This window comes from Stylophora pistillata, chromosome 2 (genome assembly GCF_964205215.1).
Source record: "Stylophora pistillata chromosome 2, jaStyPist1.2, whole genome shotgun sequence".
NCBI lineage: Eukaryota > Metazoa > Cnidaria > Anthozoa > Scleractinia > Pocilloporidae > Stylophora > Stylophora pistillata.
The window spans coordinates 11,237,201-11,307,200 of record NC_142520.1 but is presented as its reverse complement, the minus strand read 5'-3'; the positions used below and the strand labels follow the sequence as shown (position 1 = coordinate 11,307,200).

General features: G+C 39.4%; 3 protein-coding genes across 4 annotated transcripts; 1 reads left to right on the top strand and 2 right to left on the bottom strand.

Annotated features, from left to right (window-relative positions):
• Positions 1–4,834: 4,834 nt before the first annotated feature.
• On the bottom strand, positions 4,835–9,702 carry LOC111346471 (uncharacterized). Its single transcript, XM_088747285.1, has 2 exons — positions 8,278–9,702; positions 4,835–5,122 (listed from the first exon to the last, which is right to left on the bottom strand). Exons 1-2 carry the CDS (start codon positions 9,683–9,685, stop codon positions 5,076–5,078), a joined length of 1,455 nt encoding a protein of 484 aa, XP_088603411.1. The 5' UTR covers positions 9,686–9,702; the 3' UTR covers positions 4,835–5,075.
• A 27,075-nt stretch (positions 9,703–36,777) lies between these two features.
• On the top strand, positions 36,778–46,305 carry LOC111319346 (uncharacterized). The gene is made up of 12 exons (XM_088747281.1): positions 36,778–36,838; positions 37,843–38,004; positions 38,515–38,651; positions 38,945–39,437; positions 39,550–39,597; positions 40,021–40,200; positions 40,857–41,121; positions 42,443–42,618; positions 43,034–43,163; positions 44,193–44,364; positions 45,055–45,202; positions 45,746–46,305. The coding sequence occupies exons 1-12, from the start codon at positions 36,778–36,780 to the stop codon at positions 45,763–45,765; spliced, it is 1,992 nt and encodes a 663-aa protein (XP_088603407.1). The 3' UTR covers positions 45,766–46,305.
• A 195-nt stretch (positions 46,306–46,500) lies between these two features.
• LOC148737109 (replication factor C subunit 1-like) lies at positions 46,501–63,945 on the bottom strand. Of its 2 annotated transcripts, XM_088747271.1 has the most exons (19): positions 63,428–63,945; positions 63,228–63,318; positions 62,462–62,567; positions 61,596–61,790; positions 59,177–59,488; positions 58,139–58,318; positions 57,101–57,350; positions 56,169–56,315; positions 54,984–55,202; positions 54,129–54,214; positions 53,512–53,649; positions 52,825–52,920; positions 52,078–52,176; positions 51,341–51,492; positions 50,406–50,523; positions 49,112–49,257; positions 48,556–48,637; positions 47,852–47,995; positions 46,501–47,599 (listed from the first exon to the last, which is right to left on the bottom strand). In XM_088747271.1, exons 1-19 carry the CDS (start codon positions 63,486–63,488, stop codon positions 47,288–47,290), a joined length of 2,934 nt encoding a protein of 977 aa, XP_088603397.1. In that variant the 5' UTR covers positions 63,489–63,945; the 3' UTR covers positions 46,501–47,287. The 2 variants fall into 2 exon arrangements, with proteins under 2 accessions (XP_088603397.1, XP_088603398.1); XM_088747272.1 differs by lacking the exons at positions 62,462–62,567; positions 63,228–63,318; positions 63,428–63,945 and having other exon boundaries at positions 61,596–61,833.
• Between the last annotated feature and the right edge of the window lie 6,055 nt (positions 63,946–70,000).

Below are 70,000 nucleotides of genomic sequence, written 5' to 3'. Positions count from 1 at the left end.
GCTGCAGATCGTGGCGCGCTTGAGAGCCACCTCCCCCTCCCCCTCCCACCGACCTGCCGTTAGGGCTACTGGAGATTCCTAAGCTTGAGAAATTATTCTAACTGTCCCGGTTTAAAAACACACTTCAGACCTCATTAATTCACAACACAACCTTTTTTAATCTCGATCCAGTCCCCCACACGGGGTGGCGCCTGGCGCTTAAAAAAGACAACAAAAAAATGAAATCCAGCTACTAATGATAATCTTCATTACTGCAGTGCGATTGGTATGATTAACAAAAGTAAACATATATTTTCTATATCCATGAACAGGATAATGTATCTAATGTTTGTTAATTAATGATAGGCTCATCTGAATGTCTTTAAAACAAATAAATTCCCAATAAAAATCTTCTCAGCGTTCCAAGGACGAACAGAACCATTAATAGAGGCAGTCTAGATACCTCAGCCTTTTTATTTTTTTTTTGGCTATTCCACATAAGTAATTAACTGGTGGACGTTTCTCTTCCAATGAATAAAGCATAATAACTAAAGATTATTTTATATATGAGAACTTCTTTAGTGAACTTGGGAGTTAACAACTTTTTTTCGAGAAGAGGGTGGGGGGGGGGGGGGGGAAGGGAAAGAGAGGAGAAGTGGTAGGGTAACACCTACTCCCCGATGTTCCGAGAAAGGTCTTGCTCACAAAAACTCTACATACTGCACGCCCGTTCTTCTCTTATTCTTATTACTGAATACAGTTATCATTATCATATTTATTATTATCATTGTGATTATTAGTACCTAGTTCCTCTTTCCATTGCTGATATTTAATCCGTGCGCTACTTGTTTTGGTTTTGAGCGATTCTCTTACTCGCTTCTGTCGATGGAAGGCGCATTTTTTTCAACGAATGAAGCAGCGACCACAGTGGGTGATTTAAAGGTTTGCCTGGATTTACTGTCACCGAAAGGGGTTCCCAATTGCTTGAGTAGGTGTCAAAAGAAAAATAAGGTATAATTTCATAGCAAAAGCTCGTCACGTTATAAATTAAGAAGTGAAGTGTGTTGTAAGTGGAGAGTTGCCTTTTCTAATTTGAGAGGATAACGGTGGTTTTTAAACTAGAACAAGAAACAGCTGTGATAAGTCTACCAAGGGGAGATGTCCTTTCAATTTCCTCAACAGGCTGTGGAAAAAGTATGAACAGACTAGTCATTTATTTTCTTAACAGGTTGTGGAAAAAGCATGAACAGACTAGTTATTTATTTCCTTAACAGACTGTGGAAAAAGCAGGAACAGACTAGTCATTTATTTCCTTAACATGCTGTGGAAAAGCATGAACAGACTAATTACTTACTTCCTTAACAGGCTGTGGAAAAATCATGAACAGACTAGTCATTTATTTCCTTAACAGGCTGTGGAAAAAGCATAAACAGACTAGTCACTTATTTCCTTAACATGCTGTGGAAAAAGCATGAACATACTAATTACTTACTTCCTTAACAGGCTGTGGAAAAATCATGAACAGACTAGTCACTTATTTCCTTAACAGGCTGTGTAAAAAGCATAAGCAGACTAGTCATTTATTTCCTTAACAGGCCGTTGAAAAAAGTATGAACAGACTAGTCATTTATTTCCTTAACAGGCTGTGGAAAAAGCATGAATAGACTAGTCAATTATTTCCTTAACAGGCTGTGGAAAAATCATGAACATACTAGTTATTTATTTCCTTAACAGGCTGTGGAAAAAGCATGAACAGACTAGTCATTTATTTCCTTAACAGGCTGTGGAAAAATCATGAACAGACTAGTTATTTATTTCCTTAACAGGCTGTGGAAAAAGCATGAACCGACTAGTCGTTTATTTCGTTATTAAGAGCAGATCCGTGTAAGAATCAAACAGAATGGCAAATCTTCGGCAAGTCTGAAAAAAATCAATTCACTCGTCTTTTGCATATAGATAGCCTTTAGTAAGTACATGAGTGCCACGTAGTTTTTTCCTTGAATTGAAATATCAATTAATTTCTGAGAAAAATGATGGAAGCCGTTTTCAATTTAGGCACAATTTGACGATCCCAATCACGTGCAAACCGTGGTTGAAATTAGTCATGATTTACTTTACTCGCTTGTCAAAACTTTTGCGTTAGAAAAAGCTCTCCTACCTCCAGTCTTTTGGATAACTTGCCATGGTCTAAATACCACGGTTTCATAAACATTAGGTATATCTGAGTAATCAAGAGAAGTATAGAAGTCATGGCTCTCCCATGCTTCGTAAAACCGTAGGCGAAAAATAACGATAATTTTGAGCGTGTTCATTTGTTTAGAATTTCGTAAGATTAAGAGTGACAATACCCGAGGTAACGATCTTTCAAAATATGTAAAGTTTCTTTTGGGGAAATGAATGTGGAATTTTATCGGGGCTTTGACCAAAAGTAGGACGGGGACTCGGGGAAGTGGAACTCAGGGACGTGGAACTCAGGGAAGTGGGAATCAGGGACTCGGAGACTTGGAGACTCGGAGACTAGGAGACCCAGGGACGCCGGGACTCTGGGACGTGGGGCGCGAGGAAGTCGGGACTCAGCGACGCGCGGGGACTCGGAGACGTAATAAACAAACAGCACCTGATTTTTGCATTGATTTGTAAAGTGTAATTTTTGATGATCTCGAGAAAGGTTTTATACTACCGAAACAGGCACACTGTTTTTTTTGTTTTTTTTTTTCAGGAGACGTGCGTAACAGTTGTTGTTAGTAACAAAGGACAAAACTGAGGTGTCCACCTTAGATAATATGATGCGAATCGTAGGGAATAAATTAGAGCGTCTACAATTAATTCGTGATCAAGAATTGCGGATACAGTATAACTCCAGCGTTTACAATTTATTCTTGATGAAGAATTAATAAATTAGAGTGTTAACAATTTATTTTACTTTTTTTTCTGGAAGATTGATGCGAGCTTATAACAACGGACGCAAGCTGGGATTACTTCGTTACGAAAGTATCCTCATCGTCCTTGTACTGAATCCGCAATTCTTCCTCAGGAATGAATTGTAAACACTCTCTCTTATAATTATTCCTTACGATTCGCATCAGATCATGGAAGGTAGACACCTTAGTTTCGTCTGTTGTAATTACTTCGCATTGATTTTACGGAAAAGAAATATTACGAAACAGGTTGTATTACTAAACGAGAGCGGATAAATTACAACAGGCAACAAAAGCGCTGGCAGAGAAATGCGAAAGAATGTTGAGTCACTTGACCAAAAAAGAACCCCTTTTGTCGTTAACATCACGCACCTCTCTGGAAAAGAAGTCTACCTGTTTCGGAAGTGTAATACCTTTCTCGAGGCCACCAAAAATTATACTTTACAGAATCAGGAGTTGTTTGTTTATCACGTCACTGAGTCCCTGCGCGTCCCCGAGTCCCCGAGTCCCAGAGTCCCCGAGTCCCTGAGTCCTCGATTGCCAAGATTGTTTTTTTTTGCCATATGTCTCGTCTCTTTTGTTTTTGACGATCGTTGTTCAGAAGTTTTCAATCAATGAGTTCAAAACAGGAAAGAGGTCACGATGGTTTTAATTGACAGAACTACCCTACGTAATTTGCATAGCGCGACATTATAATTCTCGGTTTTCAGCTGACGTCATAAGTTTATGCAAATTTGGTTTCCGCCATGTTGGTGCCCGTGCGAGGTGTGAAATTATATGGAAATGTATGCCATTTGTGAGCGCTCGCGTTCAAAGTCTTCAAATAATTCATCTTTCCAATGGATATTTCCCAAGAAAACGACCCAAAATCACAAGGTCAGATACCAGTGCTTTCATCCTACGCAAATAACCTCGAAAGCCACGTCCGAGAGCGCTATTTGAAGAAAATTTCTGTGGTTGGCGTAGATCCAGCGGCCATACCGAGCGAGCAGTTCAGTTCAGAATGTTTGCCTCCTATAGAAGTCTCGGACTTGCTGTCCTATTTAGTTTTGGAGACAAGCTATTACACAAACAAGCAGTTCAAGGCCTTCAAAAGTTTGGAGGCGTACAATCAGATGGTTTCTGGATTTGTTGCGTCAGTTCAAGGGAAAGAAATAGCGGGCAAGATTGTTGTTGTGGCCAAGGTGAGACATTCGCAGCGAATGAACGATCCTCTTGTGAACATTTGGATCATTGTAGAAAAGGACGGCACCATTATTTCTGCCCATTGCTTAGGCTGCAAGGCAGGACTAGCTGAATCCTGTTCCCATGTAGCGAGCGTGATGTTTTACATCGAAGCTGTGACACGGATTCAAGGAAAGCTCGCCTGTACTCAAACAAAATGCACGTGGATTTTGCCAACATATGTCAACGAAGTACCATATGCAAAGGTAAGGGACATTGACTTTTCCTCGGCAAAAAAACTCAAAAGCTCGCTTGAACAGAAAATCGAGACATCACATCAAAATACTGGCGAAGGAAGCAAAATCCTGGACGAACGGTGTGATCAAACATTTATATCTAATGCGATTCCATCAGATGGGGAAATGCAGCAGGTCTATGCCAAGCTAAACGCTTGCAAAATCAAAGCTGTAGCACTTAGCTTAATTGATCCCCATGCTGACCAATTTATTGATGAAAGCCGCACACTGCCAATCATTCCTGATTTATTTGAAACGAAAAATCTTGAGCTGGATTACCCGGAATTAATCAAAATGTGTGTTGAGGTAACATTGGGTGTTTCTGAGGAACACATCAGAAAAGTAGAAATCAGCACACGAACTCAAGCAAGTGGTTCTGGTTTTTATAGACATCGTGCTGGTAGAATTGGTGCATCTCAGTGCTTTTCAGCCTTTCACACAAACCTTGCCCAGCCCTCCCAGTCGTTGATAAAGACAGTTTGTTATCCAAGCCTCTATAAAGTCAACACTAAAGCTACGAGGTATGGGCAGAAGCACGAAGTCGATGCCATAAAGGCATATGAAGCATCCATGAAAGCTCGTCATGTGAACTTAGAAGTCAAGAAGTGCGGGTCATTCATCAACCAAGAGAATCCATTTCTTCATGCCACTCCTGACTTTCTCGTGTCATGTGACTGTTGTGGAAGTGGATGTGGGGAAGTTAAATGTCCAGTAGTCATCATTGACAGCAACTTTGATGACTATGTTCAACATAAAAATTCCTGCCTGGAAAAAGTAAATGGGAATTTACAGCTGAAACAGAGCCACAGCTACTACTATCAAGTACAGCAGCAGCTTTTCTCAGTTCCAGATCTTCAGTATGATGACTTTGTGGTGTATGCCATTGATAAGGCAAAAAACACTAACTTGTTTGTGCAGCATGTATATCCAGATGTGCAGCACTGGAACTCTGTTTTGCCTAAACTATAAACTTTCTGGAGAATATGCATTCTCCCAGAGATTTTGGGACGGTGGTACACCCGAAGGTGCACACTACCACCTACATTACCGAGCAAGGATGCCATTTGTTTTTGCCGAAGAGAAAGAGACGAGGACAGCATTTTGTGTAGTAACAGTGACTGCCCTTATCAAAGGCTTCACCCTTCTTGTCTCTCTCTCACCTCCATTGCAATGCCAAAGACCTGGTACTGCCCTCACTGCTGCAGACTGCCTCAGTTCAAGAGGAAAGGGAATACCAGAAAATCCCCAAGACCTACTGTTGTGTCACATCAAGCAGTAATGAAACATGACAGCATTTGTATTTGCAAGGCAAAGCCTACCCCTACAGACAAGTTAGTTGAGTGCCATGGAGAAAGCTGCACAAATGGAAAATACTTCCACCTTGCTTGTCTTGGTTTGAAGCGATATCCAAACAATCACAGAACAACCTGGAAATGCCCTCCATGCAAAAAGGTCACCCCTGCCCAAGCTAATGACACCTTTATCACTTGTTCTTCTTCATCAGATTCCTCCAGTAGTGAGGATGAAAGTGATGTTGTCATTACGAAAGTCCTCCAGGGTGAAACTGGTAAGACCAGTGCATTAGCAAATCTATCGGACAACCATTTTGATTTAATTGTTAATCCTACTGGATGGCTGGACTGTGATATCATCCAACAAGCCCATGTATTATTAAAACAGGAGAATCCGACAATCGCAGGTTTTCAGCGACCGACACTTGGCCCCGTTAGAAATTTTGATGTTGTTAGTGGTGAATTCGTTCAAATTTTGCACACTGGGAACGATCATTGGGTGTGTATTAGCTCAGTAGGATGTGTGCCTGGACATGTAAACCTTTTTGATAGCCTCTATCATGACTCAGTCATTATTCAAGAAGTAGAGGAACAAACAAATGATTTATTAGGGGGACGCTTGATTGCTCTTGACCCAAAGCCAGTGCAGCAACAAACAAATGGCAGTGACTGTGGGGTTTTTGCAGTTGCATTTGCTACCTGCTTGGTCTTTGGAGTAGACCCCACATATATAAATTTTGATGTTCAAGGTATGAGACCTCATTTGGCAGCATGTCTAAGAAGTGACAGAATCAGCTTGTTTCCTTCATTTTGAAAACATATGCCTATTTTTCAACATGAAAAGGAACATGGAAAATCCTCTGTAATTTTGTATAATATAATTTTGAGATATTTCAGTTTTGAATCTGTGGCTTTGAGTTAAAGCAATTCAGACAAAGCCTTCTCATAGGATATCTGGCAGCTATTGTGTGGTTCCAGAAAATATCCATACCTCCCCCATGGAAGGTTTTTTGTTTGAACCCACCCCCCTCCTCAAAATTTCTAATGACCTTCCATGGGGTGGGTATAGATATTGTCTAAAAACACACATTCCCACCTCCCTAGGATGTAGCCTACAGGCCCTTACTTGGCTGTAGCTGTGAAAATATGTGAAAAACAGAAAATATTGTAATGATGAAACTGTTAAAGCCTGCAAATTTTAAACTGAACCCCCAATTTTTACATCCTAACTATATCCCTGGCTAAGACTATGTACACTACAATTCACAATTACATAAATTTTGCAATCTAGTCCTACCCCACTAAGGAAGAACAATAACATGTGAACTGCATATAATGAATGAATGTTTATTTATTTTTTAATTTTCATTCCTTGGCTGCCTCATTTGCTTAATGAAACTGGTGGCAACTTGACAACTAATTGTAATAATCGAGACCAGAGGCAGTTCAATAAAACTTTTGCAGTTGTAATTCAAAAGTGTATGTATTGTCTCAGAGGTTGAAAACAATAGCTATGGTTGTCAATTACACTTGTAAGAGTTTTATTGAATTGAACCCTGAATTACATTCAGACATATTAAGTTTCCCTTATTTAGTTGTTTTTTGTTTGTTTCAAAAGGCGAAATTCAAAGAAAATGTTATACCTAAACATAAAAGGGAAAGGACTTTTAAAAGGGCAGAGGTCGTTCATTTTACAGGGGAAGTAAATTCTGTTGTAAAATGAGGAAATCCAGTGGCCAAAGTGATGATATAAAAAATCTTTCATATTTCATATCCAAAATCATACCACACATTGGATCTACTGTAAATCCTCTATTAAGCCAGCCCTCTTTAGAGGAAGAAATTTATGAAACCACCCACAAAAAGATACCTTATACATGGAACTTTAGCCACACCTTTATTTTGTGATTTTGAGGTTCACAAATAATTTTCCATGACATTTAAATTTAGTGATTGTGTGAAAATTCTGTATTTTGAGTCATTTTAATGTCACATTTTTGAGTGAGAGGATCTTTGCTCTTAGCAATGTTATGCAAAAAGTCTTTGAACTAAGAAATGATTTTAAAAATTCACACATTTTCAACAGCCCAGTTGCATGAAATTGGTTTAAAAAGCTACTTATGTAGCTTAAGGTCAAATATTCAGATTTAAGTTAACGCCCACAATTTACTTTCTTTTGGACTTGCAATCTGCTTTTAATACACTCAGTAGTAATAACTTATTCTTTCTTGATTTTCATGTTGTATTCACAACACTTATCTGAGGACTGTCACTTAAATGTTGCGACTAAAAAATAAGGTGTCATGAAAATGTTATGTAATTAGATATCTTGGGAGCTTGTTTTGATCAAGTACATTTGGAAGCAAAACTTTGCAGCTTTAAATCATATCAGGATCTATGTCCTAATCTCATTCCCCTGTGTATCCCTAAAATAAATGAAAAATACACAGGTGGCTTAATGGAAGACTTAAGGTATTTAAATGTGAAGTTGATCTAATCAAATGGCACAATTGGAGGACAAAAATTAACAAGAGCTGCACAAACTCTTATCATAATTATGATCCACCAGTGCAGTACACCTGTCAGAGTTTTCATGATTACAGATAAGGAAGTCAGTTGGCAAGGTACCTTCCAGTATTGTATACTTCCGTCTAAGTAGTCCAATGACGCGTTCAACATGAATTCTGACATTTGCAATGCCTCTGGTCTGCTCCACATCCACTGGGTCGAGCTGAGATTTACCCTTTGTGAAAGCTGGTATAACCAGTTTAGCATGTTTCAGTCCAACACTTTCAGTGATGGTGAATCCCCGGTCAGCCATCACCATGTCTCCTGGACTCAGTTTGTCTAGGAAGCCACAGTTCTCAGTTAAAAATTTATCTGAGACACGACCTCCCCAGGCTTCAGACACATATGAAATAGTTCCTTGTGGTGTTATCCCTACCAGAATTTTGATTGTATTGTGATGTTTGTAACTTGAAAAGGTCTGTGCCCTGGCTAGCAAGTTTGAAGGCCTCTCGATAAATACTTCAAAGCAGTCGATCACAACAGTTGTTTTCTTTCCGAATGCATACTGAAAGCACTGAGGCATTGTTCTCCACAGTTGATCCCTGTCTGGCCAGTACACAAAGCGAAATAACCTCGTGTCCATCGCAACAATCCAGTGGGAAAATATTCTGGAAATTGTTGACAGTGAAACAACAAACCGGTATGCAAGATCCTGCAGCGGTGCATTTAGTCTTAGTTTCATAAGAACAATGATGAATTCTTGAAATCTGTTGAGCGACTGTGTTTGCCGTGTAACATGTGAGGAGACGTGCTCGAAAACAACCATCAGTACTTCCATAGATGGTAGCCCAGTGTAAAAGCGAACTTTATCGTCAGTGTCAAAGAAATCCTTGTTTGGGGCTTGATATTTGCTTGTCTGAAACATGTAGTCAAACTCGGTAGTTTGGCACTCGGCGTCCTTAACAGTTTCTGGTTCGATTTGTTCACCTTCCCTAACTGCTATGGCCGACATATCAGAAGAAAAGGCCTCCTCGTTCCCTTCGTTTCGATTTCCCTCTTCTTCTGTCGAAGTACTTGGCTGACTAAAGTCGATCTGAGCAGCACGAAGGCTGCTTTCCACAAGCGTTTGACGTTTCTCTGCCGCTTCTCGTTCTTGTCGTTCGACCGCAAGTTGCTTTCGCTTCTTTGCCCTTTCCGCTCTCTCTGCGTTTGCAACATGGTCTAACGTAGGGCGATAATTTCTCTTGCCAAGTTGCAATGTGGGCACCCAATCTACGTCGTGCTTATGCCAGGAAGGAGCTGGCTTCCCAGAAACAAAATGCTTGCCACATACCCGTTCGCTGTTTAGCACGCCTTTCGATTCCGTGTCGTCGCGACTGATCGCTTTTATCCATTTTTCTCTCCGCTCTGTAGTCAGTTCTTCTTCAAATTCTCCTTTGTTGGTTACCACTGAAGGTATTCGATAAAATCCAATCCCTTTATCTCGGTCACTTCTACTTCCACATCCAAAAACAACGCAAAGGACCATGTTAAGCTCGCTTTTCTCACTGTCATCTCTCTAAATGGGCGCGTTTGTTTGGGCACCAACATGGCGGATAGCAACCGTCGTAAAGGTAGAAGTCACGTGGGTGAAAACCAAGGATGATAAATTTACGAACATGGACTGCCGACTATACTCCCGAAAGAGCAAAAAACTTCCCTCATTTCCTCAGGGGCAGGAACACCGAAAGTATTGTCTTTCTTAAATCTATAATCTTTATTTAGTTCTCGTTGGAAATAAACACGCACTAGTAAAGTTAATTCAATTACATAAAATCGACGTGATCGATTCTTCAGAAGTAAGTAACGAGAACGATAAACTCGTGGTAAAATAGTTATTAGCGATCTAAAGAGAAATCTCCTGCCTCAAAGTAACGAATTATAGGGAGAGATCGCATACTTCCTCCCCCCCCCCCCCCCACGAACAAATTCAGCGAAACAAATTTCCATACAGTCTGTTAAACAACGGATAAATGATGAACAGGGTCGAAGATGAAAAACTTTGAACGTAAGCTTTAATTACATAGTCGGCTCGATCAGTGTTTTAATGAATGTTGTCGCTAAGAACACCGACACGTCGTATCAAGCGCACAAGGAACACAAATTGCAAAGTTTAGACGTTTTCAGGAGCGGCTGTTTTGATCGAGGCGCGACATAAAGCGATGGTGCCGATGTCAAACTTACAGAGACCGCAGAATGGAGAAAACGACAAAACAGAAAAAAACTTTGGACTGTTGCGAACAGCTAAGAATATAATATTTGAGCTAAGGTTATTATATTTACTTTGCTATATGCATCGGAGTCGTGGTAATTTTTACTCTATCAATGTCTTGATGATCACATGTACACAACAGGATGGCGTGATTTTATGTCTTTCTTCACGATTTCCAAACAAATTTTAAAAATCCCAAACTTATTTCCCCAAACTCAACTTTACATATTTTGAAAGATCATCAACTCTAGTATAGTTGCAATTTGCAATCTTACGAAATTCTGAACAAAGGCACATACTCAAAATTGGCATTGTTTTTCGTCTACCCTTTTACGCAACACGGGAGAGCCATAAGCTTTTGACTTCTCTTGAATACTGGGATTGATATAATCTTTATGAAATCGCGGTGTTTAGACTGTGACAAGTTGTACAACCACTTGGAAATATGATAGCTTTTTATAGCACAATTGTTTTAATACGCGAGTCGAGCGAATCAAGACCTTTTTAAACCTGTTCGGTGTCACCAAATCGATCCTGGGACTGAAAACGAAGCGTTTCCGTTTTTTCTGAAACAAATAATGTTTTCAAGGAAAAAACTTCAGCAATTGCATACTTTCTAAAGGATACTTGTATGCAAAGAACAGCGAATTGTAGTTTTTTAACTTTGCAATGCAATGTTTGATTTTTGAACGGATTTCCTCTTAAATTGTATTATTGCCAACCAACTTGTACAAGTAGGTGTTTGTACAGCACTGGTGAAGCTTGAGTGCAGCGTTTGCTACAGACTTTCAATCTTTGAAAAAGCGATAATTGCCTCTTTACTTGCGACCTCGTGGCCTGCAAATTCTGTAGGGTAACTTAGATAAATGCGTCAACTGAAAACCAAGTTCACTACATAACTTTTACAAAGTTTTGTTCACTATGTCGTGAAACTCAAGGCCTCTGTGCTCCTTTATTATGGGGATCAAAAATTCATTTTTCGTTGAAATGTTGGTGTTTCCCTATCGAAAGACTAGCCTGTTTATACACTCCTCGTTTTCCAGTTTATTTGTCAATTTTAAATTTTTTACCGCTTAATTTGGTGTCACTGCGCCGTACCGTCTGCGATCACCCCTGACACGTGAATACTTTATTTTGGCAGTATGACAGTTCGTAAGTTTTAGACACGAGGTTCCATTTCATTCCATCTGATTCTTCCTTCAAGAATGCGTTACATGTCGGGGATACCATGCAGAGTATAAGGAGCGGTTGGTAAGAAATGATGGGTTTCGGGCAGGCGTTTTTTTCCACTTCCTCCCTTCCCCGCGCTTTCAAATGGCGACCGAATATTCGCCGCGCTGAGTCTCGCGCTTGTAGACGCAAACTATCGCCTGCTAGCAAGCTAGAGGCTGTCAGAATAATTGCTGTACACTGTCTGCTATCACTTAGAGGAGACTTTTCACCTTCAATTCTAGATCCTCGTGGTTCTTCCTTTTCATTCGTTACAGTAATCATGAGAAATATTCTGACTATCATCGATGCGCTGTGAAACGCATGCGTAAATAATTGAGTCTATCTTGTGTTTCACCTGGAATAACTTTGGTACTGACCGCCAATAGACGTTGTAGATGCTATGCAATTACTATGGAAACACTCACAATGACTTTCTCATATTTCGATTATCGCCCATATCCAGTGAGGCAAAGAGAAGATTTCGAGTTTAATCAAAGGACTTCTAAGGTTTATTCCATGTGTAGACGTTTTATCTTGAACAAGGTTAACTGACATGAATAATAAGAATGGGTAATATTGTTATATAAAGCAACTTTGAGAATAAGTATGGAAATTTCTATTTAAAAAATTAATGTGATAAGTCGGGACTTAAAGACTACATTATTAAAATAAAACAAGATAAACTTCAGTTATGAGGTTTCCTGAGCAACAACACTCGATTAGGTCTGTACGTAGGTTTTTCGAAGTTCTTATCACAGCTGTAATATGATAAAAAAAAGGTGTTTACTGCGGTGAAATTATAAGTTTCGTTTTATGTCTTTCACAAGACTGATTCATTAACGATCTGCTGATAAAAACTTTGTCGGTTGCAAAATTTGGAGAAATAAGACTCAAGACGTAGAAGATTTGCGTAGAAAAACATAAGCAATGTTTAGCAAACTTACAAAGTGAAGGATGCATCATCCGGCAAAAAGTACATTAAATTATGAGATCTCAAAAAGTAGCCTATTCTTTCGAAAATTGTCTTCATATGGGCTTGAGGCTCCCATTCTTACTGTTGCTTGGCAACCTGACAGATCACCTGACAAGTTCTACTAAACCTTTCATCTCTTAAACAAGTTGAGTTTTTGTGGTAGATATTATTTTATAAACCAGATTTCGGTTTGGCAATGTATGCCACTCTCTCTATGGGCGATCCTCTCGAATTCTCGTTGAAGGAAAGTTTTCCTTTTTTAGTTTGGTTGTTCTCCAATCCTACTTTTTCGTGTCTATGCACGCTAAAATTGATTTCTGGCTAGACCACCCGTGAGGACAGCGATCTAAAGCGTCGAGCGCGCTCATGAAATTCTCTCTTGCTACAAGTTAAAAGATGCACTTAGTCATTTCACAGACAAAATATGGAAACTTCACTTGGAATTAGGGGAAAACCTTCTCTTCGAATTTAATTTAAATTTCAAAAACTCACTTAATTGTAGGAAAGAATACTTAGAATGCAGGTGAAAATCAGGCTAATAATAACTCAGTGCGAATGACACTCTACAAAAGGGTCTACCTCATTGAAGCCATGATCTCTAAAATTGTCTTCTAAAATCCCTCTCTGGTCAAAATACCACAGAGGTATCAATTTGAATCTTAAAAAGAAAGAAAAGAAAAAGAAAAAAAAACCTTTTCATGAGCTTGCATTTTCCCAAAGTTTTGTAATTGATGCTGCTTATAATTATTAAAACAGTTATAAGAAGATAAGAAGCCTCCCTAGAGAGGAGAAAACTAAGCAAATTAACTGTTTCAGTAGACATTAATATTTAATCTCACAGCCTCTCTGTGACGGGCGGTGAAACATCTTTCATATATCACGGAGAGATGTTATTGGCTAACACGTTTCTAGGGTAGCGTAGCCTTAAATTGGTGGTACATTTCTGTCAACAAATTGCTGTTAAGCTCCTCAGTTTGCTTGACAGCTTCAAAACATCGAAAGGATTTCTTTACTGCTGTTTTTTGGCAGACATGAGAGTTTTTCCCCACTTGTTCCTTATCTCTGTGCTGCTTCCCTTCGGACAATTTCAGTTCTGCCCAGATGGTATGTTTTAAAGCTTGCATTTGTTTACAAGAAACGTTTGTTTTTCTGCTCTTAATTCTTCAGCTATGCAATTTATTAAAAAAAAAAAAAACAATGGAAACGCACAGTTTCCAGGACTAAAATTCTCGTATATAGAGGCTTAACTGACAAGATGGCTACATTGCATAAGTAGTAGAGAGTACTACTTATGCAATGTACTCTCTCGCAGTAGAGAGCACATTGCATAATGTACAATGTTTACCCTCGCAGTAGAGAGCACATTAGTACTCTCTCGCAGTAGAGAGCGCTATTGCATTAATAGAGCTTTCTGCTGCTAGGATCGTGCATCATACGTATCTAATACCGCAGTTCAAAATATATGAACTTCATATATACATTGTATCTGATTTATCATCACGGGTTTATTACGAATCAACTTGACGGCCTGCTCCCAGTTGGCTTGTTAGCTCAATTGGTAGAGCGCTGCACTAGTATCGCAGAGGTCAGTGGTTCGAACCCCGTACAGGCCTGATTTTTTTCAGGTCTGATTTTCACTGTTGCATAAATAGCGCTCTCTACTGCGAGGTTCGTGCATCATACGTATCTAATACCGCAGTTCAAAATATATGAACTTCATATATACATTGTATCTGATTTATCATCACGGGTTTATTACGAATCAACTTAACGGCCTGCTCCTAGTTGGCTTGTTAGCTCAATTGGTAGAGCGCTGCACTAGTATTGCAGAGGTCAGTGGTTCGAATCCCGTACAGGCCTGATTTTTTTCAGGTCTGATTAACGCTATTGCATAAATAGCGCTTTCTACTGCGAGGGTTGTGCATCATACGTATCTATAACCGCAGTTCAAAATATATGAACTTCATATATACATTGTATAAGATGGCTACTGAAACTCATCTTCCATTTCAGTGCGCTGTCACCTTCTGTTCGCTCAAAAATGTTCTAGATTCTATTTTTTACAATATGCGAACGTAAGTCTGCAAAGTTTTTAGTTATGACCGAACAATGTCTGCAGTTACCAAATTGGTTATCTTTTTTACAGCTTATGCCCTCGAATTCTTTTGAGACACTCTAAGGTCCACTTAAGTTTTATGAATGCTATCCAAAACTAATGAACATATTATCGCAAATTCCGTATATTTGTTTGGTGCTCGCACGAACCCAAGGAAGAGCCTTTAGTTAGCCTCGCACTCAGGGAAATAGAAATTGTTATATTAACTAGTTGGAAAAGAAATTTTTTCAATTCGAAAAATTTCCTCCTTTCTTTTTACATTCTCCAGTGGAATAACGACCTCTCTTTGGTACATAATTAGTCGCTGGTGTCATATTTAGTCGACATCATTTGTTTTTATTTGAAGAAAACTTTTGTAATAAAATTTATACACTTCATAAACATATTTCCGACATGTGTTAAACATATACCAATCGGCACTCGAGGCATATTGTTTTCAGTCGTCGTAGCAACCTTCCTGCGTTAGGTATTACGCAGTCTTTGGAAGCCTAATGAATAAGGTTTTTTTTTCAAAAGTAATGAAAACAGAGAGAAAATTGTTCAACGCAGACAGAACAATTATGTTTCCAATAATGCAAACGGAACTGAGTGCGAATGGGCGGAAATATCAGAACTCCGGATCCTCACTTGACAGGTGGCTATACTAATTGAAGAGATGAACGACGTGGATGTCTAACCATGAACATATTGAAATTGGTTATATTTCACAACTCTTTATTAGTGCATTTTCATAATTGAATTAAAACCGATGCACAATGAAGCAACGGGAAGATTTTTACTTCAATAGCGGATTCCAAGGCTTTTTTTGGATATTGATCCACCGTGGACAAGTTTTATCGAAAGGAGGTTTAATTGATATGGACAATGAGAAAAACAAAACAGGACTAAAACGGAATAAAGATCTTAACGTAAAATTGAGAATGATCGTGCTTGGCGCGTGTATATCGTTCAATGGATGCACGCAAGAGGAAGTTCTCAGTGCACGAGGGTAGCATAAGCGCTGCTTGAGGTGAGGGAAAGAGATATTTCAAGACCAAGGCTTTCCCCAAACAAGTGCTAAATTTTCTGCTCGGAAGCGAAAAAACAGCGAATCTCCCGGATTTACGACGCCCGCGTAGTGCGTTTAGCATGCTTGAATCTTTCTTTTTTTTTTTTTTTTTTTTTGGCTATAATTTACTACGAGAATGTGTGGCTTTATGTTGAAAATCATAAGGTTTTATGACAAAATAATCAATTCAACAACACTCAATAATTCTTACTATTTCAGGGAAGAGTAAAGAAAGTTTAGTTTCCTCGTTACGGCCTTAACTCGTCCCGCGTTTAGGAATAAAATATTGTTAACTCCAAACTTATTTTCGTCCGTTTACAGAGCTAAAATATCATTGTTTTTTGTTTGTTTTTTTTTTATGCAAATATTTACTTTTGAAATTGAGCTTCAAAAGGATGTATCTCAATCGGGATGAAACATAGAAAAAATTCTTGAGAGCTTTGAAACCACTCGGCTAAGCCAGACAGGAACTTGCCAGCTGAAGAGAAGTGCACACGTCGTGTTCCGGCCATGCATATGTAGAAATGTACACCATGGTGGCCCATTAGGAGTTAGGCAGGACTTGCAATTACCGCGCGCATAATAACTTTTAAGATGAGCGAGGAAAAAAATATGATTTGTCATAATGCATACAAGTTGGGAGTTCAAGACTGAAACTTCTTGCCTCTTTTATTATTTTGCATTGATGGAAGTTATCAAAGTTATCTGGATCAAATTTTCTTCAGAGTTTGGGTTCGTTGAAACTACACTTTGTCGATATCATTTTTAACGACTGTGAAGCAATTTGTGTAAGGTTTCCCGCAGAAAGTGACCTAGATGAGAAAAACAAAAACAAAAAAAAGAAAAAAAGATATGTACTTTGTTTAATGTAAGCTGGTTCAGCAGAGGTCATCGTGAAAATTGTTTGCATTTACATAAAGGAAAGAAAAAAAAAACTTTTTTGGCTCTTGGAGATCATATAATGGTTTCGGGATAAACCTTGAAATGAATTGTCTTCGCTAACTCCTTTATTTCCTTCATCTTTTTCTCTTCTTTTTCTTTTTTTTTCCTCCAAAACACAGCAACCTACAGCACCTTCTTATATAGTTGCTTACAATCTTTCTAGAAGATTCTACAGGTCCACAACACGACTATTTTTAGTAAAATTACATCATAGAATTTTATAGAATTCACGGTAAACAATTTGAGTTTCTATAAATAGAAGTAACGTGCTCATGTCGAAATCACTAGAACTTTCCTAAAGGACTAATCAAGAATGTTCTGGAAATCATAGGATAATCGATAAACGTGCCAAATAACATGTCTTCTGTCCATACAATCCTATTCTAAAGATCTTTTCTCTCGAAAAAAACCAAAGGATATATATATATATATATATATATATATATATATATATATATAGTAGCAAATGGACTACTCAAGTGACGCACATATGGATTTTAATACAGCCTGTTTCGTAGACCAACAAAAGTTGATCCACTCATCAGTTAAACTCCATACACACTGAGGCATCGTGACGGTTAACTCTAACTCAGCAACGTGATCACATGGCATTGTTTAAAAAATTCAAATCTTGAAAACCGTGCGCGCGCCGATAATAGCGTTAAGAATACCTGAGAATATATTTTCGCCGATGTCTACAATTGGATATTATTTCACTTCGCTTGTTTAAAGAGGCTTCATGCGGATAATACAAGATAAAAAATTTCTCAGTAAGGCATAAATTGCAACGTTTTGTGGCATTGGAATATGATCTAGCCCTAGCAATAATTTTCCATGAAATCGAATAGTCTTCCCTCTTCTCCTTTAGTTTCCACAGGTACTTGCTCAGCTCTGTGTCATTTCGCCGTCTCTCGTGGTTGAACGACATTTGGTGGTTGCGCCATCTAGTCTTAAAATCTGTCGCTGTGAGGCCAACGTACGTTTTAGTTTCTTCCTTGGTATCGACTGTGGCTTGGTAGACGACCTCGCTTTGCAAACATTCCCCTCCTAAAGGGCATTCGTTTTCGTTCCTGCAGTTGCACAATCACAGTCCGAAGATAGCCGCCCCCAAAGATTGTGCAACTGCAGGAACGAAAACGAATGCCCTTTAGGAGGGGAATGTTTGCAAAGCGAGGTCGTCTACCAAGCCACAGTCGATACCAAGGAAGAAACTAAAACGTACGTTGGCCTCACAGCGACAGATTTTAAGACTAGATGGCGCAACCACCAAATGTCGTTCAACCACGAGAGACGGCGAAATGACACAGAGCTGAGCAAGTACCTGTGGAAACTAAAGGAGAAGAGGGAAGACTATTCGATTTCATGGAAAATTATTGCTAGGGCTAGATCATATTCCAATGCCACAAAACGTTGCAATTTATGCCTTACTGAGAAATTTTTTATCTTGTATTATCCGCATGAAGCCTCTTTAAACAAGCGAAGTGAAATAATATCCAATTGTAGACATCGGCGAAAATATATTCTCAGGTATTCTTAACGCTATTATCGGCGCGCGCACGGTTTTCAAGATTTGAATTTTTTAAACAATGCCATGTGATCACGTTGCTGAGTTAGAGTTAACCGTCACGATGCCTCAGTGTGTATGGAGTTTAACTGATGAGTGGATCAACTTTTGTTGGTCTACGAAACAGGCTGTATTAAAATCCATATGTGCGTCACTTGAGTAGTCCATTTGCTACTGTAATCGCTCCTTCATTGTCGAGCACTGTCATGGATCCTACGTTGCCTATTTCGCTTATATATATATATATATATATATATATATATATATATATATATATAATTTGATCTTGGTATCTTACTGAATATGTCATAATTATCAAGGCAAGACCCAAGCGCTCGGAAAACGAGTTTAACAGCAACCTAGACCTTTAGAATCCTTGACGCTATTTGACTTTTAATGATTTGAATTTTTAGATCAATGCCGTATATTAGCCTTTCCATCGACCCTGTTCTTCGTAGGAGAACGTCTTATTAACCACACCATAGCAAATATCAGTGTGATTGACAGGGACACCTGTGAATACCGTTGCTACCTGAACTATAACTGCGTCAGTGTTAACTTTTATTTTGGAGAAAATGGGGCAGAAGCACACAACTGTGAACTGAATAACTCTACTGCTAAAGAGTATGACGAGGATCTGGTACAAGCATCGAATTATGTGTACCATGGAACTAAGGTACACAGACGAGCTGTTAATTCAATGTCAATTGCACCTCTCTGTTTTTAAGCCATTCATGAGAGCTGAGGGATACTTTCATCCATTATTTGTTATTTTTATATAATTTCAACCACCTGCTAGCGTCGTTACGAATTTTTTGTCTATAAGAAATTACCGAAAACAAAAATCCTTTGAGCGCCTTGAGGACGGACACCCAACACCGTTAACAGAAGCGAGTACTTTGTCGTATTCATTTTAGAGCCATGCTCACCTACTTTGAGGAAACAATTGATCGCTGTTCTATTAGAGAAAGCACAACCACGCTTCTAATAAGAAAATTCTCGGGAGAAAAGATAACTGGAATGGTCATTTTAAGGCATTTCTGCAAAAGGCAGTTTTATTCCATTGGTTCGAAGCTTAAAAACAGTCGCAATAATTAGATCAATTTCATGGCCCGGGAGATGCTAAGAACAGGTAGAAAGATACAATTGAGCTATGACCGGGGTTCCTAGATGTTGTTCTTGGGGACGTCACTATACTCTTTAAATCCTATCTACAGGCACCCCTTCCCGATTTTCTTTTTATTTTTGTATTCAAGTTCTCGGGGAGATGTCGGAGAATGTTGTTAAGGTATTGAATAATTACTTGTGACATCCCATTTCTTTTTTTTTTTTTTTTTCTTTTAAAGAATTTTTGTGCTCAATCTCCATGCGAAAACCATGGAATCTGCCAGTCGGGATTCACAAGAAAACGATATCGATGCTTATGTGCGTCTGGGTTCACTGGCCACGACTGTGAAAAAGGCAAGAATTAAAATAATAAAAATTAATTTTGTATTTCATCTCAACACGGGGACCTATTCCCTATTCCTAATCCTAATTATAACGTACTCCGACTATCACATCTAAGACACAAACGTTTCCACTAACACGACTGGATTAACAAGCCGTAGATCTGGTTTTGCATTGCACAGCTCCTCGTTCCCCTTCCCTCCTTCCTAGAGACAACAGTGATGATGGGTATAGCCCATAGTTCCTCTCCAAAGCCTGGCATTTTTTGTTCTAACTTGTTTCTTCACACACCACTGGCTACAAATAACATTGCACGTCATACCTCCTCCCCCCCACCCCATCCCCCCCTAGTTCCTGCGACCTCTGTAATTCAGTATTTTGACCAAAAGTCTATTGACTTTATTTTAGACATCGACGAGTGTGCTACAGATACCCACAACTGCACCAATGAAAACGTCGTTTGCCAAAACACCAAGGGATCATTCAAGAGCATTTGTAAACGTGGATTCACCGGGGATATACATAACTGCACAGGTAATGAACATTGTAGAAATACAAGTTTTATAATCCTAATTATAACGTACTCCGACTATCACATCTAAGACACAAACGTTTCCACTAACACGACTTGATTAACAAGCCATAGATCTGGTTTTGCATTGCACAGCTCCTCGTTCCCCTTCCCCCCTTCCTAGAGACAACAATGATGATGGGTACAATCCATTGATTTTATCTAAACGGACCGCTGACCAGCCGCTGAGTAAATACAGAACGGCGCGGGGTGGGGTGAGTCGGGCTATCGTCATAAGTTATTCGAATACATGCTTTAAAAACTTTAGGACTCTCCCTCTAAACAGTGAAGGCATGCTTCGTGGTACAGACTACCTGCATTTTATTCTCATAACTCTTTCCTTTAAATTAGAACTGGTATTAATTAGTAGTTACTGATGTATTTTTAAGCAGGGTACCCATTTTACCTTTTGCTTGTCTTCAGTGGAATAAGATAAGGCGTCTTTTTTACCACAACCTTTTATTTATGTTCCATTTCACGCAATGAACACTGTACTTAGAATGTTTGTTCTATATCATTTTTGCCGTTCCCAAGAATGTATGCAAAATCATCGCTCTGCTGACTCTAACATATGATTTTCCGAAACAGTAACCAATGTCATTTACGTATGGTGTTAATAAGACTAGCCATGTACAATTTTTAGTGTTTTCCACTTATAAGCTCCACATACAATTGTCAAATGAGCCATGTTAGTTTCAGCTCTGATCTATTATCACTAAACCCTTTTCTTTTCTTTTTCAACTTTACTGTACATTTTTTTTTTTAATACAAAGACATGAAAAAGGCCGGCTAAATAAGCTCCCCCCTGCTTCTAATTTGTTTGTTGCTTTCACCTCACCCCTCTGCACGACTCCCTGTTGGCTAAATTAAAAAAGGAAATTTGATAGACTGCTATGCAGGACACCTCTTCTTTTTCATTTCAGTTACCCTTCACAATTATATATAAGTATGTAAAGATATAAAAAAGCACAAAGGTTTTTACAACTAAACTGATTTTTTTTTTTTTTATGTGTTTGTGTGTACTAAGCTATCTATATATATATATATATATACATATACCTTTGTTCTAGCAAAATGGTGGCTATTATGGACAGCAACAAAGTCCATTGCATCACTGCTTGATGGTGTAACCATCCTTTCACTGAACACTGGCATTCATGGGTCATTTCAGTCCTTAATTTTTGACATTAGAATAGCTTTCGAATCTCTAGATTCAAATGGGAGCTTGTATAAATTACAGATTTCCTTCAGCACGGAAACAGTGAAATAGTGATATCTCACTTTCTTTATTTACCGATCACTTAGCTTCTCGAAAGGCTCTCGATGATTCCTTAGCTCTTCAAGTTCAGAACATACAGGCTGATAATTTGAGTTTTTATATTCTTTGTCGGTATATTATTTGTATGCAGTTGTTAATGTAAGTATGTCGTGTGAACTCTGTTGCTCTGTTGCCGTTACCAGTGCCTCGTACAGCTTGTCCGGATCATTTGGAGCGATTACACCGCATGCCAACCGATAAGACATCTCGGCTGTTTTGGGACATTTTTCTTTATCATTAGACGTTGCAACCTCTCAACGTTTTGTTACGGGGCCACCAGTGGCTGGAATTTTCCTTAGGACATTTTCTCCATGGTTTCGTTGTCGTAGTGTTTGTGAAACCATGAAAGGTTACAAGAAAAGAGCTTTAATCTTGAGGGAAAATTATAAACATATTTGCAACTATATTGTTGGGCAATACTTTAAGGGTAGTGGTGATGTCATATCGGTTACCATGGCAGGACGTAAGGTCTACAAACAGACTCTCAAATTTTCAGTTATTGTAAATTATTTGAAAATCTAAGTCTGTGACCTACCATTTCTATTCATTTGTAGGAAACCTACCCAAATTCTTTAACTTCCCAGAAAGCATAAAAATTTATCTAGCAGATTTTAAGACCTCGTCTTTTACTTGTAATTGTTTTCAAACGCGATACGTACAAGTTCGGGGGATCTAAAGGAACTCACTTTTACTTTGTATACTAGATACGATTTCAATTTCCGCGCCAAGGGAGCAATTCGTGAGTGGTCAGTGGTTACGCTTATGAGGTAAAGAGTGGCTTTGTGAATTTTTCACTCAATTGAAGAGACTAGCGCCACTCTTATGAAATGGTTAAACAGAATACAGACTGTAAGCAGGTTAATGTTTTGATTGTAATCCTACCGGAAGTTGTCCTAGCCGAAGTTCTGAGACATTGCAAAGGATCATGGATATTTGTATGGGCCATGCTTTCCGGTTGTCATGGTGGATGAATAAAGACTGGTTTCGTTTTATAGATCGTTTTCAGTCACGTGACCACTTTACAATTGGCCGCCATATTGGTGCACATGTAAACAGTGAACTCGTATCGCGTGAGCTCTAAAAAATGGTTTTGTGTGCGATTTTTGGCTGTGGAACCCGAACTGTTCGTGATAAAGGAGTTTATATGGCAAGAATTCCTTCAGTTGTAACAAATCAAGGCGACGAAATAAGAATTCTTAGCGAGGAAAGGCGAAAAAAATGGATTTCTGCCATCAGCCGAAAAGACCTCACGGACAGCATTTTGGAGCACGGACGAGTCTGTGGTAGACATTTTATCCCAGGGAAAGCTGCAAAAGTGTGGGATAGGTACGATCCAGATTGGATTCCAAACCCAGAATTTAGGCCATAATAAATGTGATGCCGCAGAAAAGCTTCAAGCAGATCTAGAAGCTGCCGGGAAACGAGACGAGAGGGTCAGAGATCGTGAGATGAAGCGTGTTGCGGCAGAAAATGAAAAGCGGCTCAGGGAAGAAATCGAGGCCAAGCGACAAAAAATTGACGAACCAGGGGAAAAGGTCAGTGACAAACTTGCTTGCGACCATATGCCCTTGCACGTTGTAAACAAACCCCGAAACCATTTGATTGTAAGCTTCCAGACTACGAAAGGCTTTAAATTGCTTTTGCGTGTAAAAGCTGGTCTCAAGAACCAAATAACAGAGTAAATCTGTCGATTCAACCGGCGGAAGACAGTCAGGTTCGAAGTGTTTCCCCTCTATCAAGGCAGGATCGATTCCAATCGTCGAGATTTTCTTAACGTAGCGCTCTCTGACTTTCCCATCCAGCTTTTTAGCGTAATCAGACAGGGGAATTTGAACAACATTGTCAGGATCAGACGAAGAATTTTTTTTTTCCTCGGAAGCCATAATTTTCGACAGTGAACTGAGAAGAATTATAACTTTGGACTCTGTTTGCATATATTTCTTACTGAAACACGTGACTCGGATGTGCACCAACATGGCGGAAATTAATTCTGTGACGTCACGTGAAAACGATCTATAGTTTAATCTGGGTTACTGTGCGGCCATCCAAGTGACATCGTTACATTGGCGACGAGGATTCAATTCGTTTTGTGAGGTAGGGGATATTTTTGGAAGTCATTTGTGCGGAAAGCCTTGCCATTTTCTGAGAAGATGGTGGACAGTGGAACCAGTTCGAGTGCAACTTCAAGTTTACAGGCTTCGCCAGCTCCAGCGTTTGTTCCTCTTCTTGATGTAGCCAGCCTTCCTCCATTCAATCCAAAGGAAGATCCGAAAACACTTGAAGTTCGCTGGAAGCTGTGGAAAGGCTCGTTTAATCTGTATCTGGTGGCAAAAGGTATTACGAAGGATGAACAGAAAACTGGATTGCTGTTGCATACTGGAAGGTTGAATTTACAGGAGCTTTATTTCATGTTATTGACCGGTGCGGATATCAAGCCGTTCGCTGAGAGTATGGAGTTATTGGATAACTATTTCGCACCACAGTTGAATATTCCATTCAAAAGGCATCAGTTTAGGCAGATGGAGCAGGCGTCAAAAGAGTCGGTGGATCAGTTTGTTTGTCGGTTGAGGCAGAAAAAGATCTCCTGCGAGTTTGAAAATGTCGACGAGGCGATAAGAGATCAGCTTATTGAGAAATGCAAGGATCCAAGTCTTCGCCGTAAGTTCCTTGAGAAAGCAGATGTTACTCTGAAAGATTTAAAAGATCTGGCTTGTGTGCAGGAAGCGGTGAACATGCAGGTGAAGGCTATGGATCAGTCATCCGGTCAGGTAAATGCTGTTTCCGGCCGATCTCATTGCAAATGAAAAGGAAAAAGGACAGCACAAGGTAAGGGCAGAGGATATAAGCCTGGTAAACCGTCTGGTGGTTCTCAGGAGACAAAACTGAGAGGCTGTTTTAGCTGTAATTACACTGACCACATGGCACGCGACCCGATTTGTCCTGCCCGTGGCAAGAAATGTAATGCATGCGGCGAGATCGGACATTTTGCAGTCTGTTGCAAAACAATTTTAGTGTAAGTGTCCGTCAGTATGGAAATTGCGACAAGTCACTCCGCTACCAAAAAATACTGAGGAGAATATGAATAAGCAGTGTTTTCGACCTGTCACCTTTCTTCCAGCCTTAAACAACATCTATGAGAGGCTCCTTTCGTCGCAGTTACTCTCCACGGCCTTCTCTCTTATTTTCTCGCAGCCTACAGACAGTTTTATAGCTGCAATACGACGCTCTTACGCGGGCAGCTTATAGCTGTTGTAATAATGGACTTATCAAAGGCTTTTGATAGCCTCCCCCACGATCTTCTCATTGCTAAATTGCGAGCGTATGGCTTAGATACACATGGTTGTGCTTTATTTAATGACTACTTTCAGCATAGGCAACAGAGGGTAAAAACTGGCGATGAGTTTTCCACGTAGGAGCATAATTACAGAGGTGCGCCACAGGGAAGTGTCCTAGGACCCTTACTTTTTAACATATTTTTAAATGATATTTTCTATTTTATTACAAAGGTTAAGCTTAATGCATACGCTGATGATCAGCAATTATATAGGTCGGATACGGATCACCTTGCCCTGCATGATAGGATGAATAGTGAACTATCGATTGCTGTCGATTTTCATTTATAATTATAGTTGATGGGGTGAGAATCGAGCAGCATGATGATATAGATCTTGTAGGAATTAACATTGATTCAAAACTTAGTTTTTGGAAGCATGTATCTCATATATGCGATAGGGTCAATAACCAGTCTAGGGTCATTGGGAGTTTTGGAAAGCTTCTCTATGGATCCATACGGTTACGTTTATACAAGGCATTTCTACAATCTATCTTTCAGTACTGTAGTGCTGTATGGCATTATTGTTAAGCACGGAATTCTAATAAGCTAGAGATTGTTAATAAGCGAGTGCTTCGCCTAGTCCTCGGAGACAGATAAAGTTCGTATTCAGCTTTACTGAACAGGCTTGATATGGTATCACTAAAGGATGAAAGAGTCCAGGACATATTATGTATGGTTTACAAAGGCCTTTAAAACATAGCTCCTGGGTATATCACATCACTTCTCAAAGAGCGCAGTCAAAGTGCGCATGATTTAAGGGATAATAGGCAACTACAGATATCAGCGGTGAAGACCACAACTTTTGGACTTCACTCTCTCAGGTATCTCGCTGCCTCTGCATGGAATAGCTTATCAGATCAACTAAGAGTGTCGGACACTCTAGCCGCTTTTAAACGTGCCATTAGGAGTTATATATGTAGTGGGGATTAGTATATAATTAGTAGCATTTTTATATGAGGTTTGATATGAGTCTGTCGATTTTAAACTTTTTGTCATTTGTTTTGTAGTTATGTGTTCGGAGATACTAGCACATCTAGTGCTATTCATAAATCCCAATGAAAATAAAGTTTATGTATCTATGTATGTATGTATGTATGTATATATCGTCATTTACATCGTTGATTACCAACTTGAGTACGCTAGAGGTCATGTCAGTTGTTTACCTGACCTAGAATAAAAGGTTACTGTGGAACCAAAAGACTGTCTTGTCCTTGACTTCCGTAAAAGCTCGCTTGAAGAGATCACCTGTGACGAGTTCCCGTTCTCGCTGCAGAGTTGCTCTACAAAGCAAGTTACCCCCGTTATTGTTATAATTCCAGTTTGGGTGCGAAAGCTTTCGTCACAAGGGAAAATAAAACTATTATCATAATTTTTATATCGATGTAGAGAATTTAACTTTTTCCTTTCAGCATTCAATGCCGTTTTTACAAACCTCAACGTCAAGGGAAGATTTGGTCCAACAACGTTGGGCAGTCATTACACAGGACAAGATCATGACGGACAAGTTACACTGTCCAGCGGTATTCAACAGTGGACTGTGCCGCGCACTGGTGACTACAGAATAGAAGCAATAGGAGCTGCAGGAGGGTATGAATTATACTCTTATAGAACTCAGTACCGAGGAAGAGGAGAAAGAATGATTGGAACGTTCTGCTTAAACAAGGGTGAGGTCATTCAGATACTTGTTGGTCAAGAAGGAGGAATAAACACGCACTATTACTCTTCTGGAGGTGGTGGAGGAACGTTTGTGGTGAGAGGAGCCAACACACCTTTGATAATAGCTGGAGGCGGAGGAGGGGTAAATAGAGCTAGGTCAAGACATGAAGGATGTGACGCCAGCACAAACACAACAGGGAATCCTGGATACAAATCATGGTCAGGGGGGAGCAATGGACAAGGTGCACAGACTGCTAATGATGGATTATCAGGTAAGGGTATATCGTGATGGTTCCTTGTTTTTTAGCCTTTCAGTTAATATTATATCATAGCTACATGATAATGCGCGCTGTGATTGGCTTATAATTTATGAAAAAGAAATGGATGGTTCATCGAGTTGGTTCAGGCTGACGTCATTGTCAGTGAAAAGTTCCCATCGAGTTTAGCCGCGAGGTTTCAAAACTTTCGAAATTGTTTTTTCGTTCTCTCCCAAATGAGAAAGACCTTTTGGAGCTCTATTTGAAAAGAAAATTTGCTAAATGATCATCGTTTCGAAAAACAATGAGCATGTAGCTCTTCAAAGCGGCGGAATTAGTTTTGGAGTCGAGGATACTTTATTTCCCAAACGCGATGCACGAATATGATGAAACAAAACTGAGCTTTTTTGGCTGCAACTGAGGCTTCGTGACGTTGAGAAAAATGCTATTTTGAAGTGTTGATACATGTATGTCCTAAAAGTGTTGTTTAATAGATGATTCTCCTTTGAAATCGTATACTGAATTTTTTTAAGATTTTCGACAGAAAGCAACACAGTTTCTGATTGTCAGTTCTAATAACAAGCAATTTAAGGAGGTAAATCTACCACACGGGACTCATAAATTCAGGAAATTTGTAGGTTTTTCCCTTATTTTTTTGAACGGTTGATATTATTTTTATTGCTGCATTGTGTTACGAAAAATTGTATTGCGTGACTAGCATGACCTTCTGACAGCTTCGCGAGAGTTCATAGTTCGTTTGCGTGAGCGTTCCTTAAGCAGTATGTTTTGTAATATTTCTATAATTAGACCATTTCGAAAGTTTTGGAATTTATTTGTGTAAGTATATAAGTAGGCGAGTCCAAGCGAAGTTTTTAACAAGTTTTCACAAGCGATCGCGAAGAGAGTTTGACGTTGGTCGTGTTTAGTCAACTGCGGATGGAAGCAGCGTTTCTTGAAGTTGGCGGAGGCCGTGTAAGTTTATTGAGCTGTTGTAGAGCTGTTGTAGAGCTGTTGTAGAGTTTTACTTCGTGGAAACTAGGTTAATTTTTGGAATAAATCTTCTTGTTGCTTTTCCGACAACCCTGAGTTCAGTCTGGTCTGCGAGCTACCCGTCCTCTGAAAGATTACCCACGTGATACATTGATCATGTAACTCCGGAAGCTAGAGTTGCTTCCGGCTGCCCTTCGAGCAACTCCTCCCTTCTGCTCTTCAAACTTCCCGCGCGTATCCATAACTCGATATACGCATCGGTGGCACATAACTCCTTAATACATCTCGGATAAAATATACTTATATGGAAAATAGAACTTGCTGCGTGTTTATAAAAGATCATATCTAAAAATTAAGCTATGTAGTTTTGATCTGCAAATATCGACGACATCTAGGTTACTGCTCACATAAACAGCAGTTCCTCCTTTTACCCTCAAAACCAGTCTTGACCAGTTCCTGTCCCGTCTGAACATGTTGTAGTTAGGTATGCTGACAACTGGGCCAGGTTTATCTGGCTCAAGGTGTGTTTCGGACACGACGCAGACACCAATATCGTTCTTATTTAAATGATCTTCGAGTGTACGGCCACTCTAACCCGGTTCCTTGTTTTAGTCAGGCTACAAACGTTCGTAAATAAACATTTTGGGACAGCAAACTCAGTTTTCGGGCTTTGCTGACTTGTTACAGATGGGTCGATTGTCTTGTGTTCGGGATCAAGCAGCGTTCTCGCGATACTTGCCTAGCCTTAGTGTCAGGTTGTCTCTGAGTGATGACCATTTATATCCGATAAGCTTTCGTGTTGTTAAAATAAAAACGTCTTTTTCCTCCTCGGCTTCCTCGAGATTTGAGAATGCCATGTAATTTCAGTGAATGTAACGTGTCATAATTTGGCCAGCAAGTTCGTGATCGAAGGCCGTATAGGTCATATTTACTGTAAAGACGAGTCGCGGTAGCGCTGTTGGCCGGAGAACGGAAAATAGTTGGCTCGAGTTCATGGCGTACCGACCGAGTGCAGCGCGGTCCGTGCTTCACGACCGAGAGTCAAATATTTTCCCGTCCAGCCCGATCAAAGTAATCAACAGGCATCTTATCATAGGACCACTTAAAAAATTTGGTTCAACCTAAATAGGACGCGGTGCACGAGCGCACGCTGAACAATCACGATAAAGATCCTGCAGGAAAAGTTTTCCTTTGTTTTTTGGGGCAGAACAAGAAACTTATAGTTCCTTAACCCGTCCGCCCCTACACACGTCAGCTTTCACTATGGTTTTTAATGAGATTACGCACGCGTGGCCGTACGGGTCAAATAATCATCATCTAAATTAAACTTTAGGTAATGTGTTAAATCAACTCACAGTATCTTGGACAGGAAAAGTAAGATAAGAAAAAAAGAAAATTAATCGAAATTCCTGAAACTGAAAATTCCTATGTCGACATAGATACTCTAATTAATAAGATGAAAGATTAATTACAAACTGTAAATATGTTTAGTCTGTAGTTTTCCTCTTTACATATATATTATCCTAATACCTAGATGTTTGTAAGCACGAAGATTAATGTCTACATGTTATAATTGTATGTGAGTATTTATTTATAAAATATGTCAACTGTCTGGCTTGCCGCGATTAGCTCTTTGCTATTTGCAAGCCGGCGTAGTAATGACCATCTGATGTGAACAAATAATAACAATAAAGGTTAAAGGTTAAAAAAAAAAAAACGTTTATACAGTTAGGTCTTACAGAAGCTAAATACAAATATCAAAGCTCACGAATAGCGGCTCAATTAAAAAGCATTGTATTAAGGTTTGGCCGAGCCGGTTACGGTTTTATAGGAGCGCTTTAAAATACGAGAAAAAAACATTCCAAAAATCGAAGGGGTTAACATCCTATTAAAAACAAAATTTCGCTTTTGTTTACTAAAAAAATCTTAATATATTTATTGTATTTCAGGTGGTGGTGGTGGCGGGTTTTACTCCAGTGGAAGGAGTGGAGAGAATTTTAATGGAACCAAAGGATGGGGTGGAGAAGGTGGTAAGGGGTTTATTCAGGGAGGGGTGGGTGGAAGAGCCTGGCTTTACGATGTCGATGGTGGGTTTGGTGGAGGTGGTGGAGGTTATGGGAGAGGAGGAGGAGGAGGAGGAGGAGGAGGAGGGTACTCTGGGGGAAGCAGTGGAAATGGTGGTTTTGATACATGTGGTGGTGGGGGAGGCTCTTACAACGATGGAAACAACCAGGACAATGAATGTTGTTACAACAACGCTGGTCATGGTCAAGTGACTATTACGTTCCTGGAGTAAAAAAAGTTTATCAACTGTGGTGATAATAGCATTACCATTTAGCTTTTATTGATTGGCATTCTAACTGACTGATAGCACTCAGTTAAAAGGCCAAATAAAGTTTAACTGTTTAATTATTTAACCCTTTGTGAAACACAAACGTCACCCATTTTATTTTTCACTTGGTTTACTTTCAGCCATTATTTCTTTCGGTCATTTATTCATTTGGGTCGACGATATGGGAGGGGAGGGCGAAGGGGAAGTGGTGCAAATAGTCAACAATCTAATCGGTACTTTATATCGATAAATGCATCTCTTAATTAGAAAATTATCTTTCAAAAGTCTTTTATGATCAGAGTTTTTATGTTTGATCAACAACCAGCCAATAAGGTTTTTCCATTTAAATACGACTTGGCAATGATGATAACATAGAGACTGTTCAATTACTAAGTATCTCCCAGGGGATATAACAGTCACTATCAGTCCTACTCGGCCAAACAGGTTCTTATTTGTGTCTGATCAAAAATTGAGCGCTATTTTTTTTCGTTTTTTCATAAACTGAATCTCAGTTGTTACTTTTTAATGTGGATTGAAATCAAGATCGGTCTGATATGAAAACTCAAAAGGTGAACGTTGTTCTTTTTTTGTTTTGTTTCCTTACTGTATGGGACTGTATGCCGCCATGATGTTTAGAGAAATTGTCAGTTAAATGTCGAAAGTATTCCGGGATTGTATTAGCTTTGCTTTACTTCGCTCTGTGATCTGTCCAGAAAACTCGTGTCACTCCCTCAACCAATCAGATGCAAAGCTAAAACCAATCACGACTTGGTCAACAGCGTTTTCACGCGCTTTAGGCAGCTTGGCTGTGTTTACTTTTTCATTAAGTGCTAAAGGTATAGTTTCTTATTTCTGGTTGACCATTGTGATTTCTTTGGTTTTTGTTCTACGGTACTCACTCGAATAGCGCTCTAAACCTTGAAAATAATCTTATCTATAGTTCAAAAGTCAAATACGGAGATTTCTTTTTTTTTTCAGAAATAGATTCTCACTTGTTATACCTTTTCACCCTAGTCATGTAGAAAGATCCCACTGTCGCACAGACCGATCATCACACTGTGCAACTTAAAATTTTGGAAACCATTCCAGATAATTATATGTTCTGGAAGCTTCGGTTTGAGTATTGCCTGTTCGTTCATATCAATCCTTCGATAAGAGTCTTCACTGACCTTCTTTTACCGATGTTCAGTGAGATCAGTGAAGATTTGAGGTCAAGCAGTAAAGACGCCAGTGACACTGTAACAGTCTGGAATCAGACTGGTATAACAACAAATTGGTATAACAACAGCAAAATCAAATGAGTCGCCACGGCAACTTTGTAAATTTACGTGTGAAATTGTAAAGTATGGACCAGAATTATTAGGAAGTATTTACAGGTATTTCAATTTACGACAATTGTTAAAAGGTACTGTTCGTTTTGTTTTAAATGGTCCTGTTTAATGTATGAGTTATAGGTATTTCTTAATCATCTGACGAACGGAATACTATTCCCTTTGTTTCTGTAATAATAATCTATATCATATGCTTTGACAGTCTGTTCTGGATCTGAAAAAAAAAACCCGCTATGTATTTCGTAGAGGTACCGTTTGTGATAAACAGAAAGATATCGTTGCCATCAGCCTAAAAGGTGTCTGTTTGACCTATGGTCTTTCCGTTGAGTTCTGATTTCTTTTAGACACTAACTAACGAATTGCAAAGAGACCACGGGCTCTTGCAGTGAGCTAATAACATTTGCAAAAAAACATTTTCTCATAAAGATCTTGAAATGGAAGATAAGTGTCAAAGGGTTTCATGAAATGGCAGCGATGTCGATCTGTGATTGGACACCACTTTCGTTCATTATTAAAAAATGTGTTGTTAAATACACAAACATGAGGTTATTACGTCATATTACCAAGTTAACTTTCATTCAAAGCTGTTGCTACATCGTAGTAAATACTGGAAACATTGTGCAAAGTTATTAATAAAAAAGGTTCTCCAGTATATTGTTTGTAAATTTCATGATATTGTAATGAAAACATTTCAAATTTCCTCGTATGTGCAGGCCAATAATGCGATGTTTTCGATTTAAAAACACGAAAAAGTAAAGAATAATAGCAAAGGGACGAACAAAGAAACGAAACCTTGACAAAATGACAGATTTAAGTTGATGGGGGAGGGTGGGGGGAAAGAAAGTAAGGCGAGGAGGAGGGGGAGGGCTGGGGGAAGAGTGGAAGGCGGGGGAGGGCGGGGAGAGAGGGAGGGAGGGGAGAGGGGGAGGGCGGGGAGAGGGGGGAGGGCGGGGAGAGGGGGAGGGCGGAGAGAGGGGGGAGGGCGGGGAGAGGGGGAGGGCGGGGAGAGGGAAAGGGCGGGAAGAGGGGGGAGGGCGGGGGGAAGGGGGAGGGGATTACCTATGTTTTGAAGCAACCGCTCTAAGTTATAACTCACCCATCCTACCACCCAGGTTTGTCCGTGAGAAAAGGGGGGGGGGCAACTGATAAAATCAAAACATGCATTTGTGATGACGACATCGACAAGGAAAATGACTTGACATGTGCGAGACAGACTGTGGTTGTATCGGACATGTACTCGATAAACGGTCGTTGTCGCACTCATTTACTTCATTCTCTAATGTCCATGGAGAGAAAAAAGTCAAGTGAAAAAAGATCACAAAACGCTAACTGATTCGATGTATTTAGCTTTAGAAACGTAACAGGATACTGAAAAGCGAAACATCATAAAATGAATATACTTACCAATATTTGCGGCTCTAGTTCTCAAGAGAATATCCAAACACGTGCGTTCACTAACTCGACTGATCTGTTAACTAATCACGTTGCATATACTGTAATACGATAAAGATTATGACGTCATGGTAACATAGAAACTACCCGGTGGAAAACTAAGCCCATGAAAATATAAGTGATAACTCTAACGCTTATAACACGTCGAAGGACGAAAATCCTTAAGGATAAAACGAAATGGAAAATCAGAGTTTTGTAGGATTTCAGGCTCAGTTAGACTGTAAACGAATCATCCGGTAATAAAACTCGAACACAACTAACACTCTTCTAGTATATGTAGTTTCGTGTTTAAAAACAAAAAAGAACAAAACGGGTTTGATGAAATTAAACTTAAAAATGCATCCAAACTGACATTGCTATTAAAATTCATACAAATCCTGACGATGTCAGAGCGACTGCGATCACGCTGAGGTACATCGCGGTTCAGCTCATCATGGTGATCTCCGGTCCTTGCAATGAAGCAAGCCTCAGAAATAACATCGGCCGTCCTTTGGGTAAACTGAAATATTTACTGGAATGCTCCACTTCTGTACAACTTGACCTGCTAAGGCGCACACGTTTGTAGATCTCGAGTGTGTCGTTAGAACACCTGATCATAGATTCTAGAACTTAGGAAAAAGTTCTAGTAGTTGTGTAAAATTTTGAAGCTTCGGGACTAGTTGGGTTTAAAGAACAGAGAAAAAAATCTGTGTTTTGGTAAAATAAAATTGTAAAAGTACTAAGAAGTCGTTTTTTCAATATCGTAGAATTATGGAACCACAATTATTGTTCGCTCGAGGTCCGAGGTCGTGTCAGTACGGGCCGAGCGAAGCGACCTTGGGCCAATATTCCCCAGCACGACTCAAGCAAGCGAGGTTACCAAACTTTTTTATATTCTGCGTATGTTTATATTTTGAATCTTCCGGTTTTCGCGAACAAAACTACGCAGCTTATGACTATTTCAGTAGAAACAGTTTGTATAGCAGGATCCCGACATTCAGAGATTTACCTCTGGACTACGTTGCCATATAAAAATATTGTATAAACTAAAACCTTGTCAGAGAAAATGTTGTTCTTCATCGTGGATTTGTTGATAAATGAACGTTTAATCGTTTGTCTCATAATGTAATATTAGGGTATCGATTATATTGACCGCGACGTCCTGACCGCCATACTGCTAGGAGGGTCTGGATAGGGGGGTGGGTACGAATGTCCGGTTGTCAGTTCAAATTTCGGCCATTTATCAGTTCTCAGTTAAATTTTCCGCCATTTGTCAGTTGTCAGTTAAATGACTGTTAATGATTAACTTGGCAAGTTAATTATTACTTTCCGACCCTATAATTTTAGCTGAAAAGCACATATATATAGCGTACACTCGAAATTTAGTCGAAAACTGATACAATAAGAACTGCTTTTTCTTAGTACTGGAATGAAATAAGATCTTTCAAATGACTTTCAGTCATTGTTTAAGTCAGTTACGACTCTTCTGAAAACAAACTTCCGTTTTCCCGTGCAATCATCAGAAAGAAAACAAAACTTGTGAAAAGTCCTCTAGCATAAAATATTGGATTTATGTTTTGTCTTAGAAAGCTTCAGTTGCGGTTCGCTCCGATGAAATGATTGGAAAGGAACGTTCTTTTGTATACTTTTCAACTAGGTTATTAGAGAAAGCGTAACCAAGAAACCCAGGCGAAAATGGGCGCGAACTGGCCGCCCAGATCTAGAAACCGTAATTGGGGTAATATCTTCATCCTCTTGGTCAGAAACGGTCGTTTTCTGAGTCCGTGTCATATTCGTCTGCATGTGTTCGCACCGTCAGCAGCTGACACTTCGACGATACAGTTGTAAACCAATGTGATATCTGTTACATTCCCACTTTTCGAAGTAGCTTGAACAGCTCCTTTGTCGCTGCTGAACCGTACTGACTGATCTCCCGAGTTGAAATCGTTACCTATTCCCGACAACAAGTCCACTTTGGTGGAATCTTGTTGCTCCGTGTAAACGGCCGGTGGTAAAGCCCCTGCCCTGCCCTTGGTAGTTTCCTCCCGAACTGTCCTTTGCCTCAAAGGACGATATTTCTCCACAAATTCTTTCATAGCACTTTCAATCTCGGGGTCGATCTCTACTGAAGGTAGAGGTCGCATAAAGTTTACATTTGCAAACTCCGGGCTGGTCTGAGGGTCAGGATAGTAAGGTTTTTCATGAATACTTGGCTGCCCATTTCGTTACTCTCTTCAACGACTCCTTGGTAATTAATCCAAAGTCTTGGGAATACTGTAATGAGGTGAAGGTCTTATGCTTAAAATGTGAAACTGCATGTAGATTCTCCACAACTGTTGTGAGTAATGTGCTCAATTCAATATCTTGGAGATAATCGTTGTCAATTGAAGCTGTGCTGTTGTGCAGGCGGTGCATTCCTTCTTCGAGAAGTTTAAGTGAGACTTGAGTTTTATGAGACACATAAGATTTTACTTTAGCCATTAGGACTGAATAGACTTTATATGCTTTTACTTCAGTTTTAAGTTTATTTACTTTAATTAACTTTAATTTTGAATTTCCTTTTAATTTGTTAAGCGCCTAGATCTATCATTGGATAGGCGCTATATAAATATCATTATTTTTATTATTAATATTATTATTATTAAATTTTTCCCAGTCACTTTAGCTATGTCATTATAATCTACATAAAGCATAATTTACATGAATTCAAGAATGAGAAAATTCTGACGGCGCTTATAAGTCGACATCTAATGGGCGTTTTATGATAAAGAGTAGGCTCTTAACCGATATAAATCTACCAATATCAAATCACTCCAATACATACTGTTTAATTTGCTTCCTGTTCCAGCCAGCATGGTAGGAAGCTCCAAATTCCATTGCTCGTCCGTAGTTAGCGCAAAATTATATCGCTTTTGCCGCCTGATTTCGGAGCCATGTGATAAAGATTCACATCAAAATCTCCGAGGCCATATTTACTAGACAAGTCCTTTAGACCAAGAAACGAAGTAGGGTGCTTTATCAGCGCCAGTACGGTTTTAACATCTTTGATAGGAATGCGGCTTCTGTGACGCTCCAATGTCGTTTCCGACTCGATTCAGTAAAAGCTTACAACAGCTCTTAAAATTCCAGCATTCACGGCCATCGCGTAAGTTGACGATCGAGTTGGGTATCAAAGACCATACAACTGATATGTGACACATGACCTTCATGTGGATGGCACATGCGGTAATTATTAACGAAATAGGACACTCTGGCGTACTCCTACTGATATGTAATGGAAAATGTACTTTCTTTGAACACAATAGATCAACTGTCCTTATTTTACATCCAGTTTTTAAGGATACCAAGGGCGATCCGGGCTTTTGTCAATTGTCAGTAAAAGCCCACCACAAATGTCAGTTGTCAGTTAGTTTTTCAGCGATTTTTCAGTTGTCAGTTAAAATTTTGCCATTTGTCAGTGGTCAGTTAACCCCATCCAGACCCTCTGCTAGTCTTCGGAATTTAAGCAATTAAGAAACAATTTTCAAATTTCTTTGAAGAGTTCTCTTCTTTTCTTAGTAACAAATTATGGTAGCCAGTGACACGATATAAGAAATGTCAAGTTTATGTCATTTTCACGTCAATGTCATGGACTTGGGTAGTGAATCGCAAAAAAGTCATTTCTTGCAATGATGTCATAAAGGGGTGAATTGAATTCTACTATTTTTTAGTCAATCTCTTCTTACTCACAAATTTTGGCCGAAACTGTCTCAGCATTTCTTACTTTACTTTCCATTACCTTTCTTTTTATGATAACACGTCGTTACATCGAAACACTGGAAACAACTTGTCGTAAGGCGTACAGTATGTCACGAGTTTTGTTACCTGTTTTATTGTTTGGGATCCTCGCAATTTTGGCGACAACAGGTAAGTCAAAATGTTTGTTTGTTTGTTTGTTTTTTTCCCTAAACACTCTTATGCTTAATCAGGAAATCATTTCGTCTTTTAGAATATATTGTGGGTTAATTGTGATGATATTTCAGGTCAGGTACACAAAGGAGGCTGTGAACCGAAAATTATCAACTGCAAAACCTGCTTTAGATGTCAATAGTAAACGTTTACGAAATTAGTAAACAGGCGGCAAATTTGTTCAGAATTATGGTTTTTCATAGTGCCAGACGAGATGTTCATGAATTCAATTGCTTGAATTCAATATGTCATCTGGAGGGCTTTCGTCTTCGCCCATTCGTAAAGAAGAAAAAAAAACTAGACAAGCTATAGCTACCAACAAAGCCGTCAGACGTCTGCGCATGTGCGAAGGTTTTCAGTGATAACATGTATGTAGAACTAGGTTGTCTCACAAGAGTTACAAACAGCCACAAAAGTCGATATCTCCCTCTCCCTACGTTTTATCTTATTAAAGATCTCTGCAGACGTTTCAATTTCTTTCGCTTATTCTGCGACACAGCGGGTAGGGAAATTGGCGCTCAGCCGGCCAGAATTGATCCCCTCGCGTATGCCTTGCCCCTTGACATCCAACCACTGTGTTATAGCCACCAAATTGTGGTAGCTTAGTCTCGTGCATCTATCATGACTGACATGCTACTCACATCATGATTGCGCCAGCCGAAGAAAAGGAGAATAAGTCAAAGAGGTGTTGCAGAAATAAGAAAGGCTGGTAAATCAAAAAACGAGCCCGAAGCATATTTCATTTCCCCTTTTTCTCTTTACAAGAATGAACTCGTTCTTCGTTAGTGTGAACATTACTATGCGGTGATCATTTTGAAAAAAAAAATAGGAAAAAAACCTTGTTTAAGAATATATATACATATATGTAAGCACACGTATGAGTCACTGCAGAAAAAGGACTCGTTTTCATAAAGAGGCTCATGAGAGCTCAGAAGCTGACCAGTTTTTTCTCTATACTGCAGAAGGTGATGAACAGGATTTTGGCCCGTGGTCTCGTTGGTCAGCGTGCAGTCAGTATTGCGGACGAGGAGGAATGCGGTATCGTATTCGTTCGTGTGTTCGTGATGGCGACTGCCGAGGACAGACGCTTGAAATGTCAACTTGTTATAAAACCAAGTGCTATGGTAAGTATTCTCAAAGAAAACGGTGGCAAGAATTACCGAACTAAACTGATTCTGCGAGTTACTCTCAGGGAAGTAGCGAATCCCTCTCTTGACTTACTTCTTCGTTTCGTTTTCGTTTCTTTTGCGCTTCCCGTAACTTCTTATTGGAATCCTTGAGTCATAGGAGGCCAACATTAAACGACAAAGTAGCTTCAACGGGAGTGGGTTGGAATCCGCAAAGAATGGCTCTGTTTGGAACTCTGTGGCGTGCTGTTGGGGCTAGACTCCCTACTTTTACGGTTCCTCTCTTCATCCTGGGCCCAGTTGTTTGAGGGCTCATATGCACTCAGCCAGGATTAAATTTTAATCCGGTTTCTTTATCCCCTTGTTCAAAGCCGTTCTTGGATAATTTTCCCTATTCTTTTAAAAGCATCCAATCATCAAATTTCCGACAAAAGTAACTGTACTGAGTTTTCATGTAAAGCTTTGATATCTTAAATCAGATTTCAAAATTGTGATTTTGATTTACAGTTAGCTGCAAGCAGTATTTTGAGGATGGCTTTGAGCGTGATGGAGTTTACCGGCTGCATTTGGATGGACCCTGCACAAAGCCAGTCAAAACAAATTGTGATCAATCCAGAAGGTTTGGCGGGGGATGGACTTTATTGGTAAATCTACCATTCCAGTCTGTATCATTTGATTGAACAGAAAGGCTGCTCTGATTCTTACACCGCTATGGGTCACTTTTTTGTTGATCTGGTTTACCAGATCCCACAAATTGATCACTTAATGTTTTACTAAGGGGAACACGACACAAAGTTAATTGCAATTGTAGATGAGTCGGACGAGAAATTACCTTTCATTTCTCCACGTTTTCAACTGCTCTAATACACTCTATTTGAATGGATTTCAAAGATAAAAAGCAAAACGATTTTTTAATCTAAAACCGTACGATACACAGATACAAGCACTCACCAACAAGGGTTGGAATGAAAGAACAGTCCTCCAGCGAAATGCCTACGCACTGGCCGGTAAGCTCAGATGGGCAGACTTTTCCATTTTAGGAAAAGCTGACATCATCAAGCATGATTCGACCAATAACAGCCCGTTTCTGTATCGACTCGATGCAATTCAGCCAGGATGCTGGGGTGGAGTTTGGCAAGCTCCGAATCACTACACCTTCATTGGAAACTTTCCTAATCAAACAGACGTTATGATGGTCAAACGATTTAACGACTGGTCGAGTGGAGAGTTTGCCATAAGCAACCGAATGCCTTGGTTCCCAAGGCGAAATCGATTGACATTGCTTACAACGGGTGATTCGTCTGTGGGACATATACCCTGGGGGACCTTTGTGGCGCAACAAAAATGGCCCTTTCTCCCTTCTCCATGGATTTCTGGCAAAATGGCCTTTCCCAGGAGAAAATGGTATTGGCTGAAGGAGCTAAGACAAGGCAGGTTTATTGTTTGAGTTTTTTAGTGCACTAGGGATGTGGTATACCAAGTAGCGACGCAGTTTATATCTTACTTATATGCCCAACTAAGCTTTGATTTTATATTTCTCAGATTACAAGGAACCAGACCTCATTTGCCCAATAGAGACACCACTGCCAGGTAAAGATAAGATAAGAACTTGGGTATCAGTTTAAGTGTCTTGCTCTCTTCGGAAGATTCACTGCAGAGGTAAATTGCTTCAAACTGCACACATGTATAAGTGTTAGCTCCCTGAAGAAGGAATGGGGGGGGGGGGGGGGGTGGGAGGACTTAGAGGATCACATGGTTCTCAGAGAAACTGAGGGGGGTCAGTCGTCAACAGAGTATAAAGGGGGGGGGGACTAGAGAAAATTGACTACCGATGGGAGATCATTAGAATAATACAGGGAGGAGAGAGGAGGGGGGTCATTATAACACAACCAGAAAACATCTGTCTCCCCACCCCCGAGTGATAGATACTGACCGGTCTATTTCAGATGTAAGTTATTAAAAGTTCTCTATTTTCTGACCCAATACTTATGGATAATATCATGACTACTTGAGTCAACGGTGGTTACAGCTCTTGGTCAGCGTGGAGCGTTTGTAGCAAGACCTGTTCAACCGGTTACAAAGTCAGAGCGAGGTACTGCAACAATCCACGACCTGCGAACGGTGGAAAAGACTGCTCAGAGCTGGGACCCTCGCGTGAAACTCTCTTGTGCAAGCCATGGCCCCCTTGCGGTGGTAGGCTTATTATTCGCTGTCTTAGTAGTGAGTTTTCTCTGCGTGAATCAAAATTACCCTCGCTGGTTACATATCCTTTGCATGCAGTCCGTCACTAGTTCTGTGTGACGCAGATGAAAGAGCCCATGACTCTCCTGAACTGGCATCGACAACTCACGTTGCCTGGTTATCACTTAAAGGCAACTTGAAGCAGTTAATTTTGTTCAGCTTCGTAACTGAGTGACGGTTTTCGGTAAATTATACCAAGAGCTCGAAATTTGCATTTAATGTGATAGTTGACGAGGAAGGCACCCGAATTAAAATTTTGAGCATGTAAATCGAGAACGAATGATCAATCGCAATCGAGCAAAACTGAACAGCATTAGTCTTGTTTTTTTTTTTTTTTCTCTTTTTTTCGTTTTGTAACAGCACACTAATCGGGCTGTTTATTTGATTCCCATCTACTAAAGGAGTAGATATCCAATAGCTAAGCCAATCAGATCCCAGCAACTGTGACAAAAGGCATATAGATTTAGATAGACTCAAAGACAGACAGACGATACACAGACCGGATAATGGGAGGTTGGGGGAGGGGTGGAGGGCTGGAATCGATGTGCGGTAGGTTAGTCGGATAGACGAATAGATGGATTAAAATATCTTTTTTTCCTTTTGTTTAGATTTTCCAAAGCACAGTCCACTAAGAAGCCCGAATGGACTATGTATCAGCCCCAAATCCCACTCTTGTGTAGTCAATGAATCAGAAATTCTAGTATTTGACACAGACTGTATAAGTGACTCGTCATGGTTTCTTCTACTCAAGGATGGCTCCCTTCAGCACGCATGCTCTGAAATGTGCGCCAAGCCAATGATTAATGACAGCCTACCAACTGAGGGGACCCCTGTCGGGTTGTCGTTTAGTGCTTGCGATGATAAAACACACAGGTGAAGATTGACGCTCAAAGAATTTCTCTTCAACTTCTACAACCTAACATCAGTATGCATATTCTCCATACTGGTACAATGAATATGTGAAAGTTCATATATTTTGAACTGCGGTTATAGATACGTATGATGCACGATCCTCGCAGAAGAGAGCGCTATTTATGCAATAGCGAAAATCAGACCTGAATTTCATATATTCATTGTATCTGATTTGTCATCACGGGTTTATTACGAATCAACCGAACGGCCCGCTCCCAGTTGGCTTGTTAGTTCAATTGGTAGAGCGCTACATTAGTATCGCAGAGGTCAGTGATTCGAATCCCATACAGGCCTGATTTTTTTCAGGTCTGATTTTCGCTATTGCATAAATAGCGCTCTCTACAGCGGGGATCGTGCATCATACGTATTCTCCATACTGTTGTCTATACATTTTCTAAGGTGCTGGCAAGGAGAGTTAGTTTAACAATCCGAGCCTCTTTGGTTGGTGATCATTTCCTTTATTTTCGTGAACTTACTGAGTGATTCAGGGGTGATATTGTAATGAAAAATAAGATTTTGACCCTTAGGGATCCAGGGGTTTAATTAAAGTTTAAAAAACTGATGCATAATTATATTTAACTAAAAACCAGGGAAACAAAACCTCATCAGATATCAATAAAGGGGGCAAGTTTCTGATTAAAAACAGTGGTGCTGCGCGCGTCGGTGGGGGTAAGAAGGTAATTTATGTTTTATCATCTAAGTTGATAATGCAAGTTGGCCACCGTGAATAGTTTAAAAGCTAACATTTCGAGCGTTAGCCCTTCTTGAGAACGAAACTCTTAACGATAGCTAATTTACATTATCCGACTCAGTTAATAAAATTACTGTGTTACTCCCACTGACGCAGCACCACAGTTTCTTCAGAAACTTACCACCCTTATCAGATGTGGTCATATTCCACGATCAGTAAGCAGCGTTTTCAGTGCACTGTCAAAAGCAAACCAGATGTGTTTTTTTTTTCTCTTCTTAACCATGTATTTTATTGAGATTTTTTCTCCTTAATGGTCAAGAATTTCTTGTCACTGCTCCCCAGGGAGAGGCTTGTGTGTTTCTTCTCAAAATTTCAATGCATTATCCAGCAAACAGCTTATACGAAAATACACCCAACCGAACAGAAAGGGTGGAAAATTTCCTTTTTGTTATTGCCGTGTCACCCTCTGGAAGTCGCTCTTAGTAATATGTAACACTAAATCCATTTCCCTTAAACTACTGGCAAGCTTTAACAACAGTTTTCGCAGAGCCGAGAGAAAATAGTATCATTTAAGTTTTAATTTTGAATTAGATTTCAAAAGACCAGTGGAATGGCTTATGGGAAGGCAATCAAGTACAGCCCTGGTGGATTGTGCCTGCAGTCTGTCAGTGGTAATATTCCAGCGAAAGGAGACGTGGTAGCATTAGGCAGGAAATGTGTCGAGGGATCTGACGCTTTTAAACGAGTTTACACATTTCCAAATCCAGGTAAAAATGTGTTTATTTTTTCTTACATCATCTTTTAATGTCTTGTTATAGAAGGTTTCCGATCTTTCCTCTATGAAATTTTTATACACCAATATTGAAAGGTGTTTTTTTTGCAGTGTGCAAATTAGCGCTATCAAAAAATATTACTTGTCGGTTTTCACTCTGATTGCAAGATAATTTGGTTTTCAACAGAGTTAAGACAGTAATCTAAATTGGCAGCGGTAGAGTCTCTAATGCTTGCAGTCGAGCTGTAGCCCTTCGTTACAGCGACTGATTGTTCAAGTTGCCGACTTTTTCTCTTTATTGACTATTTTTTCTCTTCAACGCTGCGAGAGATGGGAAAAGCTCGGCGCTATTCAAGGTTAATAAGAATTTACTTTATCATTCATGTCTTAGTTTTGTCTTGAACCTTCAGACTGCAGTTATGGTTTACAGACCGGTTTACTGAGTGACTCTCAACTTTACAGCAGCTCTGCATTAGGCGAGAGTTATACGGCATCCTACGGAAGGCTTCGAAACAGAACAAGTGCTTGGTGTCCAAATGGGTATGATTAAAGCTCTCTCTTCCAAAAGGCATAGAAATGCAAATACTGTATACTGAAAAACTTCGGTATTATAAAAGGATTTCCAGCCCTGAGAAAGCCGACACAACGCAAGGGTAAAATGACGGCATTTTTCACGTGTGTTTCATATCGCCAGTCAACTGCTAACACGTCACTCACCCTTCGCGCCACTTTGTTAGGTTGACGAATGAATGGCACACCGTTTACAATTTTCAATCCAAGGTCGATTATCGAAAATTTCTCGGATTGTGGCCTATGGTTTTAATACGATAAAAAAAAAAAAAAAAAAAAAAAAATCATACATGGTTACTCGTAGATATAGGATTTCTCTTCTTGTGTTTAACTCGATATCTCAGTCATTCGCTGCGCTATTTCATGAAATATTTTGTATATACCGAGCTGAACGATCGACGAAAAATTCCCTACTACCTTATACCCAGGTACTACTTTTTTGTTAACTTATATCGATCTTGCAACCATCTCCACTAAGCCAACGCAGAATTTCATTTCCGGTCTGTCAATCGATACACATAAGACAGAGCTGAATAACAAAAACGCATGCACGAGGTTTTGCCGCGGAAACACGGATTTTGAGTCGTTCGCATGGTTGATTTCCTATTCTGTTGCTTCGAGGCGCCGTTTTCCTTGCCACTTTTCTTTTACAGAACAACCTCCAAATATTTGGTACACCCCTTAAAATGTTCAAAAATCAATTTTCTCCTTCAAACCTTTGGAAATAGGAAAGTGCCTTCGACGAAAATAGAGTTCCTCGGTTTTAAAGGTCAGCCCTTATTATTTTCCGCTAATTTCGCTAAATTCTAGATATAGGACACTTGAGCCCGCGTTGTTGACTGCATACCCATTGACGTAGCATTTCATTATTCAGCTCTGTCTACACATAACACACAAAAATATTCTAAAAGATCGTTCAAATTCCTCTATGTCCTGACTGCTTTCCTTGACGGAAAAAATGCGTGTAATGAACAACATGCAAACTCCCTTATCTTTCAGCGATGATGCCGACCCATATTTTCAAGTAGACTTGGGTTACACTGACGAAATAAAAGGCGTGGCCATTCAGGGTCAGGAGACTAAATATTGGCTCGTGCGTAAATTTACTCTGAGTTTCAGCGTGGATGGTACCACGTGGTTTAACTACACCGAAAACGGACTGGGAACTAAGGTAGAAGGAATTATGTAATCTTAACTATTCTGTGATCGGTGTCTGTGTATTAAACGCCTCGCTTCAAAACCTTTGCCGTTTTTTGTTTCTGTTCAAATAGAGCAGTTTTCAGTCGCGTTTCGAAAACCCAAAACCAAAACAGGCAATCGGAGGGAACCTTGATGTCATCATTTGGCAGTTAAAGCTCCAAGTAGAAACAAGAAGACTTCACGAGAGGCAAGAGAACGCTAGCCATGACGAAACCATGATTGGTCTTGTTTGCTACATATCAGAACTGTGCAACGCTACTACTTTGATAGACTACTTTCATAAATGGCTGCCGTTTAAATATTCTTTTGTTTAAATTTAAATTAGCCCTTCTGGCCTCGCTTGAGATAATGTATTCTTCTGAATTTTGTACTGGAGAACGAGGCCAGTAGGGCTAATTTTAATTTAAACAAAAGAATATTAATCCGGCAGCCATTTATGAAAGTGGTCTATGTTCGCCGAGAGAAATACCCTTCTTTAGGCAAGATGCTGTTCAAGTGTAACACGATCTTTTGCAGCTGAAATGAAATGAATTATGTCGAAATGTTGCTTTGCAAACTTTATTTTTTTATAGATAAAAAAAGGTAACTGGAAAGGCTTCCCCATCATAGAAATGAAAAATAATAGAATCGTACGCTCTGTTCTACTCTGATCACATTTCAGGTATTCAGTGGGTCCTCTCACCCATTGCTTGTAAAGCCCAATACAATAGCACCCTCTGTGACAGCTCGATCTGTACAAATCAACCCAGTTCAGTGGTACGGTAAGCCCTGTCTTAGAGTGGAGCTGTACAGATGTTCACTTCGAAATGGTAAGAACTCTTATACTGAAGGCAATTTCTGTTCCACGAAACGACTTGCTGATTAGTAATCGTTCGTTTCGCTGATAGGATAGCTTAAGCGAGAGTAAACTCAGTTAAGAAGGAGGGGAAGGAAAAAACGCCTACAGTGACTGAGCATTAGGCTAAAATAATTATTCGCCTCAAAGTCGTTAAAAAGCAGGGGACGCGTAACGTCACTTTGATGAGTAAGATAGATTCAGCGATATCCTACAAACCCCACAACCCTCATACCACGACATTATTTGGTGATCAGCAAATTGGACAGGAAATGACAGCAAAAAGGCAGTGGCATGGACTCCTCACTCCATTCTAACCTAACACACAAATAAACACAAAGAACTGGAGAAAATAAAAAAAAAGATAAACAAACAAACGGAGAAGCGAACAAACCAACAATCAACAGAGCTAAAACCAAAAAAAAAGAAAAAGCGGAAAAACGCAGAAACGAACAAAAACAAAACAAACAACAGGTTATCGCTCTTCTTTACTTTAATTTTGTCCGTTAAATTTCAGCTGATCCTTACGAATTATAAAGACCGAGGGGTTGGACTAAATCAGAGAAACTACAGTGTACGAATTTTTGTTCCTGGTTATCGATCATGATTCTCGACACAAAACATGGATAATATCAAGTTCTACGAGTTCTCTCACGTGCTTAAACGTTACTAACTCAAAAAATACAATATAGGCTGTCACAAGCATAAAAATGGAATTTTCCATCCTGTGCGCTAACACCCCCTCAGGCTTGTTTGCGCTCGAGTTTATAATCTCTTGGACAGAGTTAACCCTTTACAACCTAATATCGGCATGCATATTCTCCATACTGTTCTCTATACATTTCCTAAGGTGCTGACAAGGAGAATTTGTTTAACAATCAAGAGCTTCTTTAGTTCGTGTGATCATTTCCTCCATTCTCCTGACCTTAATGTGTGATTCAGAGGGGAAATTGTAAGGAGAAATTAGATGTCAGTCACTCTTAGAGTTCGCACAAAGCTGAAACAGGACACGATGGAGGGCTGTGAAGTACATAAAGTGGCTAAACAATTTTTTTTTTTTTTTTTTAAGAAATAAAATATTACACCAACAGAACAACGTTGTTTACGAGTCAAAGTTTTATAAAAGAAAAAAGAAATGTATGGTAGTGGTGCATGTAAAATTCATAACACCATCAAAGGTGAAAGTTGGTGTCAAGACAATAGTTATACGGTTATAAAATTCAGCCATGTTATTTTCGCGTGAGTGCTACAAAGTATTTGATGCCTCATCGCTTCGTCTTGTTTTTTTATATTTGTTGTTGTCGTTATTTTTTTAATTTTATTTTGACATTTCGAGCAGCTTTGCTCTCATCTATTTCATCCATTCAGAACTATTCAGCTGACAAAAAAAGGGAAGCGGACGCGTGAGACGGCAAAAAAAAGAAACAGAAAATTAAAAAAAAGTTTTGCTCCGCAAACAGAGTCAAAAGAGGGTAAAGTTAGTGAACAATTATACAGCCACCTATGTAAGTCCTGGGCGACACAAGTATGCCTCCTTTATCCCCATCACACGTGTAATTCAGGTATTTGAGTTAAAAGCGATGGTAGATTTAGACCATGGATAATGAAATCGTTTCACAAACGTCTTGCAGCTCAAATCTGAAATCACAGAAACGTACGTTTCTAAGTGGAATAGTTTTGAATAGGAATTCCCTCTCGGCATGATGCGTCGCTGTAATTTTAGCATCGGGTCTACTTTTACATTGCTCGTGTTTTATAGTGTGCGTTGTATGTTTCGGATGACAGAGACCTCAAGCAGTCAGGAAGGCAACGCTAAGGAAGACCTGGATTAAAGAATCATAGTCCTTGGTTAGAATTTCGCGGATGGCTGGATGTACACATCTTTCCAAGCAGTCAAATCGCAGAAAATAATGAAAGACACGCCTCGGTTTCCTTCAAGTTTTTCATTTTTGTCATCCGCTCTAAAGCTATTATTCCATGGCTATACATTTTAAAATTAATCCTTGCCATCCCAGTCGAATATTTTCCTAGTGAAGGTGCTCCTTCCCGCACAAACCTATCATTTTCTATTTTTTCCTCTTCCTTTTCCCTTGGATGTCGGCGCTTCTTTCTTAGCACCTTCCTTTGATTTTCCGCCTTTTGCCGCACCCCTTCCTGCTGCTTTGGCTGGTTTCTTTGACGCCTTGATCATGGGGTTATTCTCCAGATCATCGTCGTCGTCCTGTTGTTCAACCACATCTCCTTCTCCTTCTTCCTCCATCATTTGTCCTTCCTCTGCTCCGCCTTTCCGTCCCTTCTTTGGCGCCGCGCGAATGGCGTAAGGTGTCTTAAAACTTTCTTTGTTGTAGGTTCGTGTGAACGCTGCTTTCACCTAAAGAGAAACGTCATAAAAATTTCAAAGCGATTATAAATGACAGTTTCCCAAGTTACTCATAAAGAACATAAAGTAATGTAGCTTGCGAGCAAGGTGCAGGGCAATTTTAAACTTGGGATTTATCACAGGAAACCCAGAGAAAAAAGGCAATTACTCGTCAATGCACCAAATACATCACGGACGACTCCACCACTGAAAACTAAAAACCACGCATTTTCATGTCTTTGTGGCCAACAGGAATGTACAAACCTTTGAAGGAATCGACGCGACTGGATCTCTCTGTCCTTCAAATTGACCAACCTCAATGATAGAATCCCAGTCTTCTTTGGTTAAATCATAGTTCTCCATGATTTGAATGACACTGGACACACCAGAATTAATCTGGTCTGATTCCTAAGTGTAGAAACGGGATCAAGACCATGAGAATGAAAGAAATGATCACCAAACTAAGACTCCACGATTGTCAAACGACTTCTCCTTCTTAGTGCCAAAGAAAATGCGGAGAGTATGGAAAAAAAGAAAAAAAAAAAAAAATATATATATATATATATAGATTAGGATGTAAATGGTTAGTAAACAGTAATGAGATGACAGTTCCAAGAACGTGTTACAATAAATCATAGACTAATTGCTTGGTCAATCCATTAATGAATAGTCCATTTTACAGGTAAAGGCTTGGCTGCCAAGCCTTTGAACAGGATTGAGGCCAAAGCTGACCTGGTTGTAATAAAAACGTTGGTGATTTTCTAATGTAAATTATTTTGTTATCTTGCTAGCCAGATACTGATCTCTATCAAAACAAGGTCATCTTCGGCCTCACTCCAAATCAAAGGCTTGGCAACTAAATACACAACTGTCAAATGGCCTATTAGTTGATTGTTTGATAAACTGATTGATTGATTGATTTTCAAGTGAGCAAGCTCACACCAGAAACGAGTTTCCGTCGAACATACCTGAGTCATAAGCGGACTGGTGAGGACTTTTCTGAGATAAGGAATGTAGTCCATGTTCATTGACAACTTGCTTCCGGATGTGCTAAAAAATATCAATAAACATTAAAATACGAAAAAATACAAAAAAGAAAAAAAAATGAATAAATAAATAAAATCAAATGTAACAATAACAATAACAATACGTATTACTACTACTAATAATAATAATGACAACGAATAATGATACTGATAACGATAACAATGATAATACGAATTTAAGAGTGAAAGAGGCTTTGGTTTTGCTTTGATGCTTAATGCAGACTGCTAAAAAAGCAAACACACAACACAAACAAAAAACAACGACAACAACAATAAAAGCCAAAATCTTTTGTACCGAATACACGTAAAACGCGTCTTAATTATTTGCGTTTTTTCGCACTTCAGGAAATTTTCCAGTTTCTACTTCCGCTTCTCATTGGCTACCTTTGATTACTCTATTTTATTCTGACAGTTTACTACGATAACCCTGATCGAAATGCTCTTTATTACACTGGTCACATTCCACAAATACCCTTACCTCAATCGCATGTGACCCTTCAATTCTTGAAGCATGCGGTCTAGCCTGCCATATTTGGAATTTTTACCCAGCCACTGAGGAAACTCGATCCTCTGACCCATTCCCCCACTTATAAAGGTTGACGGGATCACACACGAAAACATGGCCTGAAAAAAAATCCAGCAGCGCTAAATCAACACTAAGGTCAAACTGGAATGTTACTTGGCTGCCACTTTTAATTCTTATGGGCATTTATTGAGCGAGTATAAGCATGACAGAGAGGTTCGCGCTATTCCTCTCTGCCTTAACCATTTAACCTCTTAAGAGCGACTTACATCTAATTTCTCATTACAAAATCACCCCTGAATCACACATTAAGGTCAGGAGAATATAGGAAATGATCACCAACTAAAAACGTTCTAGATTGCTGGATCAATTCTCCTTAGCACCTTGTATGGGAACATATCCTACTAATGTTAGGGGAAAAAAGGGTTAAGCGGGCAACACGAACCAAGGAATTTATACTTCTCGGTATGTTGCGAATTTATGCCTAGTGTGTGTGTGTGTGTGTGTGTGTGTGTGTGTGTGTGTGTGTGTGTGTGTGTGTGTGTGTGTGTGTGTGTGTGTGTGTGTGTGTGTGTGTGTGTGTGTGTGTGTGTGTGTGTGTGTGTGTGTGTGTGTGTGTGTGTGTGTGTGTGTGTGTGTGTGTGTGTGTGTGTGTGTGTGTGTGTGTGTGTGTGTGTGTGTGTGTGTGTGTGTGTGTGTGTGTGTGTGTGTGTGTGTGTGTGTGTGTGTGTGTGTGTGTGTGTGTGTGTGTGTGTGTGTGTGTGTGTGTGTGTGTGTGTGTGTGTGTGTGTGTGTGTGTGTGTGTGTGTGTGTGTGTGTGTGTGTGTGTGTGTGTGTGTGTGTGTGTGTGTGTGTGTGTGTGTGTGTGTGTGTGTGTGTGTGTGTGTGTGTGTGTGTGTGTGTGTGTGTGTGTGTGTGTGTGTGTGTGTGTGTGTGTGTGTGTGTGTGTGTGTGTGTGTGTGTGTGTGTGTGTGTGTGTGTGTGTGTGTGTGTGTGTGTGTGTGTGTGTGTGTGTGTGTGTGTGTGTGTGTGTGTGTGTGTGTGTGTGTGTGTGTGTGTGTGTGTGTGTGTGTGTGTGTGTGTGTGTGTGTGTGTGTGTGTGTGTGTGTGTGTGTGTGGGGGGGGGGGTGGCATTTCTTCTGCGCCAGCTGCGCGGGTTAGTTCCCTGTGGACGAACGACAAGAGCTACAGGGATTGTAATAAAAACCCAAATCACAAAAGCAAAACTTTGTCAAGCGCCATCTCGTACCTGCATGGGTAACATGGACCAGTTGCCTCCTTGCCTGATGAGTTTTTCGACCAAATCTCCATCACAAATGGAGTCGGCTGTCTGACTAACGAGTGACAGCGTTTTCTTTATATCACCACTAGATAAGGCAATCACGCATGGCAAAAAAAAAAAAAAACAAACAAACATAAGAATAACATCGAAATTACGAATCAATCCACTTTCGTAAGTACTCTTTAACGAGAATGTGTCTTTTCCCTAAATGAACTTATTAGTTAACCTAAAAAGTTTAAATGAATGGTTGGTAAATGACTGACTTGCTTCAGACATTCAGTTCGTAAAACAGAACGAAGTTGTAAGGGCGCCATAGAAGTGGCCGAGCGAAAACGGGGGAGGTTTGGGTCGTTCTCGACCAGACCTAATCCAATCCCTCCTGCTTTCTTTACTCTTCAAAGCTCAAAGCGCGGGAAAACGCGGTCGTGGTGGGTTTAAGATTTGAATCTGACTGGTTGAGAGGATAACGTGAGTTTTCTGGACCAATAATTATAATAATAACAATAACAACTTTATTTAAGGAGGGTAACACATAACAGTAATTCGACTGATGAACTTGTAGCCCTCAAATAAATCAAACAAAGATCTTAAATAAACATGAAGTGCATGAAAATCCCCACTGAAAAGAGGCAGACCAGTAGGCTATTTACAGAGCGCAGCCGAAGAGTTAAACTCGGGGCAAACGAGAACAAATCCAGCGGGTAGAGGGTGGAGGACTCGAACCCGGGCCGCCGGATTACAAGTTCAAAATACCCTAACCACTCGGCCACGCCGCCTCCTTAATTCAATCACAAAGCGGAGTGGAGCAATACCATAAAAATCCCGAGTTACTTTCGGAAGTGAATTGAAAATTGCTCTAATAACTTGAAGCGAATAACAAAAGTACTGAGATCTCAACTCACCGGCCCTGGCCTGGCTCAACCATGAGGTAATTTTCTTGCATAAAGAGAGGCATCATGGAGTAATCGCAAAAGAACATGTCCGATTTTTCAATCAAGTTCATCTTGGAACTTTCAGCTCCAGAGAGAAGTCTCCTCACGGCATCAAATGCACCCTGACGATCAAAAGGCCTCCTGTCACTTTTTTTCTAAACCATGCAACTGTTATATATGACTTTAAACCAACCTGTAGTCCAACAAGCTGCTACCGTTTGGGCCGCAATGGTCACCGGTAAAAAGTAACGGCGACTAAATCTGCAGGGTTAGTCGCGAGGCTTGAGTCGTGGATTGTCTTCTGCGAATCGACTTCCGGTGAGACGAATCGACTCAACTTATCGAGTAGACCCGTGCGAATTGTGTCGATTCGTCAACATTTTCTACCCCTGCATTTTTTATAATTTTCTGACGATGGACTTTCAGTCGTTTCACGCCTTAAGAACGTGAAAGGTTCATGTTATCATTTTCTCATATATGACACTCATTTTCACTCATTACTCACGCCCCTCGACTTCCGTTAACACACGGTTCAACTTCCGTCGAACCATGGTACTCATTTTCACATATTACTTATGCCTCTCGACTTCCGGTGTGACGATTCGTCAACGACCGTAGACGAATCGCAACGGTTTAGACATGGACAGAATGTTATCTTAAACAAATACAATAAATAATTTATCACCATTCGATGATAAACTTGTTACCATTTTGATGTCTTTTTGCGCTTTAGCAGCCTCTTCCTTTGCCTGGTCATAGTTAAGCGACTTTTCTTTAGCTGTCCACATTGATAAGTTATGAAGAACCTGCGGCAAAAACCATTTTCAATCTAATTGAATCCTGTATATCCTGAACTCCCCTAATTCGTTAACTTTTCCCTCCCTGTTATTACTTCTTTAGTATTTTTTTTCATTTTCTCGCATTTGAAGAAAGTTTAGCTCAGCACAAAGGCAAACATACAAACATACAAACAAACCAGAAGGAAAAAACAAAACCAAAACAAAACAACACCAAAACATCCACAGCAACAACAAAAACACCAACAAAAAACAAAAAACGCGAGCAAACAATCACGAGATCACTATTTTAAGTCTTGAGCAACGGTGAACACTTTGGAACCCCCATACTAACCACTATAGAAATCTCCCTCTTTTAAACAATCCCTCCCCCCTCTTGTTTGCCTAGAACTTCAGGTTTTCAACACACACCTTTCTTCTTCAATATGCTATTTTCTCACCCGCTTCCATATCAAAAGCTCTACAATGGAAGTTCCATTGTTCTTTGTTTAGGCTATGTCGCTATGTAGCATAAAAATATACTACTTTGAAACACAGTATCAACTTACTTTTGATCGGTACTCGGGTGGGAGAGAGTCTCGCTAAATTGAGCTTGGTAGTTGAATGCAAAAAAGCAGCTCTATCCATATGTCAGTGGAGTTAATTTTGTCAATTTACCTGTCGAACATCCTGGTTTGCGCCCACGATAATTTGCTCCATGGCCTGGGGTGGTATCTTGAGTCCTTCCTTAAATGCTATGCTCATCATGGCTCCCTGAAAAACAAACACATCTTTGATTCTCCATTTATATGTAAGGTCGAGGAGAATGGAGAATCAAAGACTTTAAGGCCGACACTTTCAAAACGAACATGTATCCCGAAGTAGGAGACTTTGTAGTTTAGTTTATCAACAGAGTTGACATTGCAAATTGCCCACCGAAGAGACCTTCTGGTGCTCACGTTTAGAGCGTTAGCCTTTCGTCAGAGTTTCATTATAGCTTCATATTTCGCTTTGACGAAGGCTTTGAGACACGTATTTGAAATCATTAAGTCGAAATACAAACTCCTACAGCGATCGTATTCGTGTGAGAGTACACGCATTTGCGCGCAGACAACTACAAAAGACGAATCAAAATACACGCGTGTAAACCACTACACGCACGTAACTACACGCACTGGAAGCACGTGTAATTCCCACGAATTACACACGCGCGTGGGGGTGTTGTAATACACGAGAGCGGTACTGTTTATTCCTAACTTCAAATTCTTTACTGGGAAAGAAGATATAATAATATGTATTCTGCATGCAGGCGTCCACCAAACAACCAACCAAACAGACAAAAAAAAACGGCACGCTTGGTATTACCTTGATCTGTTCAACCCGAGGTCTCTGAAATCTCAAATCAAAACAGTAATTTGCCAAGCTGCGTATTTTTGAACTGTTCCTTTCATTACACATGCAGATGACGGGTATCTTTGAGTTCTTTATCAGCGATATGAGTTCCTGTTCAATAAATGGAATTAACAGTAATTTTTTTGTCAAAGGTTGCTTTTTTCCAAAGTGAAGAACAAGAAGACAAATCAAAGTTTGAAACAATGACTTCAATAGCCCATTTCCGAAATACCCTTGGCCTCTTTTTCAAAGCGGTCCTGGTACTCGTCCTTTCCCTGTAAGTTTTCATTTGCATGAATATTGAACTCACTTCCGCATGAATAGTTGAGTACCAGGCCTCGTTTTGAAAATGAGGCCAAAGGTAATTCGGACAAAAATAATACAGCAACAGCAAAATAGCAACAACAAAAAGCAAAGAGAAACATACAAAAAAAAAAATCAAGTAAGAACAAATCTGAAAACAAACACACAAACAAAAACCAAATACAAGGAAAAAGCACAAACACACAAACAAAAACCAAAAACAAGGAAAAAGCACAAACACAGAAAGAAACAAAACAGGTAAAAATCATGATATTTTCCCTCCATACCTGCATGCCTCCCCTATCCTCGTTGCCAGCCATTCCATCAACTTCATCCATAAGGAGAACATGTTTACTGGGGTCTGCTTTCTGACCTGACGCAACAAAAAGAAAGAAAAAAAAAGAAGCCGCATGTTAAGCACTTCGTCCTTCACTACTGCTCTACGTGCAATAATAAAATAGCTTTATTGACACTGCGGATCGACCCTCGATTCGTGACCTTCGACTCTCGACACTCGATATCTCGAACCTGGACTCTCGATACCCGATACTCGACACCAGATATCTCTAACCTGGACTCTCGATACCCGATACTCGACACTCGATATCTCGAACCTGGACTCTCGATACCCGATACTCGACACTCGATATCTCGAACCTGGACTCTCGATACCCGATACTCGACACTCGATATCTCGAACCTGGACTCTCCATACCCGATACTCGATACCCGATACTCGACACTCGATATCTCGATCCTCGATTCTCGATAGTTTCGAGTATCAGAGATCGAGTTTCTAGTCGAGACTGTCAACTTACTTTTGAGAGGAACTGTACAATAGTGCAGTGTACAGTTGAGAACAAAACAATTGACACGCACATACAAAGCATGCTAAAATAAAGATAGTTTGCATGTGTTTATTAGAATGATACATTGTAGGTTACCATAATAACTCATTCATGTACAGTGCAGCAAAAAGGTGAAATTAAGAAAATGATGCAGTGAAGTCAGTTTAGTAAGAAAAGGTAATTTGGTTTTATCAACTTAGTTAATAATGTAAATTGGCCACCGTAAAGAGTTTAAAAGCTGACGTTTCGAGCGTTCGCCCTTCGTCATTCCAAATCTTACAGAAATTTTGCTACCTGTTAGAAAACCATCCATGGTTTTATTGCTTAATGACTGAGATATATGTTCCTCCAAAGTCTTTTTGTTACGTGTGTCACTGGCATTCATTTCAATGTAAGTAAAACCAAGCTCCTCACAGACGAGTGTTGCTGTTGTTGTTTTACCAACTCCTGGAGAACCAGACAGAAGAGCTGCCTTACAGGACGATCCATCTTGATCTTTCTTGAAAAACGAAGCTGTAGAAGAAAAAAAAGGAACTGAATTAAAACTGTTATCCATTTACTATTGTGTGCTTGTAATTTGAGCAAATGCCCCTTATTAGAATGTTTAACATAAATTATGCGGGCCTATTTTGCGAGTGATAAGCAACATCATTGAACAAGGGATTTAGTATTCCACTATTGCTTCTGTTTCTAATATCATAACTTCTCGTTTATGAAACACTTTTTAGTTCTAAGGCCTGATCTCAGCATCTTATCGATCGCATAAGGTGAGCGGAAAGACGAAACTTAGAAAAAAACAAACAAAAAAACAAAAAGCAATAGCGTGTTCTTTGTGAGCAAGGGAAAATCTTGATACTCTTAAAAAGTTTATTCCTTAAAGGGTTAAGCCAAAAAAAAAAAAAAAAAATTGGAAGGAGAAATTCAGTCTTGATCACTGATGGGAGTTGAAGGGTAAAGAGACAGAAAGCCAATCTGTTTGAAGCTTATCCAAGTTCCAGTAGCATCAGGTATGTTACAGTATATCTATACTTCCCTCTAGACAAGGTTGCTCTTTCCGCATCAAGTTACCTTCCAGGGCTCGACACCAAAGGTAGCCCACTAGCCACAGACAATAGTAGAAATTCAGTTTTGGCTAGTGGTTTTCAATTTCCATTAGCCAGTTTAGCAAGTAAACAAACTGAAATTGTCGTAACATCTAAAAACATCTAAGATGTCACTGGCCACTTGGCTAGTAAGTTGAAAAGAAGTTAGTGTCAAGCCCTGCCATCCCTAACATTTCATCTGCTTCCTCTGAGTTTTTGCCTGAACCACTTCCATTCTTTGCAAAAGAGAGGCATTTTGAGAGTGAAGCACCTTACCCAAGAATACATCACAATCACGTGGGTTGGGCTTGGAGTACAACCTTTTGATCCTTCGTTGAGCAAGTTACATGACACAGGATGTTGTACAAAGAATGCCTAGAATTAGATGCACACTCACATTTAGAGGCTGGTTTCTTTCTGTTCTTTTCCCAGTCTCTCAGCCAGTTCATCAGCTTTCTCATGTTGCTCTTATCACCCTGCTGACCTATAATCTGCTTTACAGCACGAGGCCGATACTTGTCCACCCACAGCAAACTTGGTTCTCCTGGATAAAGCAAACAGACAAGTAAACAAACAATAAAAGGAAACAAATGACCTTTACTATCAAAAATTTCAAAACAAACAAACAAACAAACAAACAGGAAAACAAACTAAACTTTGTTTAAAAAAGTGTGCAAAGATGGAAGGACAGATAATTATATGGACAGACAGCTGGACTAAGAAGTGAACTGATAGGTAAAGTGGGTGGGTGGGTGAGCTAATAAGAAAGTGGGTGAGTGACCTGAAAAAATTAATAGTTGATTAAACTGATTGGTTGGCGCTGCTGTAAGGGAACGAATGGGGATGCTGGCTAGTGGACAGCCTGATAAACATTGATTGGAAGGATGAACAAGCACACACAAGAACAGACAGACAGACACAGACAGACACAGACAGACAGATAGACAGACAAACTTACAGACAGATAGACAGACAGACAGAGAGATAGAAAGACAGACAGACAGACAAACACAGACCCATAGATGGTAGGATGGAAAAATGAGCAAAGTGATACATAAATGAAAAGATAAACAGGAGGATGAATAAATGAATGATTAGCATATGTAATCAGTCATCATAGACTAGCCTATGGCTTATGTGCCACTGTTTTGGTACAGCACATACTTAGAAGTCATTAGCAACTTACACCTGAACACACACAAGAAAGAGCCTAGAAAGTATTTGCTAAATGTAACTACCATACAATAGGATATTAATTTTTACTGGTGAGGAAATTTCCATTGAAATTATGCTCCTGTTCTAATTGTTGAAAGAATTCGCAGCACCCACCTTTCAGCACAGGTGATGATGATGGTGTTTGTGTCGCTGGAGAAGTCACAGATCTTTCACTCAGTTGTGACAAATCACCTTCAGAGTGATCTTTTCCTTGGCTGAGTGCCTCCATTGGTTCAGCTTTCTCCTTCTTCTTAGACTTCTTCTCCACTCTAGGTGGTTCATAGCTGGTTGCATTACCCGGTTTTGTTCTGACAAGCTCAAACAGACCATCTTCATCTATTTGTGATGTTCCACATTGCTTAGCCTAAGAGTGAAGTACCAGAGACAAAAAAAAACAGTGAAACCAAAGTCACAAGCTACCAGTAATTCCTCAAGCTACTTCACTCAATATAAGTAAAAGTAAGTAAAGTCTGTTACGAGCCTAGTGGCCCATTAGGCCGGTGCTTAACTCCGGTTTCTGTAGCATGAAGTGACTAGGAGTATTTCTACTCCCCCCTGGATGGGATGCTAGTCCATCGCAGGGTTACCCCCCAGCATTAAATTGCCGGTACCCATTTATACACCTGGGTGAAGAGAGGCACTGTGAGAGTAAAGTGTCTTGCCTAAGAACACAACACAATGTCCCGGCCGGGGCTCAAACCCGGACTACTTGATCTGGAGTAGAGTGCACTAACCATGAGGCCACCACGCCTCCACACTTCACTTATAGACTGTTTTAATATTCCCGAATATCTGCTTGTAAACTATAATCACCAATTTTCATGTGGTGGTGGCACGGAATTTTACATAAACTCAAAATATAATGTTCAATTGAAGGCCAATGACTTAAGGAAAAAAATTATTGAAAGTAAAAGTGTTGGGATAGAAAAAAAAGAGAATTTTACAAGCTACCCAATTTATCAAATGGTGAATTCCTACATAAGTTTCTGTAAAACGAACACTTTTCAAACTACTGATCAATCCTTTCTGCATGTAGCACTCAACTTCCACACACAACCTTTGGATGTCCACTGCCATAACAAATAACCTCCTTTACATTTCAATTTTGTTTCTAAAGCTCTATCTGTTTCTTTGTTTTGAACTGTCCATTACCTTAGAAAGTTTACTTTCTCCTGCATCCCGTCCCACAACGACATAGCTTGTTTTCTTGCTCACTGATTGGGTAACTTTCCCACCATATCTCTGAATCAGATCAATTGCTTCATCTCTCTCGATACTTTCTAAGACTCCAGTAATAACAAACGTCAGTCCTTCCAAACAGTTTTCTTCTCCCTAAACATTAAATCAACAAGAGTATGCATGACTAAAGGAGATGTACAAAACAAAATGAATAATTCTTTCCTTGAGGGCCTCTTAATACCTTTCAAATTGAAAAGTTAGAAGGGACAAAAAAATTAGTACCATCTGTTTGGAAGCACCATAAACATTTGGTATCTGAGTAATGGCACACCTACATGTACCCCACCCCTAACGAGTGCATGATTTCTCAAACACTGACATTGATCCAACATTTGATAAGAAAAACTGAGAGTAAAAGAATAAAATACATTTAATTTTTTTCCTAAATAAAACTACGAGTTTAAAACATTTTTCTGTGACATTTATCACCAGATTTTCCAAACCAGCTTTAATTATAACAATCTTCTTTTTCCTTTGTTGTACATCTCTTACTAGAATACAAAAGGATGGAAAACAAACCATTAGCACAGCTTGACACTAACGGTAGCCCACTAGCCACAGACTAGTAGAAATTCAGTTTTGGCTAGTGATTTTCAATTTCCACTAGCCAGTTTGGCTAGTCAGCAGACTAAAATTGTCGTAATATCTAAAAACAACTAAGATGTCACTAGCCACTTGGCTAGTAAGTTGAAAAGTTAGTGTCAAGCCCTGTGTTAGGAGCTTTGAGAAATGGTTGTTCAACTACCAGGTGTGATTAACATGTAACCTCTCCCTTGAATATCCATACATTATCCAGCACACTGGTAATAAGAATACTCAATAATCAAGTAGAAGTTGTCATCTTGATCTACATGCCTGTGTAACACCAAAATTCTTATCACTAAGTTACAGGAAAACGAGTGACAGCTAGAAAGGAGAATTAACAATCAGATCATGGACTTTCTAACCCACCTGAGGAATTTCCTTTGATCCAAGGGCCCTTGGACCATCTCTTGCCATAAAACTACGGTAGCCAGATTTTTTCTTTTCCAAAGAAGGAGGAACTTCATCTGCCTCCTCTGCTCTTGACACCTTTGGCGTTCCCTTGGTTGGAGTTTTCTTACTGTCATCTTTTTCATTCTTTGTGGGAGTAACAGTTTTCCTTGGACTTGGTTTTGAGTCTCTAACTGGAGTTTCCGGAATTGTGGTTGTTGGTTTTGCTGGTGATGCAGATGCAGCAGCTTTGGAGGCCAGTTTGCTAGCAGGAGTTGTCTTTGGTAATTCCTGAAAAGTCCATACTTAGATAAAATTTGGAACTGGACAAAGGGTAACCCTTTACACCCTAAAATCAGCAATCAAATTCTCCATACTCTTCTCTATACATTTTTCTTCAGTGCCGACTGGGAGAATTTGTTTAACAATCAAAGCTTTTGAGGTTGGTGATCATTTCCTTTATTCTTGTGATCCTAATGAATGACTCAGCTGTATTACCCTTAAGGGGAATTAGCTGCTAGTCACTCTTCAAGGTTTAGAAGGCTACATGCATATCATAGATGAATATCACACATGTGAATCATACAGGTCTGCCTATTATACATGTTCTATAAGTCCTCTAAAAAGCCCCCTGGGGGGGGGGAGGGGGGCTTATTTAATTCAGGTACTTTGGGGGGAGTGGGTTATTAGAGGTGGGGGCTTATTAATTTAGCCTGAAGTTCACTACCAGGATACAATATAGGACATGACAAATTAAAATTGCAGTCCTTGAATAAACTGATTGTATTTACTAACAAGGAGTGTGACTTTGAATTTTTGTTTTTTTTTTCAGGGGAAGGGGGGGGGGGCAGGGGGGCTTAATGAATTTCTTCTTCTATAGAGGGGAGCCTTATTAGAGGGGGGGGGGCTTAATAGAGGATTTACAGTATATCATACATGTATGTCATACATTTCAACAGCTGAGCATTGTCCTGGCAGGGCAAGAGCTGTTCTCAATAGGATTGTTGACAGTGAAGTACATGTATTCTGTATCTAAGAAAAAAACCATCTATTGTCAAAGTAGAACAGCTTCACAGATGCAAAAAATTTGTCCTGGCAGGGCAAGAGCTGTTCTCAATAGGATTGTTGACAGTGAAGTACATGTATTCTGTATCTAAGAAAAAAACCATCTATTGTCAAAGTAGAACAGCTTCACAGATGCAAACAATTTGTCCTGGCAGGGCAAGAGCTGTTCTCAATAGGATTGTTGACAGTGAAGTACATGTATTCTGTATCTAAGAAAAAAACCATCTATTGTCAAAGTAGAACAGCTTCACAGATGCAAACAATTTGTCCTGGCAGGGCAAGAGCTGTTCTCAATAGGATTGTTGACAGTGAAGTACATGTATTCTGTATCTAAGAAAAAAACCATCTATTGTCAAAGTAGAACAGCTTCACAGATGCAAACAATTTGTCCTGGTAGGGCAAGAGCTGTTCTCAATAGGATTGTTGACAGTGAAGTACATGTATTCTGTATCTAAGAAAAAACCATCTATTGTCAAAGTAGAACAGCTTCACAGATGCAAACAATTTGTCCTGGCAGGGCAAGAGCTGTTCTCAATAGGATTGTTGACAGTGAAGTACATGTATTCTGTATCTGAGAAAAAAACCATCTATTGTCAAAGTAGAACAGCTTCACAGATGCAAACAATTTGTCCTGGCAGGGCAAGAGCTGTTCTCAATAGGATTGTTGACAGTGAAGTACATGTATTCTGTTTCTGAGAAAAAAAACCATCTATTGTCAAAGTAGAACAGCTTCACAGATGCAAACAATTTGTCCTGGCAGGGCAAGAGCTGTTCTCAATAGGATTGTTGACAGTGAAGTACATGTATTCTGTTTCTGAGAAAAAAAACCATCTATTGTCAAAGTAGAACAGCTTCACAGATGCAAAAAATTTGTCCTGGCAGGGCAAGAGCTGTTCTCAATAGGGTTGTTGACAGTGAAGTACATGTATTCTGTTTCTGAGAAAAAAAACCATCTATTGTCAAAGTAGAACAGCTTCACAGATGCAAACAATTTGTCCTGGCAGGGCAAGAGCTGTTCTCAATAGGATTGTTGACAGTGAAGTACATGTATTCTGTTTCTGAGAAAAAAAACCATCTATTGTCAAAGTAGAACAGCTTCACAGATGCAAACAATTTGTCCTGGCAGGGCAAGAGCTGTTCTCAATAGGATTGTTGACAGTGAAGTACATGTATTCTGTATCTAAGAAAAAAACCATCTATTGTCAAAGTAGAACAGCTTCACAGATGCAAACAATTTGAGTAACCTTCAGGATAGTAGGTTTAAGCATTAATTAATAAAAATGGTTACATTTTCAACTTTTAAACGAGTATGATCATCAAAAAGTTTACAAACATTTTTCTTCTCAGAGGAGGGCTTTTTCACATCAAGCTTTGCCTCTGAGAAGTCTTCCTTTCTTTTCTTTGATGGTTGCTCTGTTGTCTGACCATTCACATTCCCATTTTCTCTTCCTCCTTTATCTCTCCCATCTGTAGATTCTTCTTTTCTATTTTTCAGCGTATCTTCACTTTCCTCAGACTCGTCAGATCTCTGCAGGAGTATTAAATCATTTTCTAGATGGTTCTGCATGGAACTAAGGGATGAAGCAGACTGGGTTCTAGACTGAGCTCAACACCCTTAAGAATCATCCTCTAATTTCTCATAACAATAACGACTCCACATCAAGCAGCAATTACGTGATGAGAAGAAACTCTTCAAACAAGAAAAATATTGATTGATTCAATGCCATATTCTCAGTGAGAGTACAAATCATATGACATAATTATGTGAAAGGCAGTACCAAGAATTTAATTTCAGATCTCGGAAGTAGAGGAGGGTGTAATCCCGTGTACATGTAATTATAAGGCCTCTAGTGTTGGCCAATGCCTGTGACTCAGGCATTGGCCATTATCCATTGGTTTTGCAAGATGGTACACTGAAAATGTTAACTGTAGTCCAAGCTGACATACAATTTACTATGAGAGTGTCTGATTCATACATGATACCTGCATTTTACAGAAACACATAGTATAGTGAGGTTTAATGTTTTCCTTGTTACATTTTGTGATGCGTGAAATAATGTTTAAACTACACATGATGCCTGAATTTTTTCTCAAAATTATTTTGTGGGTGAACCAGGAATGGCTCCTCACACCAATCCTTGCTACCTCCCCTCCGCCCCATAAGAAAGGAATGACACAGAAGTGCAGTTAGTCACTGACCTGTTTTCTTTTATTAGCAAATGTTTTCCTGGATTCCCTTTCCACTGGAGTTGAACCAAAGAAATCAAAAGCAGAGGTCACTTTTTTCTCTTTAGGTTTGACTGGACTGAAACAGAAATAATATTAATAAAAAAAATTATTATTTGATAACTACAAAAATCTATGAATTAGTATTTCAATAATGTCTCCATACCATTCTCTATACATTTCCTATAGTGCTGGCAAGGAGAATTTATGTAACAATCAAGAGCTTCTTTCATTCTCAGGACCTCACTGTCTGATTCAGGGGTTATAATTATTAATTGTAACGAAAGATTAAATGCTGGTCACTCCTGAAGATCAAAGGGTGAAATGTGTTAGCACGAAAGCAGTGTCAAAAGGCAAGTCTAACATTCTCTACCTCTGATGACATAGAGTGAAAAAAGAAAAAAAAAACTTGTACAATTAAAATTTAGCTAGAGAATTCTGTAAAGAATCCAGAGGAATCCCTAGCCAAGGCTCAAAACTAACTTTTCAACTTACTTAAGCCAAGTGGCTAGTGACATCTTAGATTTTTTATGACAATTTCAGTTTATTTACCAGCCAAACTGGCTAGTGGAAATTGAAAACAACTGGCCAAAACTGAATTTCTACTATAGTCTGTGGCTAGTGGGCTACCGTTAGTGTCGAGCCCTGCTAGCTAGACTAATATCCAATGTTCTAAATGAACACAAGGGTTTGGTACTAAAATATATCAAATATAATGAAAAAGAGTGCTGAATGTTACCTCTCTTTAACTTGCTGGACCTCTTTAGTTGCTTTTGTTTCTGTCTGTTTGGCAGAGGGTTTTAACTTCTTAGGCACAACTTCTTCCTCATCTGTAGGATACCACATAAAAATACAACCCAAGTGTTATAATATTCAAATCTTATTAAAGGCAGAAAGGTGTAATGGTAAGTGTGCTCAATCCTAAATGAAGAGATCTACCTTCTGCGCAGAAAGGCTTTCTTGCCATTCCCAAAACAATAAAATCAAAATCACGATTCATGATACTCCAGTGGTATCTTAAGTATGGAAAAGCTTGTCTACAGCTTGCTGAGCATCTCCTTCAAAGATTGCCAAAATCAGATAGCCACCCCACTATTTGGCAAGATGTCATTAAGATGAGCTCAAGTCCTATGATTCAAGTTGAAATCAAGTTTTTGTTTGAATTCCTTGACAAGTTCATCATTCCATCTCTGAACACATCCCAAGCTAGTGATACAGAACTTGGTTTTTCCAGTGGTTACCTTGCCTGGTTATGGCCAGCAACTGTTTTGAAGCACCATGAAACTTTAATTAGTGAAATGTTGAAGTCTCCATCAGAACATTTTCCTGTAACATCACAACAGGTAAAGATGTCATTGAGAGACCCAGCAGCTATTGACCATTTTCACAAACAAGTGCAGAGGCCGATGTTACAAGAAGCACTTAAAGTAATGAAAGATCATGGAGCAGAGTGGTTAACTTTTACTAAGTTGTTTGGAATGGGAGCTGACCAGACATACCAAGGTCATTTCTGGCATTCAGTTTTAAAGCTTCTTGGAATTCCAGTCAGATCTGAAAATCAAAAAGAAAAGTCAGTGAACATTCCCTTTCATGTTCATGGACAGAACATTCTCACATTGGTCTCTAAGGACAGAGTTTGATTAATTAAATGGGCCACTCATTGGAAATTAAAGGAACCCCAGTTGCTATGTGAGATCAAAGAAATGGCTTTATCACAACAGAGCTCACTCATAAGTAAAGAAGCCACTCCAAACCTGTTTGAGTTCTACCCCAAGCACATTTTCAGTCTTCCAGTTAACAATGTTCTTGCAGAAAGACAGTTCAACCTTTCGCAACTGTATCTTGGTGATAACATGTCAGAGTTATCAAAACAGGCTTCAATCACATTTGTTGAGAACATTCTGCACAGTGGAAAAACCAACACCAGGACCACAGAAGCCGCACGTGAAGTTCATGAAGAAAGAATGAAAAAATATGCCCAAATGCTCACCACAGACCTCTTGCAAGAGGCAAGAAAGAACTTAAACAAGATTAGAGAAAACAGCACACATGGGCCACTTACAGCAAAGGATGTTTACCCTAAAGCTTGGATAGAAAAGAAAGTAAACAATGACTTACCGGATATGAGTCAGTCACTAAAAGTTGATGGTCACAAACTTAAACTTCACTGGAAAGCTTCTGCCAAGGGAACATCTGCACTAGAGGGACAAAGGTCGTTCAGCCCAACAGTAATTGAGGGAGTTACCAGTACACCTGATGGACAAGTTCCAAGACTCATGCAGCTAGCAGCGCTAAAGGTGTGGAACTATGGGGAGGAGCCACCAATTTATGATCTACCAAGAGAATGCCAGTTGTGTTTACAAAACCTTCCAAATGTCTTCCAACCTCCAACTACTTGTCTATCCAGGTCCCACATGACTGTACATATTACACCATTGCCTACACATGAAGAATAAAGTAGTCATGGGGGTGGCTCAGTAATTTTTAAACATTTTAGATTTGTACATAAGAACTGATTTCACTGACCCACACTGCATGAAGTAAATGTACCTCAACATGAATGCATTTTTACACAAAGAGACACATCTAAAAATTAATAAATGTTTCAATGCAACGTGTTAGAACTCACCTGATAAAAGCATGTTGTATATGCCACTTTAGTTAAATGAACAGAGCTCAATATCAGTATTAGTGTATGTAGTATGTTAGCTTTGCAACATTGTAACTGGTTTTGCAGGGTATAAGTACAGTGCATGGAGCCAAAGCTGAGACATGCATGTATTTAATCATGTTGTATTGGATCTTGAATTAAATGAATTGAACGTTACATTCAAAATGAACAGTAGGTAAATGAAGCTGTAATATATCTGATTTTAAATTGTTATGCATGACTGTAGCTTAGTAGAATATTAAACAAACATTGAAATGCTGTCACTTCACTACAGCAGTTTAAGACCATTAATGTAATATTTAACTACATGTAGATTACATCATTTTAATGTTGCACATGTATAATTAAACATATCATTAGCAGTAGGTAACTTTTAATGTGACAAGTACATGACTTGTGTATAGGTGTTCTTGCACATTAAGTGGCGAATCATTTTGTACAGGAAGGGCAAAGCTAAGTGATGCAGCCAATGTTATGTCACATACAGTTAGTGTACAATGCATAACAGTAATAAATTAGATTTAAACACTGGAACTGTTAAATAGGTGCCAAGTTCATTATCCTGTTTTTCCTTATTCCGTGTAAAAGATAAGTAGTACAAATCTGACCCGTAATGAATCCTCTCTCCTCTTTAAACGTTTTTCTTCGCCCCTATTAAATATCTACACCGATGGAATCTTTTTTCACATACAGCCAACTTGTCAGAGCCTCTAAATCTGGACCAACACAAATATGAATACGCAGTGTGGTCGAAAAAGAATCAGTGTATTGGTCGATCCTCCACATTCAAAGCGCCCAAAAGAAATAAGCATTGATTTAACAATCGATATCAGTCAAACATCATCAATAGTACCACCGAGAACTCAAGAAGTGATTGATAATTAACTGCTCTTGGTTCCTGTTGACGAATAAACCGGAGTTCACTCTCGATCTTGGGTGGGCGATATAATGAATGTAAGCTAATCGACGCCATTACCACCAACACCCCCAAGATAGGGTCAAGATAACCTAGTTTATAATCTTACCTCGAGCATCGAGTGCTTGCTTTACTCAGTCGATATATTTCAATCCTCCATTACATCTCGAGCGCGCGTTAAAAACATGAAAATAACTTTAATATGAACAACAGTGGACTACAAACCTCAATTTGCCTTGAAACTACGATGCCAATTCTTGAACTTGACCGTTTCGAAATTCCAAATAATAAATAAACACCACGCGCAATGAATGACAAAACAGTACGAAAAAATAGCATTTCTACCACTAAGTCGATGAAAAGAAAAAAAATAAAACGGTGGAATCCTTAACTCCGTTGCAGTCTTCGCAGTTTAAGTATTAAACTACCAGAGACTTTGTGTTTTGATAAGATATTCAACGGTAAAGTTTTAAAAGCGTACAGGGGAGAAGTAAACACAACAAGGGACGTCATCTGCGCATGTCTGAAATTTTCCTTAACTCACGTGCGTACGCCGTTCCGTGAGGCCTAAATTTGACTCTAACAATTCAGGCATCGTTAGGCTCCCGATATTGCAGTGGAATTGTGAAGAAAGTTTGCTTTGAAATGGCGAGTGAGGTCATGGACTTCATCCTTAATCCAAAAGCACAGACATTTTTAGCCATGGAGACATTTTTAATACAACAAACTACAGAGGGGGAGAGGCGATTAAAGTCCTGGGTCCAGACGTTCAAGGGGCGTATAACTCACTCCAAAGGATAAATCGCTATCCAGAGGATAACTGTTGACAGGTAGGTACAACGCTATCGACCGGATGGAGATTTATCCACGTTATCTACCTTTCTGAGACAACCGGGCCTGTTCTTTTTTTCATTTGGATGACAAATCGTATTTATTCAGAACAAACACTTCGTGTTTGTTGAAGGTTGCATGTTGCATAGAAAGAAAAGAAATCTACAGGTTTATAATTTTTCTTTCCTTATCTCTTTAATTTTTTTTTAATCTTTTCATTTCTGCAACGTCCTTCTCAGTCTATATATAAAACGAAGGGCTAACGCTCGAAACGTCAGCTTTTGTAATCGTTACGGTGGCCAATTTACCACTTCAACTTTGTTGATATATCCAAATTATCTCGTTACTCCCAACGACGCAGCCCCAAACAGTTTCTTTCGAAACTATCAGCCTTTATATATAAAACACTCGACAAACCATCCAATCGATGAATGATATAAGCGTAAAATTTAAATCATGTGAAATCCTACACCTAAGCGAAAGAAATTCGAATAGTGCCCTTGTTTTAATGTATCATTATTCATCGAGTACGATTAAATATAACTTTTAATATTTTTTCTGCTTCAAAAGCTGGCTGTAAAGGGATCTGAACCGGAAAGAGCTATATATCTTCGTTTCTATACTAGCAATGACGAAATTCTTTGGAAACTATATACATCCTTACAAAGGAATTAATTTGGAAAGCATTTTGACTGGTTACCAGTCGTTTAGTACCCCCGAGCGTTTTCTACCTATTCGACTGCTACCCATTCAGTTGAGCCGTTTCGTTCTTTACCTATACGTATATTTACGATGGTGGTGATAAGAAAATATCAAATTGAATTTATTTTAATCATCAGACATTTCCAGTACATTACGGCTATGACGAGATTTATATCCTTCCCATCGATCCACCGATCACAACTCGCTTTGTCCGGATAAACCCAAATGCTTGGATAAATCAGAAAAATATGAAGTTTGACCTGTACGGATATATAATTGATAATGCCACAACAAAAAGCCCTCTTGGTAGGTTAATTATAAATATTTTTCGTTACGTTGGAGACACCAGATAATACTGTCGAGTCTCGATTAACCAGACCTCGATTATTCCGATTTCGGATTATAAACAATTATTGGATGAGGTTTCTGTGATATCCAGAATAATCAAGGTCGAGGTAAGTGTTATCAGCCGATGCCGAAGGCTGAGGGAGGGGAGGATGCGGGAGAGGGGAAGGAGAGACGAGGTATAAAAGGAGACAAGAAGAAAAACTATCATCGATGAATTACTAGGGAGGTAAATATTCCAAGACATTGTCACAAAATTCAAACAAAAAGACAAACAAAAACAAATTCACAAATCCACAGTGACTCAGCGTGGTCTGTACTCCTATCAACAATGCTATTCGTTATCACAGAGGTCAAAATGTTGCGGACTCACGAGGCGTAGCCAATCAGATTGCGACATTACTTCTAATTATGGTAAAAACAAAAGCTAAAACCGAAAAAATGTTCCACTTTGGAGTTTAGAATGGTGTGGAAGGGGGGAGGAGGAGGACAGGTCTTATGCCAAAGTTTGCCCCAAAGAAACCATTCACTGAAAAGAACAAATAGAAATAAATAGCCATTAAAATAACAATGTTTTAGGTGCGAATATTCCAGTTTTCATAATAGTTGGGAATTCATAGAAATCAGTTTTAACATGGGTGGAGAAAAGTGATAATTCGAAAAGCTACAAAAAAATCCAAAACTTCTCATTCTTCCTCCCAACTTATTTCCCTCAATATTTCCCCTCAAACACCTCGAACCAAACCCTTATTTGATCTGCTTTTTGTTCTTAAAAAGTCTTGGCGCAAAAATGCTAAGCATTCTGGGCTATGACTAAAGTACAATTACGATTTATGGAGTTGGGGCTAATAGGCAAGCTTATGTCAAGAGTCCGCTGGATCTCAAGAATTAGGTTCGTCCTCTGCAGAAAAGACTCATATGCGGAATAACAGAGGAGGAGTGAATACGAGCCAGGGACAGTGATTCGACCATACTTGCCACAGAAATTCCGTTCATACCATTTCATGAGAGGGTAAAGTTTCCCTCTGGATCATTACAGCATCTGACCATCAAGGATAAAGAGAACAACAAATGGGGCGGTGAGCTATTCAAAAGACCATATAATTAGGTTTATTACATATCACATATTACGTATTATGCACATAGCTTTGTGTTGACGGCAGATTGCATTCTATGTTCTCACCGTGATTCCTCTTTCAGTCAGTTCAGCAGGATTGCATTTAAATTGCACCCTAATTGCGTCACGGAATAGTCAGGGTATGGTTAGCTTTCACTACGTTTAACTGAGTTCTTTTCAAATCACTATCATCATTTATATTAAGTCTGTCTTGAAAAAGTATTCTCGCGAGTTATCGCCCTTGCCTTGCCCTTGCCCTTGGTAGGAGATGGACTTAAAACTTTAAGGTCCAGCCCTTTCCATTAAACATCTTTTGTCTAGGAAAAGTAAAACTTGTCAATAAATGATTATGGAATAAGAGAGGTGATGAGTTTTGACCTCCGTGAGGACATAAAGAAAGATGTATTCGTCTAGTCCCTCGCGTGGAGCAAAGAAAAATTGTACAAAATGGCTTCATACACAACAACATCTTTCTCACTTCTTTATTGAGCTAAAAATTAGCCATCTTTCTTATTCTACTTACAAACATGACGCTATGACATTGCTGCTCGTAGCAGTATGCAGGGCTCGTATCACTTCAAAATGGCTAGCCCACCATTGCCCCTATGGCTCAGTGAGGGAGCATTGGAACGCGGAATCCAAAAGATCTTCCTAGGGACTCAGAAATGAACGTTTTCGTTGTCCAGCGCTCGTGACAAGACAAAAAACACCTTTATTTTACTTATGAAAATATATCACCGCGCTTAAACTTTGCTACTTCATTTATACCATCATTGTCCAGAAGCAGTCAGTCCTTTCGACATTCGTATACTAGTAGTATGCATAGACCTAGCTAAACGGCCTAGCCCACTACGAGTCCGAATTACTAATCGGAATTAATCAAGTATCTAATCGATCTGCAATCATTAACCACATATTGATGCATCATTA

Excerpts from the sequence above, each read along its gene's own strand:
- LOC111346471 (XM_088747285.1), bottom strand. The coding sequence starts at position 9,685 with ATGGTCCTTTGCGTTGTTTTTGGATGTGGAAGTAGAAGTGACCGAGAT. Across the intron at positions 5,123-8,277 it reads GAAGTATACAATACTGGAAG|GCAGGAATTTTTATGTTGAA; the intron begins GTACCTTGCCAA and ends TACTTTTTCCAG.
- LOC111319346 (XM_088747281.1), top strand. The coding sequence starts at position 36,778 with ATGTCACGAGTTTTGTTACCTGTTTTATTGTTTGGGATCCTCGCAATT. Across the intron at positions 39,598-40,020 it reads AATAGAGACACCACTGCCAG|TCAACGGTGGTTACAGCTCT; the intron begins GTAAAGATAAGA and ends TGACTACTTGAG. Across the intron at positions 40,201-40,856 it reads GCCATGGCCCCCTTGCGGTG|ATTTTCCAAAGCACAGTCCA; the intron begins GTAGGCTTATTA and ends CCTTTTGTTTAG.
- LOC148737109 (XM_088747271.1), bottom strand. The coding sequence starts at position 63,488 with ATGAATCGTGATTTTGATTTTATTGTTTTGGGAATGGCAAGAAAGCCT. Across the intron at positions 49,258-50,405 it reads GGTCCATGTTACCCATGCAG|GCCATGTTTTCGTGTGTGAT; the intron begins GTACGAGATGGC and ends ATTTTTTTTCAG. Across the intron at positions 47,600-47,851 it reads TCGCGTCGATTCCTTCAAAG|GTGAAAGCAGCGTTCACACG; the intron begins GTTTGTACATTC and ends GTTTCTCTTTAG.